Raw genomic sequence first — 72,089 nt, 5'->3', positions numbered from 1 at the left:
AAAAGAATTATTAGAGAAGTTTCAGATGAACGCTATATTTTGATGGATGGAAACACTAAAATGAATTATGTAATAGAAATAACATACACAGTATTCTGTAAAACTGTATTACATCGTCATATATCTTTGCATGAAGATTGAGTGATTGTGTGTCTCACCTGTCAGATGAAAGAAGAGAGTGGAATGTACTAACCGATAATTAGAAATAATATTTTACAAGATTGGTATGTCCTAATTTATTAAAAGAGAGGGTAAGATTTGAGTTAAGGTTAAATAGTAAGGAATTAGAATTCCATATTCAATGGAAATAAAATGTGTAAGTCTGATTAAATAAGAAACCAATCAATATACATTAGAAAAAAAAATAGCTGACAGAGGGTGATTTTAATATGGCAATTAGTCCCTGACCAAATGGACAATAAAAAAATTGTGTTCTGTGAATTTCCCTGTATGTAAATTTCACATGATTTTTCGAGGAAAAGTTTTTTTTAAGATTTATTTATTTATTCATGAGAGACAGAGAGAGAGAGAGAGAGAGAGAGAGAGAGAGAGAGAGAAGCAGAGACACAGGCAGAGGGAGAAGCAGGCTCCATGCAGGGAGCCCGACATGGGACTCCATCCCAGGTCTCCAGGATCATGCCCTGGGCAGAAGGCAGGCGCTAAGTGCCTAAGTTTACAGTGTTTGAATGAAACACTCACATCATCTACAAAGGAAGTAAGAAAGGCTGCTCTGGAAAAAACAGAAGAAATAAATGAGCAGATTAGAAAAGAGAAAGAGGAAGGTGAGGCTCGAATGCGACAAGCATCCAAGAATGCAGAGAAATGAACTGGTGGAAGTGGAAATGGCAGTAAAAACTGGTCAGAAGATGATTTGCAATTACTAATTAAAGCTGTGAACCTCTTCCTTGCTGGAACAAATTCAAGATGGGAAGTTATCGCTAATGATAAGACTATACACGCTTCTTCTGGAGTCAAGAGAACTGCCAAAGATGTTATTGGCAAAGCAAAGAGTCTTCAAAAACTTGACCCTCTTCAAAAAGATGACATAAACAAAAGGGCTTTTGATAAATTTAAAAAAGAGCATGGAGTGGTGCCTCAAGCCAACAATGCGACACCTTCAGAACGATTTGAAGGCCCGTGCACAGATTTCACCCCTTGGACAACAGAAGAACAGAAGCTTTTGGAACAGGATTTAAAAACGTACCCAGTAAATACACCTGAAAGGTGGGAAAAAATAGCAGAAGCAGTGCCTGGCAGGACAAAGAAGGACTGCATGAAGCGATATAAGGAACTTGTCGAGATGGGAAAAGCAAAGAAAGCTGCTCAAGAGCAAGTGCTGAATGCAAGTAGAGCCAAGAAATGACTTATGACAATCTTTGTTGTGTGGGCATTTTTATAATAAAACTGAAAATTTTGTACAAAAAAAAACCACCCAGGGATCCCCCAGGAAAATGTTTTTAAAAGATTTTATTTACTTATTTGACACAGAGACAGCGCACAAATTGGTGGAGTGGTAAGCAGGGAGACTGAGAAATAGGTTCCCCACTGAGCAGAGAGCCTGATGGGCTCCATCCCACGGTCTTGGGATCATGACCTGAGCCAAAGGCAGATGCTTAACCAACTGAGCCACCCAAGGAAAAGTTTTTGATCTATACCACAAATCAAGCATTGGACAGCAGACACATCAGTTGTGGACCTCACATTTCTGAACAATTTAGAAAGCCCACAAATCCATAGTTATTAATATTGTTATTTTTTGCCATTATCGTTGTTATTGCTTAGTTGAAATTCCATTATAACTGCACCTTCTGTAGTCAAGTAATTTATTTGTCTGGAACAATGCCAGTCTAGTGAAGCATATGATGCACATTAAGATCTACTTCTCTGATTATCCCTAGTCCTCATACAGTGAGAGCAGGTGTTGGGAAGAGTAGCAGTTTTACTCGCTCTAGAGTCTCTATCTTCACCAAGATTCAAGAGAGCTGTTAAGAGAAATGCATTTGTCTAGACAGAGAGGGAAAACTATTCTCTATCATTTCCATTTCTAACTTCTTTTGAATAAAAAAAACAAAAACAAAAACAAAACCTCCACCATTGTAGGAAAATTTTACTGATAGGTAAAAGAAGCCCCAGAAGATCCTCACAAATCTGAAATGGGGCCTTTTCATTTAAGTATAATGGACTTGGATGAAGATATGAATGCGAAGGGTGAAGCTTGAATATTCTTCTGTCTCACAACATTTATATCTGCTATCCACAGCATCTTCTTGTCTAGGTATATGATACAGGTTAAGAGCAAGGACTTTGGGAAAAGGTCTGCATTTGAATCAAAGCCCAGGGCCAGATGGCTTCACAGGCAAATTCTATCAAACATTTAAAGAGTTAATACCTGTTCTTCTCAAACTGTTCCAAAAAAGAGAGGAAGAAAAGCTTCCAAGTTCATTTTATGAGGCCAGTATTACCCTACTACCAAAACCAGATGAAGACACTACCAAAAAGAAAAAAAGAAAGAAAGAAAGAAAGAAAGAAAGAAGAAAGAAAGAAAGAAAGAAAGAAAGAAAGAAAGAAAGAAAGAAAGAAAGAAAGAAAAGAAAGAGAAAGAAAAAGAAAGAGAACTACAGGCAATTCATTGTTTCTGATGAATATAGATGCAAAAATCCTTAACAAAATATTAGCAAACAGAATCCAACAGTACATTAAAAAATCATTCACCATAATCAAGTAAGATATTATTCCAGGGAGGCTGGTGGTTTAATATTCACATATCAATCAATATCATACATCACATCAATAAAAGAAAGGATGAAACCCATGTAAAAATTTCAGTAGAGGGCAGCCTGGGTGGCTCAGCAGTTTAGCGCTGCCTTCAGCCCAGGGCATGATCCTGGAGACCTGGGGTCGAGTCCCATGTCAGGCTCCTTGCATAGAGCCCGCTTCTTCCTCTGCCTGTGCCTCTGCCTCTATCTGTGTGCGTGTGTCTCTCATGAATAAATAAATAAATAATCTTTAAAAAATAATAATAGGGCAGCCCAGGTGCTCAGCGGTTCAGCGCTGCCTTCAGTCTAGGGTGTGGTCCTGAAGACCCGGGATCAAGTCCCATGTTGGGCTCCCTACATGGAGCCCGCTTCTCCCGCTGCCTATCTCTCTGCCTCTCTCTTTCTCTCTGTGTCTCTCATGAATAAATAAATAAAAATCTTTAAAAAATAATAATAACACTAATTTCAGTAGATGTAATGTGTTCGACAGAGTACAACATACACTCATGATAAAAACCTTCAACAAAGTAGGGACATTAGAGAACATACCTCTTATCTCTCACAGTTTGCTGATTTCTTTAGTGGATTACTTGGATTCATTTCTCTTTCTTTTTTGCATATGTGTTGCCAGTTTTTGATTTGTGGTTACCATCAGGTTTACGTATAACATCTTATGCATAAAGCAGCCTATTTTAAGTTGATGGTCCCCTTAAGTTTGAATCCATTCTAAAAGCACTTAATTTTTACTCTCTCCAAAACATTTTATGTGTATGGTGACATACTTTACATCTTTTTAATTCATGAATCCCTTGACTAGTTTTTGTAGACTCACTGCTTTTTGCTTCTTATTCTTCTTACTCCTGCTTATGGTCTTTCTTTTTCACTCAAAGCCTCCCCTCTAACATTCCTTGTAAAGTTAGTTTAGGTGTGATGAATTCCCTTAACTTTGGTTTGGGAAACTAATTCTCTCCTTTTATTCTGAATGATAGCCTTGTTGGTTAGAATATTCGTGGTTGCAGATGTTTTTTTCAGCACTTTATATATATCATGTCACTCCCTTCTGGCCCACAAAATTTTTGCTAAAATCAGCTTATAATGAAACGCCAGGACACCTTCACACTGATGTTTATAGCAGCAATGTCCACAATAGCCAAACTGTGGAAGGAGCCTAGGTGTCCATCGAAAGATGAATGGATAAAGATGTGGTTTATGTATACAATGGCATATTAGTCAGCCATTAGAAATGACAAATACCCACCATTTGCTTCAACGTGGATGGAACTGGAGGGTATTATGCTGAGTGCAGTAAGTCAATTGGAGAAGGACAAACATTATATGGTCTCATTCATTTGGGGAATATAAATAATAGTGAAAGGGAATATAAGGGAAGGGAGAAGAAATGTGGGGGATATATCAGAAAGGGAGACAGAGCATAAAGACTCCTAACTCTGGGAAACGAAGTAGGGGTGGTGGAAGGGGAGGAGGGCGGGGGGTGGGGGTGAATGGGTGACGGGCACTGAGGGGGGCACTTGACGGGATGAGCACTGGGTGTTTTTCTGTATGTTGGCAAATTGAACACCAATAAAAAATAAATTTATTATAAAAAAAGAATTTTAACTATAGGAGAATTTCATTTTGGATAGGCCTTTTACTACATTTTTGTTTGAATACATGGTTTATCTTTATTGCAATAAAGAATAAGAACATATTACAAAAAATAAATAAAATCAGCTTATAGTGTTATGGGGTTTCCCTTGTTTGTGACTATTTTCTTTTCTCTTGCTGCTTTTAAAATTCTTTTTCCCACTACTTTTTGCTGTTTTTAATTGCTGTGTGTCTGGTGTGGACCTCCATGGGTTGATTTTGTTGGGGGCTCTCTGTACCTCTTAAATCTGGATTTCTGTTTCCTTCTTCAGATTTGGGAAGCGTTCAGCTACTATATCTTCAAATACATTTTCAACCCCCTCTTCTCTTTCTTCTGGGATTCCTAGTATGCAAATGTTACTATGCTTGATGTTGTTGTTGAGTTCCCTAAATCTATTTTCATTTATTATTATTATTTTTTTCTCCTACTTATTCAGCTCGATTGCTTACTGTAGCTCTGCCTTCCAGGTCACTGACCTCATTCTTCTGCCTCCTTGAGTTCTGCTTCCTCTCTTCTATCCAGTGTGTTTTTAATTTCAGTTACTGAGTTCTTCATCTCTGACTGGTTCTTTTTTATGTTCTCTATCTCCTTGTTGAGTGTCCCATTGAGGTTTTCCACTCTTTACTCAAATTTAGTGAGTATCTCTATGACTATTTCTTTAAATTCTCTATCAGGCATATTATCTGCATTTCATTTAGCTCTCTTGTTTTGATACTGTACTGTTCTTTTATTTGGGACATATTCCTCTATCTCCTTATTTTGTCTAATTCTCTGTGTCTGATTCTGTGTGCTTGGAATGTCAGCTACATATCCTGCCCTTAACGATAGTGACCTTTTGAAAAAGAGGTCCTGTTGTGCCTTGCAATGCAATGTCCCCTGTTCCCCAGAACTTGATGCTTCTCAAGTGTCTCCTATGTGGGTTGTCTGTGCCCTACTATTGAGGCTCACTCGTGTTTGTCTTTAGTCCAGTAGTCTGCAATGGTTCTCTTTGCCTGTTGTGGCTAGGGCTTGGTCTCTGTGTTGTTAAGAGGTCAGTCTGGGGCCCACCTTGGGCTTGAGTTTACTCAGACCAGCAGTTTTCCAGAGCTTCAGTCTCACTGAACTACAGGGCAGGCTCCCTACATTGTGCCCTGTGAAGCTTTGGTTGGTTGGTGGAGCCTATAGTCAGAACAGATGTCTGGCCCTAGCCCACTGCTGCGGCTGCAGTCAAACTGGTATGTGTGGTTGCTTTCCCTCTCCCCAGGGCAGGAGTCATTATGAAGTGGTGCTGGTCCCTGTTAGGGCTGCCTGCACACTGCCACTCTTGTGACACAGCTTTGGATTGACTCCTGCTGAGGGTTTGTTGAAGTGGACAGGTCCACAGGAGAATACTGGGGTAAGGCATGGAGTGTTAGCAAGCTAAATGGAGAGTACTCATGCTGAATCCTGCAGTTGTCCAGATATACAGGCTGAGGGGTAGGGGAGTGCCGTTGCATCCATCATTTCTTTTGTTCTTGGAGAAGGCTCCTGAAGATCCCTACACCCCCAGCACAAGTTGCGATATCAGGAAATCAATCTCCTCCGTGTGTTTCATTTTTTTCTTTTTTTTTATAATAATAAATATATTTTTTATTGGTGTTCAATTTGCCAACATACATAATAACACCCAGTGCTCATCCCGTCAATGCCCCCCTCAGTGCCTGCCACCCATTTACCCCCACCCTCCACCCTCCTGCCGTTCCACCACCGCTAGTTCGTTTCCCAGAGTTAGGAGTCTTCCATTTTCTGTCTCCCTTTTTGATATTTCCTACTCATTTCTTCTCCCTTCCCTTCTATTCCCTTTCACTATTATTTATATTCCTCAAATGAATGAGAACATATAATGTTTGTCCTCGGTGTGTTTCAAACTGCTGCTCCATGGGATGCCTGGGTGGTTCAGTGGTTGAGCATCTGCATTTGACTCAGGGAGTGATCCCAGAGTCCTGGACCGGGCCCCACATGGGGTTCCCCACAGGGAGCCTGCTTCTTCTTCTGCCTATGTCTCTGCCTCTCTATGTGTGTCTCTCATGAATAAATAAATTAAATCTTAAAAAATAAAAGCTGCTGCTTTTGTGCTATATTTTGAGTCCATTTCTTGAGGCATTATTAGAGTTCCTGGTACAGTCCTTTTCATGGGGCTGTGAAACTGCCCTACCTTATTATAAAAAACAGTGTTTGGCCTCTGCCTCATGTCCGAGCTTTTGGGCAATCAGGAAAGGAAATCAGTATTACCTGTTGAGGATGAACTACTATGGTTAATTATATCAGTAACCGACAACATCAGAATGGAAGAAAGTAAAACCCTAATTTGGATATGATATACAAATGTTATATAAGGATTATATCAGTTTTCCTTTAGGGTAGTAACATGTTGTGTGTGATATATGAGTACTTTTCTATAAAGTATATGGTCTCAGAAATATATTTAGATTAATAACATTTTTTACCAGAATGTAACAACCAATAACGTTGAAACTTGTCTGATTTCTTAATTCTTCTCTCGTAGCTTTTGTGATAGTACTGAGCTAATAATGAAATAGAATACACACATGAAAAAGATTATTTCTAGTAGTATTTCCTACTGTTACTGTTTGTAAGATAAGAAAAAAAAGAAAACAAAATAGTTTAAAAAGCAATGTGTGTGTGTGTATATAAATATATAAATATAATCTGAAAACCCTCAGTGTTGGTAAGATATGGAACAACTGGAACTCTCATACACTGTTGCTTGGAATAGAAATTGATAAAACTACTTTGAAACACTTTTAAAACTTTAATAGAATCATAAATGGAAAAAAAAATACATCTAAACCACAAAAAGCCTTAATATTGTACTTAAGAACCTTTTAATAATTCTCAAAACCATTACTCTAGGATCACCTGAAATTTTCATCACATTTTTCTGAGCTGAAATTTCTTTGTTTACAACAACAAACGTGTACTAAACAATCAGAAATTGTCTAGTGTGCTAGAAAGACACAATTATGAAGAAGACCTGTTTTTTGCCATAAAGGGACTTCTAGATAACTTTGGATGACAGACCTGAAATTACTAATAGAGCAGATCATAAAAATACTAGATGGTTTTACAGAGTGATATGATGAAAGATAAACGGAAAGTAAAAAATTGCTTCTACTCCAAGAGGTAGAGATAGAAAGTAAATAGGGAATGCTTGTCAGAGGTGGTGGTATTTAAATCAGGTTCTGCAAGATAAATAGAAGTTTTCCTTGCAAACTTACTTGAGGGGAGAGATAGCATCAAAAAAACATGAAGCCATAGGAAAGTGTGTGGTATGTTGGAAGGATAATTGTAATAGAGAAGAATTTCAGGAAGTATAGAGGTACTAAATTTCTCAAGATATACATTACAAAAAGAAGTAAAACAGCTATTGTGACTTCCCAGTACAAATTCCTGAAAATCTGGCTAATATGTTACTGCCGAAAATCCTAGAGTTAACATTATATATATATATATATATATATATATATATATATATATATATATATATAAATATATATTTTATGTTATCTATTACTAATAGTAATATATTACTAATATATATTACTAATTATTATATATATTATATATATATATATTACTAATATCAGAAGAATATTGAATATTTTAAGAAACTCCTGTTCTTTTAATTCAAAAGATTTAGGTCATTTTAATGAGAACATAATTTTGGTGAAGGTAAAATGAAATCTGAAATGCTATGTATGTGCATGTTTTATATGCCCCATTACATTGATAAATTCACTGAATAAGAGTGTTTTTCTTTACTGATACTTTTTAGAGGCAGTTAACCCTACCTGTTAGCTCTTGAAATGAGTAGATGAGTTTTTTATAGTGAAAAAAAAATGTACTAAGACATACAGATGCCTAATATATTAGTGACCAGTTTAATGTCCTTAAAAGTTTTAAAATTTCAGTTTTAAAGTTGGATTCTTTCGTATATATGTAACAGACACCCACTTATGATTGCTTAAGCCCCAAGAGGGAATTTACAATAAGGGGACTCTGGAATGTTGAGAATCTAAGGAGATTTGAACAATCCAGCCTCAGGCTTTTACCACTAAAAACCAAGTTAAAGGGGAACCCTGGGTGGCGCAGCGGTTTGGCGCCTGTCTTTGGCTCAGGGCGCGATTCTGGAGACCCGGGATCGAATCCCACGTCGGGCTCCAGGTGCATGGAGCCTGCTTCTCCCTCTGCCTGTCTCTGCCTCTCTCTCTCTCTCTCTCTCTCTCTCTCTCTGTGACGATCGTAAATAAATAATAATAAAAAAATTAAAAAAAAAACAAGTTAAAGAAAAGAGTTCTGCGGTTTCTCAGGTCCAGTTGATTCTCCAAAAGCCAGATGGCTACAGCCACTAGGGGCCTGCTTCACACTCAGCACACAACTGAAACTATAACATTTCAGGAATGATTCTTCCTCCAGATAGATATTCTGAAGGATTAAACATTTTGTTCTGTACACAGGCCAATAAGTCTGGGGGTCTTACATGCTCTATCTCCCTAAACTTACACGTTGTCTTTATTGTAGCACTTGTCTATAAAGTAAAAGTATGCAAAAATAGCACAGGCTGAGTTCAAACACTTTCTTTATGTTTTGTTTGGGCAAATGTCTAACATGTGGTTTATCAGAAACAAAATGTGGAAGCTTCCAGGGAGCCGCAGTTAGTGGCTATAAAAAGATTAGGGCAAGCATTGTATTAAATGTTAACTCCTAGCCAGCTAAAGAAGAGAGTGGCAAATGAGAAGAACATTCCAGACCGATTCAACAGAGGGTATGTGAAAGTTGCCTCTCTGGAGAAATTACAAAATCCCTGTTTGAATTTTAAAGATTTATTTATTTATTTATTTATGAGAGAGAGAGAGGCAGAGACACAGGCAGAGGGAGAAGCAGGCTCCATGCAGGGAGCCCAATGTGGGACTTGATCCTGTGTCTTCAGGACCACAACCTGGGCCAAAGCCGGCGCTAAACCGCTGAGCCACCAGGGCTGCCCACCTGTACTCTTATCTAATTAATACTTTCCTTAAGTAAATTTAAGGCTTTTATCTAAAATTTTATTGATGATGGAACTCTGTTACTAGTGCAAATCAGAAACCAGAACTAATTGCCTTAAGTAAGTTGTAGAAGATTTCTACACTGCAAACAAAATCTGGGTTTATATTCTTCCCTGCCCTTAAGTGAAATAAGGAGACAGAGAGAGAGAAGAAGAGAGTAGCAATTACTGCGGGAGCAATACATACAAACTGGCACCAGTTTGAGACTTTGTCCTTGATGTAATAAAGTTAATTACAAAGAAGTTTTAAAGGGAATAATTTTTTTATGGTCTGATGCTGTTGTTACTTAAGGCCACTTTGTTTAGTCCCCATATCATCTTGTTTATAGCCATGGCCTACTTTGGGAACATTTCTTGTAACATGGTCCCCAAACAGAACACACAGCACACCTAAATTCCTAATTGTTTGATTTTTCACAAGTTACTTAATTCCTTTAAGCCTTGGTTCCTCATTGTGAAAAAGGGCTAATATATTTACATTTCAAGATCACTCTGAGAATTAAATGAGGTAATGTCCACAATGTGTCTAGTCCTGTGCCTGGAGTTTATTAAAATACATGAATACCTTGGGGCAGCCAGGTGGGCTAAGTGTCAATTGGTTAAGTGTCCTACTCTTGATTTTGGCTCAGGTCATAATCTCAGGGTCATGAGATGGAGCACCATATTGGCTCCATGCTGAGCGTGGATTTTCTTTCTCCCTCTCTCTGCCCCCCCCGCCCCACCCCCATGCATAAGCTTTCTCTCTCTCTCTAAAACAACAAAAACAAAACAAAACTATGTGCCAAGCACACCTCTTTGGGGCTCAGGCTCTAGAAGAACACGTGACAGAAAATGGCTCTGCTTTCATGGAACTTACAGTCTGTTGAGATACAAATCAACCATAAACTCAACAAAAGAGCAAGTCACTCCAGGCAATATCGATAAAAGCTCTATAGTAAATAAAGTGAAGCACCATGAAAGAAAGTGACTGGTGTTTACAGAATGCTAATTTTCCTCCTGATTTTCAACTGTATGTGATTAGTGTTCCATATATGGAGAAAGAGATACCGGCTATTGAGAATATGCTTGTCCAATGAGATAAGCAAATGGCAAAAGATAGAGAATGAGTAAGAACTGCAGTTTAAAACATAAATACGTGGCCCAAATTTTAAATGTCTGTACTGCTCTAAGATGTGCCTTCTTAAATGATGTTCTTTTTTTATTAAATTACTTTCTATAGAACATATGATCCTCTCAGAAACAGAGAACATTTCATTGTTCATTGTCATTGGAAAGAAAATACAGTTGGGGCTTTATCACTTTTGTTGTGGTTGTGCTTAAAGAAAAAAAAAACAATATAACCAACTTCAGAACTTACTGTAATATGTGTGATGAGTTTGATTTTAGTAAAACTAAGAACATTTTGTCACATTATTCGGGCCCCTAACTACACTGAAGTCCACAAATTCTGAGTTGGGCTGGGCTTGGAAGTCAGCATGCTGATGAGGACAGAATGGGAAAAATTAGGATTTGTTTCTAAAACAAAGGATGGATTTATATAGAGAGAACCAGTTCTGAGATTTCTGAGACCTATTATCTGGCCCATGAATGATAAATGAACTCATTTGAGGCACTGCAGATTAACTTTAGAGGGCCAGGAAAAAAGTTTCCTGTTTTCCAATCCATTTATCTCTTTGCCACTCTAGTCATTTGCAGTGACTTTGAATCCTGTTGCTCTTACTGGACTCTGTTTAACATCCTTCCAATGTCTAAATGGCTTAATTACTGGAATTAAGATTTTGAAGAATCCATTAAGAGTATCTTCTGGAGATAGGATACCCAATTAGGAAGCACTGAGAAGGCAGCTACTCTGCTCCCAGCATCCTTCATCTCAGTCCTAATGGAATTCTGCTTTTCCCTCTCAAATAAGAGTAAGTCTTTTGATCTCTGTGAAAGAAGCAAAGATCAAGCTGATCCTCTGAATGAATATCCTCCTTCCTCTACTTCTTCAAAGATGTAGTTAAGTGTGAGTTGTACTTATTTTTTAAAAATGTTTTCCAATGCAATTACCAGACACAAAAGAAAATTACTTCATTATCATAACACAAAACACCATTTCTTTTTTCTTCTAGTTTTTTTATGTTACATTTTAAATCAATGAGAGTCTTGTAAATTTAATTTTTTTCTCTGAAAGTTCACAGTAAGAGACTTTCATGGTAATGCCACAAATAGTTGCTTTTTTTTTTCTTGTGTAAGAACTGTTACCTCTAACACAAGTCGTTCGGAGCTGTTGGTTCATAATTTACTTTGGAAACATAATGATTTTTATTTCCCAGAACAGCAATTGAGAATGTTTAACAGACGAGATGATATAGTGGATAAAGCTGTGATCTACTTCTGACCCAGTATTTGCTATTTGTTTTCCGCAAGTGAAATCTGAATTCTGAGCCCCCAGTTTCATATCTGTCGAACAATATTTGTCCATGGTGCTATTTGGAGGAAGAATCAAATGTGGAAATACATATGTGCTGTTTTTAAACTGCCAAGGCTGCTACGATTAAGTTTTATTATTACCACGGTGCTAGAAGAAAAACGTGAAAGGGCTCATGAAGCATAGCAATAGTTAATCTCACGTTTTAGTGCTTACTTTATGCAGCTACTTGCATTCATTTGAATGCTTTCAAATGTCATTTCGAGAGTTTGAAATGCCCCTGATGCTGTATCAGTTCTGCTCTAAAAAAAATCCAGGAGATGACTGCTGAGATTCCAAATACAGAATGAAAGAGCAGCTCAGATCCACCCTTACCTAGCGACTCTCCATCAGTCTTGACATATGTATCAGGGTACAGGTTTAAAGACTTCAAGAAAATTTACTTCGAGCAATAATGACACAAATGATACACCATCCATGATGTGAATTCAGTGGCAAATGTGTATTAACATTTTGAGATCAGCCTGCCTCATAGACATTTGCTTTTTTCACTCATTGTCTCTTCCACCAAACCTACCATGCAGGAAAACCTCTGATACACAAAGCTGTTGGGAATTTGGTCTTTGTGGCTGTGTCATCTAGAGAGCTCTTTGAACTCCTGATTAGTTCAGAGGTTTTAGGTCTGTAGCAGATTGGAGACCCTTACAAAGCTGAAATCATATTGCATTTTATTTGGTGGAGTAAGGTGAAATGAAGTAGAGCTGAGTGAGGAAAAGAGGTAGAAAACAGAGCCTAATAGATAATGACACACCGTGATGGTTAATTTTATGTGTTATTGTGGTTATGCTATGGTGCCCAATAGTTTGGTCAAGAACTAGTGTAGACATTACTGTGAATATATTAGATGTGAATAAGATTTAAATTAGTAGGCTTTGAGTAAAGCAGATTACATTCCGTAGTGTGTGTGTGTGGGTGGGGGGCATCATCCAAACAGTTGAAGGCCTTAAGAGCAAAGACCAGTTTCCAATAGAAGAAGGAATTCAGCCTCAAGACTGTGCCATAGAAACCTTGCCTGAATGTCTCATTTGCCTGTGCAATTTGGGCTCAAGACTATAACATCAATTCTTACCTGAATTTCTAGCCTGCAAGCTTGCCCTATAGATTTGAGACTTGCCAGACTCCACAATTGTGTGAGCCCATTTCCTCTTTTGAAATAAAGATTTTATTGAATGATTGATTGATTGATTGATTGAGAGCATGCAGGAGAAGGGGCAGAGGGAGAAGATAAAAAGTTTCTAGATAAAAATTGTGGTTGTTTTTCCCTCCAAATTCTAATCTTCTCTTAAGGATAATACTTTCTTCTTAAATTATAGCCATTTACAGATTTTCTTAACACTCATTAATGTGCTTTGGAAAGAAATCTAAAATTTGCTGTCTGCAAAGAACCATTAATGCTATAAAATTTGTGTTCATTCTGGGAGGCCTGAGGCACCATTTTTTAAAGAAAATGTTAGAAGGGAACTAACATTTAGGAGATTGGCACAGAGATGTTTGAAAGATTAAGAGGAGTGATGACTATGGATGTAGTCTGCATGTTTGCACACAAACCAATCAAGAATAAGCTGACCCAATTATCTGGACATAACTGTGCCAGTCTCTTTGGGAGCAGAAGCCTGTGTTCTCCTAAGAGAGACAAAGCTAAAACATACTACACATTTATACCAATATTTTTGGGTTCACAAAACTTTTTGCTCAGATCCAAAAATGAAGTAATAAAGCAAAAAGTATAAAAAAAGAGTTGAGCTGCTTGTTCAAGGCTGTGGAGTGACCAGAGCAAGGCTCCACTGGTTTGCTTAAATTTCCCACTGCTCTAGCCCTGCTCTTGTACGTGCCATGTAGAACCACCTGAGAACCATTCAGCAGTCACATTTTCTATTTCCTCATATTCTAGAACCCGTGGATTACATATGTGTTATCCATAAAAAGCATTTGATGGGTAAACAGAGAATTGCTGAAAAAGATATAGATATACACACAGACAAGAGAGTAAAATTGAAATTTCAATTTCAGAAAATGTAAAATTACAAAATGAAACGTGCCTTAAAGACTACATGTCACAAAAATCACAGGAAAATGATTATAAGGTTACAGAAATTCACAAGAGAAAATGCCAACATGACTGAACAAATCAAGACAGACTTTGTTGGGAAGCTGACTCTATAGGTCGGACATGGATGGGAAGAGGACAAGAAGGGAACTGTCTAGGGATAGCAAGAGCATGAGCACAAGTGCTAGAGCAGAAATGACAAACTGAGAAATTAGGAAACTTGAGAATTTTCCACATCTTTGAGTCCTGACTTCTTTTTGCTTAATACCTTCTTCAACTCATTTCTCTCTTCTTGCATTTTAGTATAAGCAGTCAGGAAGAAACAAGCTCCTTTAAAACTTTCCTGAGCAATCTACTCAGATAAATATCTGATTTTATTGCTTCCAAGTTCAAACTTCCACAAAATACTAGAACACTCGTTAAGCCAAGTTTCTGCCATTTCATGACAAGGTTCTCCTTGTTTATGGTTTCCAATAACACGTTCCTTATTTCCATCTGAGATCTCACAGAAAGATCTTCAACATCCATGTTTTGAACAATCTGTTTCTGATTAGTTATGTATTCTCTAAAAGATACAATCTATCTCTGAAGCTCTTGATTTTATTTCTGAACTCTTACCAGAATCGCCTTCAACATCTATTATTTCTACCAATAGTTCCTTCACAGCAATGGGGCTTTTCCCAGTGTGGCCCTCCAAACTTCTACAGCCTTCCCCCTTACCCAGTTCTAAAGCTGCTTTGGCATTTTTAGGTATTTGTCACAGTAAGACCTACTTCTTGGTACCAAAATCAGAGGGGAAAATGAATGAAATGAACTTTTTAAAGATTTTCATTTAATTAAGAGAGAGCACATGAGCAAGAGAGAGCAGGGAAGGAGAGAAGAAGAGAAGGTATCTCAAGCAGACTCCCCGCCCAGTGAGGAGCCCCATGTGGGGGCTCCATCTCATGACCTGAGCCAAAATCAAGAATTGTATACTCAACCGACTGAGCTACTCACATGCCCCTGAAATGATCTTTACTGAAAAAATATAAAATTGTATGAATAGGAAAAAGATCTGATTAGTAATCCCAGAAAACATATAGGTGTGGAGAAAAGAAAAAATAGGAAAGTAAAAGAATAAACTCTAGAATGACCAAGGTTAAGGAATTAATAAACTGGAAAAAAGAACTGAGAATTTTACCCAGGATGCAGTACAAAGAGAAAAAGTGAAAAGGTTGTTCGTATCGAGTGTTCTTTGAGAATCATTGTTTCAGAAAATTTTAATGGATTCTTGTAAAAGATAATAGAGGAATATTGGAACAAAGTGGTCAAAGACATAATAGCTGAGAAATTCTAATATAAATAAAAATTGACACAGAGGATACAAAAATATGATTTATGAATCTAACAAAACTTAGGAAAGAAGAAAAAAAGAACCAGGAGGAATCTTCAATGAAAAAGAAACACAAAATACGGTTTGTCAGTATAACTCGAAATACACTATAATGACAATAAATGTAATAGATTAAATCGCTTTAATAAACATCAGAAATTATCAGTGTGGGGATCCCTGGGTGGCGAAGTGGCTTGGCGCCTGCCTTTGGCCCAGGGCGCGGTCCTGGAGACCTGGGATCGAATCCCACATCGGGTTCCCGGTGCATGGAGGCTGCTTCTCTCTCTGCCTGTGTCTCTGCCTCTCTCTCTCTCTGTGACTATCATAAATAAAAAAAAAAATAAATTATCAGTGTGGATATAAAAAAATCAGTTATATGCTGCTTACAGGGGACACTGCTACACACACAACCTAAAACAGAAAATATAAAAAGGGAAAAAAAGAAATAGACTAAGCATATATGAACCAAAAAAAAAAACGCTAGTGCAACAATATCTGTCAAAGTCGAATATGAAGTTGAAGCATTAATGTGAATAAACCAAATAAGCTATAATATATAATTCATGAAAAGGCTACAGAAATTATAAATTTGTATGTGCCTAATAATATAGACTTAAACCATAAAACACCAAAAGCCAGCAACTACGAAAACTCAGAATTACAAAATAAAAGTGAAAAGCTCAGAGAAGCATAGTGGCAAAATTTAACACCTCTCTCAGAAACTGCACATTCGGAGAATATATAGAGAATTTGAGTAACACGTATGACATAATTGTGAGTTTACATATCCCTGCACTCAAAAGAGGATACAACAGAGAATAGACATTCTCCTAAAGCATGCATGCAACATTGTAAATATTTATAAAATCAACTGTACACTCTCAGTCACAAAGAGTCATAGTTATTCAAACCATATTATCTGATTACAGTGCAGTTTAATTAGAAATGAACTATTACAACTAGTAATTAAAATCCTACAGGTTAGAAAATCTGAAAAAAAAAAACCCAAATGCTTAAATAATGACTAGGTTAAAAAAGACTTCACAAGGAAAATCATAAACTGTAATGGCTTTATCAACAAACTAAAATATGAAAAATAAATTTGTGAGGTATAGCTAAAGCAATACTTAGAAGTTCTGAATAGTCTTAAATATATTTACTACAATCAGCTAGCATTTAATCCAAGAAGCTAGATGAAGAAATCAAAAGAGTAAGAAAGTTGAAGCAACAGAATTATAAAAACAAAACACAAAGAGCCTAGGAAAAACATTTATGGAGATGATTTAAAAAATCAATTTCTTTGAAAGCTAATAAACTAGGTAAGCCTCTAGAAAGTTTGACTAGATGTGCCCACACATAAATGTATCATCATATAATGGAATACTACTGTTCAGCCACTTGGACTGAGTGAACCAGATCATCAATACAGAGGAATCACAGACAAAATTGCTGAATGATCAGAAATTCTGTTTTTTAGGGACCTCTGGGTGACTCAGCGATTGAGCATCTGCCTGCCTTTGGCTCAGGGTGTGATCCTGGTCTGGGGATCGAGTCCCGCATCTGGCTGCCTGTGAGGAGCCTGCTTCTCCCTCTGTCTGTGTCTCTGCCTCTCTATCGGTCTCTTATGAATAAATACAAAATCCTAAAATTTCTGTCGTTTATTTACTTATTCATTAAACAGTATTTTGTATGTTTACATATACAATTCAATGTGTGCGTTTGTGTGTGCATGGGTATGTGGTAGATATTTATATGATCAAGTTACCTACAACATGTTCTTCATTAGTATGAAGCACATGGTGAAGTGTAAGCATTTTGAATTCTTCCAAGAATTTAAATTGATGTATGTGTGCTTGGAGTTTCTTTCTTTCTCCTTTCTCCTAATCCTGGTCTTTCCTTGCCCAGAGATAATTATTATCCTGAGGATGATGTTGCTTTGTTATGTTTTTTTTTTCCCCAACTAGTTTTACACTTTTACATTTTGGAAAACCTCCCATTCTTATAAAGCAGTTTCTCTTTATCCACTTTAAGAAATTACAATTTTCCTTTGGCAATTTGGTTTTTCTACTTGTTTCTTTTATTTGACAAAGGAATGACTTCATTCTTTAAAAGAGCAAGCCAACTAAATTAATACTGACATTGAGGCCCAAGACTACGAAGAAACCAATTTGTTCGTAGCACCAGTTATGCTATGGGTAAGTAAAACAAAACAAAACTGGAAAAGACTCACCATCCACTATAAATCTTCAGAGTATTTATTGGCCCATTTGACTAGCATAGAAAGAATTACAGAAAAATATAAAAGGCATTGTTCAGTGCTCTCTGAAAAAAAAGCTGGTTTCTTGTACTGATATATATTCCATTCACCAAATTCTTACATGTTCCTCGTATGAATAAAAACTGAGTCTTATTAGAGAGAGAGAGAGAGAGAGAGAGAGAGAGAGAGAGAGAGAGATTCATCATAGTAATTGATCCACCAATTATGAGAATTAGCTTTCTTATACTGGTAGCCTGTGAGTAACTTTCTTTCTGGAATAAAGTCAGATAGTCATTCTAAGTACCTTTGTTTTACTTTTAGACATGTTAAACCTTAACTGTATCACTAAGTGCATATTAACTAATGATTACACACACCTTACTCCCAGGTATGGTAAAGGCCAATGGGGAACACCTAATTGCCTGTCATTCATTCTAGATTATGCAATTATCCTTTTACAGTTTATCAGTATTCTCAGGATCTTCTCTTCAAAATTAAGAAATGAATTGCTCAGTCCAAGTTAACTCTGTCCCCAGAATTTAGTTTCTGCTTTAGGATTCTGCATGATTTTATATTGGCTAATTTTTTGAAGATGCCTCTGTGACTGTCATTTAACAAATTCTGTTAGGATTCATGGATTCATATTTGGCACAGGATGTGTCTTTAGTCTTAGGTAAGATGTTTTCAGTTGTTAGATTAGGTAGACTCAGTTGAAAGAGACTGGAGACTACTGTGAGTTCAGAAGGCAATGGGAAAATGTGAAGATGATTCATGCACAGAGTCCATTTTGACTGATCTGAACAGGCCTACGTGGGTCTCTGGAAAAAAGTGGAATGGACAAAAAGTTGTCCTGCTGTATTGGCCTCATGACTCTGCAATAGATAAATCAAATGACACTACCAAAGCTTCTCAGCCACAGCCAGGGGCTGTCTATAGATTTCCCCATTTGGGGTAAGTTTGCATGAGAACACTTGGCCTCTCCGAGGTCCCCCTCCTCAGGAAGGCAATAAAAGACCAAACTGAGACCTACCAGAATTGGGAAGGGCAAGTTGTCATTACTACAGATATCCACGAGAGGGAACTCCAAAGCGCTGTCTGGGATCTGCAGAAGGCTCAGGTGTGCACTTGTTGTTGCAGCAAGTAGCACCACAGCACCAAGAGGCTAACCTTCTGAAAAGACTTCTTTTAATGGTCTTCTGGCCTGAATCTAAGGAAGAAGGGAGGTTAGTGTATTTTCATTCACTTAGCCTTATTTTCACCATTGCCATTCTAGAGCGTGTTCATTGTAGTGGCTAGAGGAGGGAAACGGAGTCATTTGTTGGGTACAACTCTCCACGTTGTGCTGTTGGCTAATACCATCGTTATGGTGTTGAAGAGTTCTTCCTCATATCCTTCAGACTGATGGTTAAACCTAGAGACTCGATCAGATTGAAGGTCAGTATTTCCTGTGCCATCAGTTACTGTCTTTGCAATGCAACAGGAGACACTGAACCTGGAGATGTTTGTTTTCTACTGGAGTGATCAGTGGGTTCAGGTGTCAGATCTGATTTTAAAGGCTAGAAGGATTTGGTACGAAGTCAAACTGAGTGTGGTGATCCTCTGCTTTCACAGCCAGTCTCCCCTCAGCCTCAGATTTCCTCTTTGGCTTTCTGAGTGCTCAAGTTCTACCATCCAAAGGATCTGCCTCTCTGGAAACAAACAAACTTGCTGACCCTACTTCTCTGTTCCTCTGCTCTGGACCATCTTCAAGGATGACTTTCTGCAGTCAGGGTCCTTGGGAAGTAGTCATTACATGCTGGCTATGTGGTGGCTGTGTTCCCTTGTGATACCACTCCAACCCACCCAGAGATGATGTTTTCAGTTAAATAGGTTTAACATTTACTGAAAAGAGCCTAAACCACAATGAAGTGTGGAAACACTTCCTCACACACACACTCAAACATACATGTATATATACACCTACACACAAGCACAAGGCTTGAAAGAGAACATAGAATAAGGAAAATAAGGTATCCTGAGTTTATGAATGCATTTATTGACCAACAGCTTCCAGAGATGATTTTTAATTACTCAACATTCCCTATTGAAGGAAGAACTTTCCAAAGAAAAGGTGATCAGCTGTGAGAAGCTGAGTTCAAAGTTTCTACTGCTCAGCTGTGAATGTTTCACTTTGAAGATACCTTAACATTGCTTAAATAACTGAATTCTTTAAGAGTCAGCAGATGAGCCAAGGTGTCGAAGGATAAACAGATGAGGAACATTTCACCAAATAACCATAAACACCTGGCCACTACTATGCACAAGGTAATAAATGTTCCCAGGATGATTAATTAAAGGGGTCACTTCAAAAGGGTGGAATAATGTCAAATATATGTGGAAGAAAACTGGGGAATTTGACTTCCAAAAGGAAAGTAAGAATTTCCTAGACCTGTTTAACAAGGGAACCGTTCCTGGGAAAGGGAAAACAACGCATGGATCATATATTCTATATGCACTGATGGCAATATCCGTCTATACACTGGCATGACTCAGAAATGTACAGTTCTGTAGCTCTAAATAGCTCACTTGATGTCTAGTTTGATTCTCTGTTCCAAGACTGGTAGTGATTTAGGTTTTCTTAATTGCCCCCATGAGTGTGTCTATGTTCCGGAGTCTTCTGGTGCAGGACAGGTTGTAAAATGGTGAGGTGCCACTTATCTGGTTGCTCTGTGTCATTGATGTACACTAATAGCCGCTGAGGTGTCCAAACAGCTCTCTGGTCCTGGGAAATTGGTGTGTACTCCTGTTGCTGAGGCATGTCTCTCACACCCAGTGGCTTTCGATTTCTTCCAAGTATTCTGGGACTGATGGAGATACTTTTACTAACTGATCTGTTCCATGTTGAGGTATAAGAAACTGCATGGACATAGAGTGCCCCATCTTTCTTAGACATGTCAGCTTGCTATTCTGTGAGGAATTTCTGCTTCCTTTTGGTATCTATCCAGGGAAAGATGCAGATATCCCATATACCAACCTTGTGGTTTTGGCTTCTCCCATGAGATTGCCACCTAAATCTTCTACTCTATGCCACAAATCATTTTTGTTTCCTAGAAAGCGAAATCTGTAAATCTCATAAGCAACATGGGGATCCCTTTTCCCCATATTCTCCTCTTGCCTGTATGCCCTGAGGAGGTGATTCAGTTGCCTCTTAAGTCAGCTTAAGACAAGAAGAAGGATGAGGGAAGGAATACCTGAGGTAAAAAAATTAGTTAGTATTTCAAAGGTTCTTCTGACCCTATTTGGAATACCCCTTAGGAAATGCTGGTGCACAGAACTGAGAATGAGAAGCCAGTGAAGAAAAGGATATGTGTGGTAGTGGTGATGCCATGAGTTTTATGATGTGTGGTCTCAAGAAATAATGACCTCTCGACTTGTAAACCAACACCTTTGGCGTGGTCCTTTGCACAGTCCTCTCGCACATTAACTCTTGAAAAGTCCCTCTTGCTTCTGGGAACACTTCCTCCACCATATGAAAGGAGGAGAAGCTACCTTATGGAAGACATGGGGACCAATTGAGAGCCAGCGCCAATACACAGACACCTAGGTTAGGTCGACAGGAGCTGCAGGCTACCTGCAAGTGCACAGGTGACCACACCTGAAACCAGAACTGTTCAAATGAGCTTCCACTGAAGTGTTATGTGAATCATAAACAAAGAAATGGTTGTCTAACCTACTGAGCTATGGAATGATTTTTATTATCCATATAAAAGTATACAACACAACACAGTACACTACAATTCAAAAAGTAGGTCATAGGATATGGTCGGCATTGAAGATAGAGGAGATAAATTGTGGGAAGATTTCTCCAATATGAATATATGGGACCAAGGAAAAAACTTTAAATGGAAATAGCTGGGTCTTGGAAGGGGTTCATTCTCATTCATTGGAAAAACAGATAAAGAGGAAGTGTCAAGGGTCATTATGGAGTCCAGTCTTCAGTGCCTTACTAAACTGTAGACATGTAGGTGGATGGACCACATGGGGACTTGGTAGCATTCTGCAGTTTTGCTCTTCTGGAAATCACTATCACTCTCACTGGCTTGGATTCAACAGTTTGATTTTCTGTCACTGACGACATGAAAAACAAACACTTGTCTTGCACCAGCATATTCTCAGACATGGTACTAGACTCATCTTAATTCCTGATGACACGGATTATCCAAAAGCTTCCCTAAACACAATGAGGTATATGTCGTAAAACGAAGACATGTCAAAAGTATGGAGGGATTGATTATATGTGTTTCCAGGTTCTGAATCTAAACTTCATTTTATAAAAAATGGGGTGTTACCAGTGAGCTGTGATTTGCTAGGCACCAATAATACTCGCACTAGTCTCAGGGGAACTTCTCCTAGTTCTATTAATTACGTTTTAGAAATGTGTTTTACACCCTTTATCTTATTGAAACTTGACAACATTTCTAAGATTTAGACATTATTTTTATCCACATTTTAGGCATGAATAAAGTGATACGGAGCTAGAGTAATTGGCCAAAGGTCCTATAGCTGATAAATGGGGGCACTGGAATTTGTACCGTGGGGAGGTTGTTTGACATCAAGTCAAGTCCTTTTCTCTCAATGATGCTGGTTCTTTTCAACTTATTTTAAAGAGCACTGGAATCCTGTGGTGCCTCAAGAGCCACTGATCATAAAGAGGATGGAGCAGGAATAAAAGTCCCGTGCTATGGTTTCAACTAGAGCACATTTATATATTATTACTAGAAATAAAGAATTATGCATTATATGCTTACCTACATATATAATACAATATAGATGTGGGATCCATTTAAAATTGTGTTTTAAAAAATCCCCAAACACTGTATCATACCATGCTATCTCCTAATACTGCCAAAAACGTCTTGGAGTTTCTATGCTTTCGTGGGTCTCCAGTGTGTGAAACCTCCCTTGACCTGCTAGCCAGCCTTCAGAAGAAGGAGCAGCTGGGAATCATTGCCCTGGGGATGCTCTGGGCTCCAGAACAGGGTTAAGTATCTGCCATGACCCCTGGCAACCTTGCTGTCTGTGTCTCCCTAAAGCTTATTAAATTATCCACAGTACCTGCAGCCTTCTCATTGTAATGACAACTCTTTGAATTATCTCCCATGAGAGAAGTGATGTCTTCACCCAATATCTTCAGACAATTTTCATACAAAAATTGTATCAGAGAAGCCTGTAATGCAAAAAGAACACAATGGGGTGCTCTTTTTCATATGGAAGAGTTATAAGTCACATTTTGTTTATAAACCTTGGATCTAACCAAAACTGTGAAAGACTTCTATGAAAAATTCAGAGTTGATAAAAATATATAGAAAACCAATTTCTCTAATAAAATAACATAGAGTGATACTTTCCATTGTACTTTGAGTACAGATTTTAAAATACTACTAGTCAGTGGGCTAAAGTCCTAATTTGTGGCATAATTTAATAGCTAATATTGTGATACCAATGGTTACACCTTAAAACTAGGATAGCTTTCAAAGTAATCTACCTTCTGAAAGTTTACTTATTTTGTAAATATTTGCTTCCAGAAAATATTGGGATGTAACTTAGTATAATATATGATTAAAATGTATAGGGCAGAGACAAATTCCTATGAAATCAATTTCTTAAATAGGGCAGAATATTTTTTGGAAAGTGCATAGTCCTGTGGATTTTTTTTCTATGTTTTCTTTTGTTTTGTTTTTGAGTAAAACCTCACAGGGCTGGGGAGAAAACATGTCTGTCTCTCTAACTGAAGTCCCTTCTCATGTCTCGCTTTGCCTAAAGCTGGCTCTTGGCATGAGCTTGGGGAAAAGCTGTCATCTTATTAGGCATGTGTGGCTTCATTAGGATGTTCTGGAATATCTCTCTAGTTTCTGTCTGATGTAGCGGAGGCAAAACAGTAGCCAAGTATTTTTCTAAATGAGCCAAGACTTGCAGAGCAAAGCCAATGTGTTTGGAGCCATAGGTGCTCATAGTGCCCGAGGCACCTAGGATGTGCCAGTAAGGACCACGGAAGCCGGGGGTTGTTATCATTGTGTCATGAAGAAACCATGGCTTTGCCCAAGGTTACAAGCTCCCGCCTCAAGGATAAGGCTGAGATCTGACCTTGGCTTGTCAAACTCTGGAGCCCAGGTCTTTTCTACCATATTACATCATTCTTCTCTCTCTTTTGTTTAGTCAGTCTAGTATTGAATCTCCTGGATGGGAAAGAAGCAACTCAACTGCCCTGCGTTTCCCACTTTAACAACACCCCTTCCCAGATTCCACCAGAGAAGGATAACAAACTCTGCAATTCCAAGGAAGCCTATGAAGATGTGCACTTCTCAGAACTGATCCATCCAATTGACTACTACACATTTCAGGTTCAAAGCATGGATTCTAAACCTCAGGGGACACATATGAGAGCTCTCCCTACCTTTTTTATGAAGTTCTCTTCCAATTCCAAGCTGCCACAATTAGGTGGACAAAGAATGCTTGGGGCTATACACACTGATAAATCATAAGCTGATATCTGGTTGGGTGAGGATTCTTGCTCAATGTTGTGTAGCACTCCGAAAAGGTATCGCAAGACAACAACATTCACGTTTGGCAGCTGAGCTAGAAGCCTAAAGTCAGAAAGATGTACTTTTGAATAAGGCAAGTCATTGCACTTAGCAGCTGGAAGTATAGAGATGGAGAGCACAGAACATCTTTCTAGATCTAGTACACAGCCTGCTGTAGCAGAGTTCCAGGCATGAACGTATACAAAAATGTTTTACCGAATTCAATTTCTGAGATAACCCACTCTGTTTAAATCATTGACAAACTGAAGGTTATACCACAGACTGTTGATGCTCTGGCATCTCTTTTAGGCCACTGACTTTTGTTTACCAGTTTCATATATACAGAAGTTGTATAATGGCTAAGGAGTCCACCACGTTAATAAGGTCTGGAGAAGAGCAATAATAGCCATAAGGCATGCCTGTATTCTGAAACTGGCCTCCATGGGTGTGAAGAATTGAAACTATTTGGCATTGAATATTGTTTTAGTGGTCAAAGAGGCAAGAAGGAAGCCAGTATTTTCCTAATAGTATATTGGCTGTATTTCTGAGCCATGACCAGAGTAGAGTACTTATTGCATCATTACCTCTGGGCTGCATTTATTTTCTCCTCCTCGGTCATTTCGTCAAGAACACCAAGCCATTTTTCGTAGAGTTCCGATGAAAGTAAACTTCCTTCGATATTTTCAAGAAAATCCTTATGTGGATAGAAAAATAAATCAATACATGCAAACAGACACACTCACACAGACGCAGACACACACACACACACACAAATATATAGGTATATATGATACAAAATATATATTGGAAATATCACAGAGAAAACACTTAGTTCAAAACTTCAGTTCAGTCCCTAATTTCTTCCTAGATACCCGAACTGTGACCCACACGGAGTTCACCTCATACTCTCCATTGACTTGCACGTGCAAAAGCAGGTTGTGGATTTTCTCCAACAAAAATGAAAGCATCAAAGCAGAGCCTACGCTTCAGTGGAAAGGAAGACAAAGCTCCCTTCTATCATATGGCACTTACTCTCTTGTGTGCTTTTTTGCAAACTACTACAAAAGCTACTCTCATAATTGCTTCATTCTTCCTTTCCTTAACTATACAAAAGTAGATGGTCTAATGGCAAACTCATGATGTTCCTGTGGATGTATTCATTTCTAGTGTAGACCAATTCTCCAGATAGTTTGACATCATACTATTCAGGCCAAGGTTGCAGAGTCTGTTCCTCCACAAAGATTAGTCAACTTTAAGTAGGGAAAGCTTCAGAAATGTCTAAGAACTCTATGCACACGTGGTCACCATCCTCCTAGGCTGTGCCTATAACACGGAAATAGAAAAGACCCTACTAAACCTTGCTAGAAACATCAATTGCAGGTGTGCACCTTCAAGAGGGCAGCACTTATCATGCTATTCGAGTACCTAATGTATCATCATTCTTTCTCCTGTGTCTTGATGCCTATATATATATATATATATATATATATATATTTACTGGTGTGTTTTACTGTAGCCCGGTGTAGTAGTGGTCAGGGACTTTTGCTATTTATCATATAGTTGGACAGTAATGGGGGACAAGGAAAGACCACTTGTGACAAGGAAGGACCACATATGACCTTGGTTCTAAGAGTGCCATCATTACTGCCTTCACATAGTTTTGTTCAGAGCTGTTAGCAAGTGCCAAGCTAGATGGATTAAATTCTTTGTTCTAGTTCTCACTTCTTTTTCCATTACCATTTTAGCAATAGAATGGGATATCTGTGATGTAGCTGTATAATTTCCAAATTAATCTAGTTCTTGAGGCATTCTACTGAATTTTCAGAATACCAAAGTACTTTTGTCTCCTGCACCTACTTCAAAAGTTAGATTTATCAAAAGAGGCATGTAGCTAGAGCTGGTTACCGTGTCATTATAACCTTGGATGGTGGGCTAGACATCACAAATATTAACAAAAGGATACCTAAGATCTGGTGAAAGGAGACACAAATGGCGAAATCCTTCCTCCATGACTTATAAAGTAAAAGGCACTAAGAAACAGGAGACAATGATGGCTAAGAATGATTTGGTCGCCTCACTGAGGCTTTTTGTATTCCTCATAAAGTAAACTTTTGCTTACTATTGTGAACTTCTAGATCTATTCTCAAATTTTTCATGTGATTTTTCTTTTGGAAACTGCCTTCATTAGGAGTGTGGTGAGGTAATCATCAGGAACAGGATGTTTTCTTTGGTAAACGTTATGTGTCAATGTATATTTTGAAATTTCTTATTATTATAGTAGTCACATTAGTACTAGTATTTTGCATGGAGTCACCCGGTGGGAGGTGTGTGGTGAAAACAGAAAGTATCTCTAATGAAAGGGGCTTTTTCCTTCTACAGTATCTTCCTTAAATTTTTATTTCATGAAGTGTTTTCCATCTGACCAGTTCTTAATCAGTTATGCCTATGTTGGTTCTTGGGCAATCATAATGAAAGACACCATCACAGCTTGAGTAACTCATATGTGGATAAAGCTAGAACTTTCCCCACCTTTAAAACACATGCTACCAGAAGATCAGATTCACTGTTCAAGTTCACTCTGTGCCTAGAATTTAGTTTCTCTTTTAGGATTCTGCATGATTTTATACTGGCTGATTGTCTGAAGATGCCTTCCATGAGTGGTCCTTTTTGATTGATAAAGGAAAGCATATAATGTAGGAAAAAAAGAAGAGTATATGGCATTTCATATCTCAAGCCCAGAGCAAAAGCTTGCTTCCTTTTTGAAAGAGCTAGGCTATTGGATGGTATACAGTTTTAGAGCTGCAGAAGTAAAGTCAATTTAGATTCTTTAGTCAATGTGTCTCTATCGTTTCTACCCAAAATCCACGTTACAGTCATACACTGAAACTTTGTAATCACTTATTTAAATCAGATTTTTTCATTGAATTTACTTTTAAATCAAGCTTCCGTGATTCAAGGTCTTGTGGAATCCTCACCGGTCTCCTACTTTATCAGTCTTTTTTCATTATTCCCTTCCATAGACGCACTTCCCCATATATGGAAATCTTTTCTATACTCATTTCCCATTAGTTGATTCATCTTTAAGTGATTGTATCCTCCAATCCTACTATCTCTATTTCCCTTCCTCTTTAAAAGAAAAGCTCAAATGCTCTCTTATTCTCTGATTACATTCCCTTCATGAGTCTTTCAACCGTCCTTTGCTCTATCTTCATGCCCTCTCCCTGCAGTGTAGAAAGATAATAAGGGCTGGAGTCAGATGGACCAAGGGTTCAGAAACCTACTCTGCTTCTGATCTATTGTGTGACCTGGGGCACATGCGAACTGTACTGAAAACTTTCTAATCCATTTATAATGTGTGGAGGATGACAGTTATAGCTACCCCCTAAAATTGCTGTGATGCAAGGACTGGGGTAGTAGCAAGCATGGAACTAACGTGGTTAATTTCTTCACACCTAGGATAACATTCCCAAATCTAGTGCAGGGTTGCAGAGGTCCTGGATACTCCGCAGTTTCCATACCGACAATTCAGTATACCGATTTCAGATAACACAGGCCAAACTCTGTGGCTGTCATTTAACATGCTCTTTTAGAATTAGCAGATTCATATATGCCTCAGGGTGAGTCTTTATGCTTAGGTAAGATGTTTTCAGTTGTTAGATTAAATAGACTCCATTGAAGGAGACCTGAGACTAAGGTGAGTTCAGGAAGACAAGAGCAGAATGTGAAGATGATTCATGCACACAGAGTCCATTTTGACTGATCTGAACAGGCCTACATGGGTCTCTGTGGAAAGAAGTGGAATGGACAAAACGTCGTTCTGTGTATTGGCCTCATGACTCTGTAGGAGGTAAATCAAATGACACTAGCAAAGGTTCTCAGCCAAAGCCAGGTGCTGTCTAATGATTTCTCCATTTGTGGGTAGGTTTGCATGAGGACACTTGGCCTCTCCGAGGTCTCTCTCCTCAGGAAGGCAATAAAAGACCATACTGAGACCTACCAGTATTGGGAAGGGGAAGTTGTCCTTATGAAAGATATCCGTGAGGGAAACTCCAAAGAGCTGTCCTGGTTTTTCAGACAGTGCAGCTCTGCACTGGTTGTTCTGGCAAGTGCCAGCACAGTGGCAAAATGCCGAGTTCGTGAAAGCACTGCTTTCCTTGGTGTTCTGGTCTGAATCTAAGGACGAAGGGAGATTAGTGTTTTTTTAATTCACTTAGACATATTTTCACCATTGCCATTATACAGCATGTTCATTGTATAGGCTAGAAGAGGGAAACTGAGTCATTTCTTGTGCAGAGCTCTCCACGTTCTGATATTGGCTAACAGCATCCTCATGGCATTGGTGAGTTCTTGTCAATAACATTCAGACTGATGGGTAAACCTGGGACTTGATCAGACTCAGGGTGATTATTTCCTTGGCCATCAGTTACTGCCATTACACTGATCTGGAGGCACTGAAACTGTAGATGTTTGCTTTCTACTGGTGTGATCAGTGGGTTCAGGTATCAGACCTGATTTTATTTTTTTATTTTTTATTTTTTTCTGATTTTAAAAGCTATAAGTTTTTGGTATGCAAATCAAGCTGAGTTTGGTAATCCTGTGCTTTCACAGCCAGGCTCCCCTCAGCCTCAGATTCTCTCCTTGGCTTTCTGAGTGCTCAAGTTTCTACCAACCAAAGGAATTGCCTCTCAGGACACAATCTGCTTGACCCCTACTTCTCTGGTTCCTCTGCTCTGGGCCATCTTCAAGGACGACTTTCTGCAGTCAGGGTCCTTGGGAAGTAGTCATCACATGCTGGCTATGTGGTGGCTGTGTTCTCTTGTCATACCCCACCAACCCACCCATAGATGATGTTTTTGGTTAAATAGGTTTAACATTTACTGAAAAGAGCCTAAGCCACAATGAAGTGTGGAAACACACTTCCTCACACACACACTCAAACATACATGTATATATACACCTACACACAAGTACAAGGCTTGAAAGAAAACATAGAAAATGCAAAACAATAAGAGGTTAGGAATGCATTTATAGACCACCAGTTTCCAGAGATGATTTTCAACTACTCAACATTCCCTATTGAAGGAAGAACTTTCCAAAGAAAAGGAGATCAGCAGTGAAAAGCTGAGTTCAAATTTCTACTGCTCAGCAGTGAATGTTTCCCTTTGAAGATACCTTAACATTGCTTAAATAACCGATTGCTTTAAGAGTCAACAGATGAGCCAAGCTGTCGAAGGATAAAAAGATGAGGAACATTTCAACAAATAACCTTAAACACTGGGCAACTTGGCTTTTCTGGGATGTAGTACGTGCATCAGCACCTCCACCCATGTGGGGCCAGCACTGCACCAGAAGCATCCTGGTTCTGCCACTTAGCAAGCTCAGCATTTTAAAGCTTTGGTTTGCTCAACTTTAACGTAAATGATGCTGTCTACACCAAGTTAAACTAAATATATAAGATACTATTCGGCACAAGGCAATAAATGTTCCCAGGATCATTAATGAATGGGGTCGCTTCAAAAGGGTCGAATAATGTGAAATATATGTGGAAGAAAACTGGGGCATTTGACTTCCAAAAGGAAAGTAAGAATTTCCTAGACCTATTTCACAAGGGAACCCTTCCTGGGAAAGGGAAAACAATGCATGGATCCTATATTCTATATGCACTGATAGCAATCTCCGTCTACACGCTGGCATGATTCAGAAATGTACAGTTCTGTAGTTCTAAATAGCTCACTTGATGCCTAGTTTGATTCTCTGTTCTGAGACTGGTAGTGATTTAGGTTTTCTTAATTGCCCCCATGAGTGTGTCTATGTTCCGGAGTCTTCTGGTGCAGGACAAGTTGTAAAATGATGAAGTGCCACTTATCTAATTGCTCTGTGTCATTGATGTATATAAATAGGTGCTGAGGTGTCCAAACTGCTCTCTGGTCCTGGGAAATTGGCCTGTACTCCTATTGCTGAGGCATGTCTTTCACACCCAGTGGCTTTTTATTTCTTCCATACTACTCTGGGACTGATGGAGATACATGTTCCATGTTGAGGTATTAGAAACTCTGCATGGACATAGAGGGCCCCATAGTTCTTAGACATGTCAGCTCACTATTCTGTGAGGATTTTCTGCTTCCATTTGGTTTCCATGCAGGAAATGGTGCAGATATCCTATGTACCTACCAAAGGTTTTGGGCTTTTTTCCCGTGAGATTGCCACCCAAATCTTCTACTCTATGCTATGAATCATTTCTGTTTCCTAGAAAGCCAACACTGTAAAACTCATAAGCAACATGGAGATCCCTTTTCCTCATATTCTCCTCTTGCTTCTATGCCTGGAGGAGGTGATTTAATTGTCTCTAAAGGCAGCTTAAGGTAGGAAGAAGGTTGAGGGAAGGAATATCTCAGGCAAAAAAAAATTAGTATTTCAAAGATTCTTCCTACCCTACTTGGAATACCCCTTAGGAAATGCTGGTGTACAGAACTGAGGATGAAAAGCCAGTGAAGGAAAGGATATGTGTGGTAGTGGTGCTGCTGTGAGTTTTATGATGTGTGGTCTCAAGAAATAATGCCTCCTCGTCTTGAAAACCACCACCTTTGGCGTGGTGCTTTGCACAGTCCTCTCCCACATTAACTCTTGAAAAGTCCCTCTTGCCTCTGGGTACTCTTCCTCCACCATATGAAAGGAGGAGAAGCTACCTTATGGAAGACATGGGGACCAATTGAGAGCCAGCGCCAATACACAGAAACCTAGGTTAGCTCGACAGGAGCTGCAGGCTAACTGTAAGTGCACAGGTGACCTCAGCTGAAACCAGAACTGATCAAATGAGCTTCCACTGAAGGGTTATGTGAATCATAAACAAAGAAATGGTTGTCTAACCTACTGAGCTATGGAATGATTTTCATTATCCATATAAAATTATACAACACAACACAGTACAATAGAATTCAAAAAGTAGGTCATAGGATATGGTCGGCATTGAAGATAGAGGAGATAATATGTGGGAAGATATCCTCAATATGAATATATGGGACCATGGAAAATCTTTTGAATGCAAATAGCTGGGTCATGGAAGGGGTTCATTTCTCATTCATTGGAAAAATAAAGAGGAGGTGTCAAGTGTCATTATGGAGATTCCAGTCTTCAGTGCCTTACTAAACTGTAGACATGTAGGTGGATGGACCACATGGGGACTTGGTAGCATTCTGCAGTTGTGCTCTTTTGGAAATCACTATCACTCTCAGTGGCTTGGATTCAACAGTTTTTTTTTTCTCTCACTGAGGACATGAAAAACAAACACTTGTCTTGCACCAGCATATTCTCTGACATGGCACTAGACTCATCTTAATTCCTGATGACATGGATTACCCTAAAGATTTCCTCAACACAATGAAGTATATGTTGTAAAACGAAGACATCAAAATTATGGAGGGATTGATGATATGTGTCTCCAGGTTCTGAATCTAAACTTTATTTACAAAATGGGGTGTTGCCAGTGAGCTGTGATTAGCTAGGCTCCAATAATACTCACACTAGTCTCAGGGGAACTTCTCCTAGTTTTATTATTTGCATTTTAGAAATGTTTTTACATCCTTTATGTTATTGAATCTTGACAATACTTCTAAGATTTAGGCATTATTTTCATCCACATTTTAGGCATGAATAAAGTGATACGGAGCTAGAGTAATTGGCCAAAGGTCCTATAGCTAATAAATGGGGGCACTGGAGTTTGTATTCGGGAGAGGTTGTTTGACATCAAGTCAAGTCCTTTTCTCTCAATGATGCTGGTTCTTTTCAACTCATTTTAAAGAGCACTGGAATCCTATGGTGCCTCAAGAGCCACTGATCAAAAAGAGGATGGAGGAGGAATAAAAGTCCCGTGCTCTGGTTTCAACCAGAGTAGAAATAAATAATTATGCATTATATGCTTTTCTACATATATAATACAATATAGATGTGGGATCCATTTATAATTGTGTTTAAAAAAATCCCCAAACACTGTATCATACCATGCTATCTCCTAATCCTGCCAAAACGTCTTGAAGTTTCTAAGCTTTCCTGGGTCTCCAACAGTGTGAAACCTCCCTTGACCTGCTAGCCAGCCTTCAGAAGAAGGAGCAGCTGGGAATCATTGCCCTGGGCATGCTCTGGGCTCCAGAACAGGGCTAAGTATCTGCCATGACCCCTGGCAACCTTGCTGCCTGTGTCTCCCTAAAGCCTATTAAATTATCCACAGTACCTGCAGCCTTCTCATTGTAATGACAATTCTTTGAATTCTCTCCCAAGAGAGAAGTGATGTCTTCGCCAAATATCTTCAGACAATTTTCAATCAAAAACTGTATGAGAGAAGCCTGTAATGCAAAAAGAACACAGTGGGGTGCTCTTTTTCATATGGAAGAGTTATAGGTCACATTTTGTTTATAAACCTTGGATCTAACCAAAACTGTGAAAGACTTCTATGAAAAATTCAGAGTTGATAAAAATATATAGAAACCCAAGTTCTCTAGTAAGATAACTTAGAGTGATACTTTCCATTGTACTTTGGGTACAGATTTTAAAATACTAGTAGTCAGTGGACTAAACTCCTACTTTGTGGCCTAGTTTAATACCTAACATTGTGATACCAATGGTTTCATCGTTAAAACTAGGACAGCTTTCAAAGTAACCTGCCTTCTTAAACTTTACTTATTGTGTAAAATTTTGCTTCTAGAAAATATTGGGTTGTAACTTAGGATAATATCTCATTAAAATGTGTAAAACATACATGAAATCCTATGAAATCCATTTCTAAAATAGGGAAGAATGTTTTTTGGAAAGTGGATATTCCTGTGGATTTTTCTTTTTTGATGTTTTCTTTTGCTTGGTTTTTGAGTAAAAATCACAGGTCTGGAGAGAAACATGTCTGTCTGTCTAACCACAGTCCCTACTCATGTCTTGCTTTGCCGAATGCTAGCTCTCAGCATGAGCTTGGGGAAAAGCTGTCATCTTATTAGGTATGTGTGGCTTCATTAGGATGTTTTGGAATATCTCACTAGTTTCTGTCGGATGTAGCAGAGGCAAAACTGTAGCCAAGTATTTTTCTAAAAGAGCCACAACTTGCAGAGCAAGGCCAATGTGTTTGGAGCCATGGGCACTCATAGTGCCCAAGTCACCTAGGATGTGCCAGTAAGAACCACAGGAGCTGGGGTTTGTTACCATGGTGTCATGAGGAAGCCATGGCTTTGCCCAAAGTTCCAATCTCTCTCCTCAAGGATCAGGCTGAGAGTTGAACCTTGGCTTGTCAAACTCCGGAGCCCAGGTCTTTTCTATCATATTATGCCACTCTTCTCTCTCTTTTGTTTAGTCAGTCTAGTATTGAATCTCTTGGATGGGAAAGAAGCAACTCAACTGCTCTGCATTTCGCAATTTAACAACACCCCTTCCCATATTCCACCAGAGTAGGATAAAGAAGTCTGCCATTCCAAGGAAGGCAATGAAGATGTGCACTTTTCAGAACTGTTCCTTCGAATTTACTACTACATATTTCAGACTCAAAGCATGGATTCTAAACCACAGGGGACACATATGAGAGATCTCTCTACCTTCTTAATCAAGTTGTCTTCCAATTCCAAGCTGCAGGAAACGGGTGGACAAAGCAGACTTGGAGCTATACACATTGATAAATCATAAGCTGTCATCTGATTGGATGAGGATTGTTGCTCAATGTTGTAGAGCACGCCGAAAAGGTATCGCAAGAGGACAACATTCGCTTTTGGCAGCTGTGTTAGAAGCCTAAATCAGAAAGATGCACTTTTGAATAAGGCAAGTCATTGCACTTAGCAGCTTGAAGTATAGAGACGGAGAGCAGAGAACATCTCTCTAGATCCAGTATACAACCTGCTGTAGCAGAGTTCCAGGCATTAACGTATAGAAATATGTTTTACCGAATTCAATTTCTGAGCTAACTCTCTCTGGTTAAATGTTTGACAAACTGAAGGTTATACCACAGGCTGTTGATGCTCTGGCATCTCTCTTAGGCCACTGACTTTTGTCTACCAGTTTCATATATAAGAGAAGTTGTACAATGGCTAAGGAGTCTACTTAATAAGGTCAGGAGAAGTACAATAATAGCCATAAGGCATGCCTGTATTCTGAAACTGGCCTCCATGGGTGAGAAGAATTGAAACCATTTGGCATTGTATGTTCTCATTGATTTGGGGAATATAAATAATAGTGAAAGGGAATATAAGGGAAGGTAGAAGAAATGTGTGGGAAATATCAGAAAGGGAGATAGAACATAAAGACTCTTAACTCTGGGAAATGAACTAGGGGTGATGGAAGGGGAGGAGGGTGGGGGGTAGGGGTGAATGGGTGACGGGCACTGAGGGGGGCACTTGATGGGATGAGCACTGGGTGTTATTCTGTATGTTGGCAAATTGAACACAAATAAATAACAATTAAATATATTATTAAAAAAAGAAACCATTTGGCATTGAATGTTATTTTAGTGGTCAAAGTGGCAAGAAGGAAGCCAATATTTTCCTAATAGTATATTGGCTGTATTTCTGAGCCATGACCAGAGTAGAGTAATTATTGCATCATTACCTCCGGGCTGCATTTATTTTTTCCTTCTCAGTGACTTCGTCAAGAACACAAAGCCATTTTTCGTAGAGGTCCGATGAAAGTAAACTTCCTTCGATATTTTCAAGAAAATCCTTATGTGGATAAAAAAAAACACACACACACACACAAATATACACAGAAACACACACACACACATATGTATATTTAATACAAAATATATATTGGAAATATCACAGAGAAAACACTTAGGTGAAAACTTCAGTTGATTCCTACTTCCTTCATAGATACCCAAACTGTGACCCACATGGGGCTCAGCTCTGACTCTCCATTGACTTGCACGTGCAAAAGCAGGTGTGTGGCTTTTCTCTGACAAAAATGAAAGCATCAAAGCAGAGCTTAGCCTTCAGTGGAAAGGAAGACAAAGCTCCCTTCTATCATAGGGCACTTGCTCTTTTGTGTGCTTTTCTGCAAACTACTACAAAAGCTACTCTCATAATTGCATCATTCTTCCTTTCCTGAACTATACAAAAGTAGAGAATCTAATGGCAAACTCATGATGTATTCATTTCTAGTGTAGGATGTATCCATTTCTAGTGTAGGTCAATTCTCCAGATAGTTTGACATGATACTATTCAGGCCAAGGTTGCAGATTCTGTTCCTCCACAAAGATTAGTCAACTTTAGGTAGGGAAAGCTTCAGAAATGTCTAAGAACTCTATGCACACGTGGTCACCATCTTCCTAGCCTGTGCCTATAACACGGGAATAGAAAAGACCCTACTAAGTCTTGCTAGAAACATCAATTCCATGTGTGCACCTTCAAGAGGGCAACACTTACCATGGTATTCAAGTACCTAATGGATTATCATTCTTTTCCTTGTGTCTTGAAGCCTATATATATATTTGCTGTGTGTTTTACTCTAGCCCAGTGTAGTAGTGGTCAGAGACTATTGGTATCTTTTGTGTAGTTAAACAGTAATGGGGGACAAGGAAAGACCAAATGTGGCAAGGAAGGACCACATATGACCTTGATTCTAAGAGTGTCATCATTACTGCCTTCACATAGTTTTGTTCAGAGCTGTTAGCAAGTGCCAAGCTAGATGGATTAAATTCTTTGTTCTAGTTCTCACTTCTTTCTCCATTCCCATTTTAGCAATAGAATGGGATATCTGTGATGTAGCTGTATAATTTCCAAATTAATCTAGTTCTTGAGTCCTTCTACTGAATTTTCAGAATACAAAAGTACTTTTGTCTCTTGCACCTACTCCAAAAGTTAGATTTATCAAAACAGGCATGTATCTAGAGCTGGTTACCATGTCGTTATAACCTTGGATGGTGGGATAGACATCTCAAACATTAACTAAAGGATGCCTAAGATGGGGTGAAAGGAGACACAAATGGCGAAATCCTTCCTCCATGACTTATAATGTAAAAGGCACTAAGAAACAGGAGACAATGCGACAATGATAGTTAAGAATGATTGGTTGCCTCACTGAGCCTTTTTTAGATTCCTCATAAAATAAACATTTGCTTACTATTGTGAACTTCCATACCTATCTTCAAATGTTTAATATGATTTTTCTTTTGGAAACTGCCTTCATTAGGAGTGTGGTGAAGAAGCCATCAAAAGCAGGATGTTTGCTTTGGTAAACATTATGTATGTATCAGTGTATATTTTGAAATTTCTTATTATTACTAGTAATCATATTAGTATTAGTATTTTGCATGGAGTCTTCAGGGGCGTGGTGTGTGGTGAAAACAGAAAGTATTTCTAATGTATTGGGCTTTTAACTCCTACAGTAGATTCCTTAAATTTTGAATTCATGAAGTGTTTTCCGAATTGAGAAGTTCTCAATCAGTTCTGCCCATGTCGCTCCTTGGGCAATCATAATGAAAGACACCAATCACAGCTTGACTTACTCATGTGCGGATAAAGTTAGAACTTTCCCCACCTTTAAAACAAATGCTACCACATGAACAGATTTGCTGTAATGCCTCACTCTGTCTCCAGAATTTAGTTTCTTCCTTAGGATTCTGCATGCCTTTATACTACCTGGTTTTCTGAATATGCCTTCCGTGAGTGGTCCTTTCTCATTGATAAAGGACAGCATATCCTGAGAGAAAAAAAGAAGAGTATATGGCATTTCATATCCCAAGCCCAGAGTAAAAGCTTGCTACCTTTTTGAAAGAGCTAGGCGATGTGATGGTATACGGTGTTAGAGCTGGAAGGACTAAAGTCAATTTAGATTCTTTAATCAATGTCTCCCTATAGTTTCTACCCAAAATCCACCTGACAGTCATACGCTGAAACATTGTAATCACTTATTTTAATCAGATTTTTTTCTCATTGAATTTACCCTTTTAAATCGAACTCCCGTGTTTCAAGGCCTTGTGGAATCCTCGCCTGATTCCTTCTGGAATCAGTCTTGATTCCTTATTCCCTTGCATAGATGCACTTCCCCAAGTATGGAAATCTTTTTGCCATACTCATTTCCCATTTGTTGATTCTTCTTTAAGTGATTGTATCCTCCATTGCAACTATCTCTATTTCCCTTCTTCCTTAAAAAAAAAAAAAGCTCAAATGCTCTCTTCTTATTAACTGATTACATTTCCTTCATGAGTCTTTCACTGTCCTTTGCTCTATCTTCATGTCCTCTCCCTGCAGTGTAGAAAGATAATAAGGGCTAGAGTCTGATAGACCAAGGGATTGGAAACCTATTATGCTTCTGATCATTTGTGTGACCTGGGGCAAATGTGAACTGTACTGAAAGCTTTCAAATTCATTTGTAAAGTGTGGAGGATGATAGTTCTAGCTACCCCCTAAAATTGATGTGATGCAAGGACTGGGGTAGTAGCAAGCATGGAACTAACGTGGTCAATTTCTTCACACCTTGGATAACATTCCCAAATCTAGTGCAGGGTTGCAGAGGTCCTGGGTACTCAGGAAATTTCCACACTGACAATTCAGTACACCGATTTGAGATAACAAGGGCAAACTCTGTGGCTGTCATTTAACATCCTCTTTTAGAATTAGCAGATTCTTATATGCCTCAGGATGAGTCTTTATGCTTAGGTAAGATGTTTTCAGTTGTTAGATTAAGTAGACTCCGTTGAAGGAGACCTGAGACTACTGTGAGTTCAGGAAGACAACAGCAGAATGTGAAGATGATTCATGCACACAGAGTCCATTTTGACTGATCTGAACAGGCCTACATGGGTCTCAGTGGAAACAAGTGGAAGGGACAAAACGTTGTTCTGCTGTATTGGCCAAATGACTCTGCAGTAGGTAAATCAAATGACACTAGCAAAGCTTCTCAGCCAAAGCGAAGGACTGTCTAATGATTTATCCATTTGAGGGTTGGTTTGCATGAGAACACTTGGCCCCTCCGAGGTCCTTCTCCTCAGGAAGGTAAAAAAAAAAAAAAAAGACCAAACTGAGACCTACCAGTATGGGTAAGGGCAAGATGTCCTTATCAAAGATATCCATAAGGGAAACTCCAAAGAGCTCTCCTGGTTCTTCAGACAGCACAGCTGTGCACTGGTTGTTCTGGGACGGGCCAATGCGCTGGCAAGCGGCCGAGTCTATGAAAGCAGTGCTTTTCATCGTCTTCCGGTCTGAATCTAAGGAAGAAGGGAGATTAGTGTGTTTTAATTCACTTAGCCTTATTTTCACCATTGCCATTATACAGCATGTTCATTGTAGGGGCTAGAAGAGGGAAACTGAGTCATTTATTGTGTAAAACTCTCCATGTTCTAATGTGGCTAAGAGGGTCCTCATGGCATTGATGAGTTCTTGCTCCTATCGTTCAGACTGATGGTTAAACCTTGGGACTTGATCAGATTGAAGGTCAGAATTTCCTGCCATCAGTTACTGTCTTTGCAATGCAACAGGAGACACTGAACCTGTAGACGTTTGTTTTCTACTGGAGTGATCAGTGGGTTCAGCTGTCAGATATGATTTTAAAAGCCAGAAGGATTTGTATGCAAATCAGGCTGAGATTAGTAATCCTCTGGTTTCAAATCCAGTCTGAGACCAGAACTGCTCAGATGAGTCTCCACTGAAGTGTTATGTGAATCGTAACCAAAGAAATGGTTGTCTAACGTACTGAGCTATGGAATGATTTTTATTATCCATATAAAAGTATACAACACAACACAGTACAATACAATTCAAAAAGTAGTTCATAGGATATGGTAGGCAGTGAAAAGGGGAGATAATTTGTGGAAGATTCCTCAATATGAATATATGGGACCAAAGAAAAAACTTTAAATGGAAATAGCTGGGTCTTGGAAGGGGTTCATTCCTCATTCATTGGAAAAACAGAAAAAGAAGTGTCAAGGGTCATTATGGAGATTCCAGTCTTCAGTGCCTTACTAAACTGTAGACATGTAGGTGGATGGACCACATGGGGACTTGGTAGCATTCTGCAGTTGTGCTCTTCTGGAAATCACTATCACTCTCACTGGCTTGGATTCAACAGTTTGATTTTCTGTCACTGACGACATGAAAAACAAACACTTGTCTTGCACCAGCATATTCTCAGACATGGTACTAGACTCATCTTAATTCCTGATGACACGGATTATCCAAAAGCTTCCCTCAACACAATGAGGTATATGTCGTAAAACGAAGATATGTCAAAAGTATGGAGGGATTGATGATATGTGTCTCCAGGTTCTGGATCTAAACTCCAATTTACAAAAAATGGGGTGTTGCCAGGGAGCTGTGATTTGCTAGGCTCCAATAATACTTGCACTAGGCTCAGAGGAACTTCTCCTAGTTCTATTAATTGTGTTTTAGAAACGTTTTTACATCCTTTATGTTATTGAATCTTGACAACACTTCTAAGATTTAGGCATTATTTTTATCCACATTTTAGGCATGAATAAAGTGATACCGAGCTAGAGTAATTGGTCAAAGGTCATGTAGATGATAAATGGGGGCACTGGAGTTTGTACTCTGGAGAGGTTGTTTGACATCAAGTCAAGTCCTTTTCTCTCAATGATGCTGGTTATTTTCAACTCATTTTAAAGAGCACTGGAATCCTGTGGTGCCTCAAGAGCCATTGATCAAAAAGAGAATGGAGCAGGAATTAAAGCCCCGTGCTATGGTTTCAACCAGAGCACATTTATATATTATAAGTAGAAATAAATAATTATGCATTATATGCTTACCCACATATAAAATATAATATAGATGCGGGATCCATTTAAAATTGTGTTTAAAAATATCCCCAAACACTGTATCATACCATGCTATCTCCTAATACTGCCAAAACGTCTTGAAGTTTCTATGCTTTCCTGGGTCTCCAACAGTGTGAAACCTCCCTTGACCTGCTAGCCAGCCTTCAGAAGAAGGAGCAGCTGGGAATCATTGCCCTGGGCATGCTCTGGGCTCCAGAACAGGGCTAAGTATCTGCCATGACCCCTGGCAACCTTGCTGCCTGTGTCTCCCTAAAGCCTATTAAATTATCCACAGTACCTGCAGCCTTCCCATTGTTATGACAACTCTTTGAATTCTCTCCCAAGAGAGAAGTGATGTCTTCGCCAAATATCTTCAGGCAATTTTCGATCAAAAACTGTATGAGAGAAGCCTGTAATGCAAAAAGAACACAGTGGGGTGCTCTTTTTCATATGGAAGAGTTATAGGTCACATTTTGTTTATAAACCTTGGATCTAACCAAAACTGTGAAAGACTTCTATGAAAAATTCAGAGTTGATAAAAATAAATAGAAACCCAAGTTCTCTAATAAATAACATAGAGTGATGCTTTCCATTGTACTTTGAGTACAGATTTTAAAATACTACTAGACAGAGGGCTAAACTCCTACTTTGTGGCCTAATTTAATACCTAACATTGTGATACCAAAGGTTACATCTTTAAAACTAGGATAGTTTTCAAAGTAACCCACTTTCTAAAAGTTTACTTATTTTCTAAAATTTTGCTTCCAGAAAATATTGGGTTGTAACTTAGGAAAATATCTGATTTAGATGTATAAAGCAGTGACAAAATCCTATGATATCCATTTCTTAAATATGGACAAATATTTTTTGGAAAGTGGATATTCCTGTGGATTTTTTTTGAAGTTTTCTTTTGTTTTGTTTTTGAGTAAAAACTCACAGGGCTGGGGAGAAAACATGTTTGTCTAGCCGCAGTCCCTTCTCATGTCTTACTTTGAATAATGCTGGCTCTTGGCATGAGCTTGGGGAAGCTGTCATCTTATTAGGTATGTGTGGCTTCATCAGGATGTTTTGGAATATCTCACTAGTTTCTGTCTGATGTAGCGGAGGCAAAAGAGTAGTCAAGTGTTTTTCTAAATGAGCCACAACTTGCAGAGCAAAGCTATGTGTTTGGAGCCATGGGTGCTCTTAGTGCCCAAGCCACCTAGGATGTGCCAGTAACGACCACAGGAACTGGGGGTTGTTACCATTGTGTCATGAGGAAACCATGTCTTTGCGCAAGGTTACAAGCTCTCCCTCAAGGATCAGGCTGAGATTTGAACCTTGGCTTGTCAAACTCTGGAGCCCAGGTCTTTTCTACCATATTACATCACTCCTCTCTCTTTTGTTTAGTCAGTCTAGTATTGAATCTCCTGGATGGGAAAGAAGTGACTCAACTGCTCTGCGTTTCCCACGTTAAGACCCCTTCCCATATTCCACCAGAGAAGCATAACAAACCTGCCATTCCAAGAAAGCCTAGGAAGATGTGCACTTTTCAGAACTGATCCATCCAATTTACTACTACACATTTCAGATTCAAAGCCTGGATTATAAACCCGAGGGGACACATATGAGAGCTCTCCCTACCTTTTTTTTGAGGTTCTCTTCCAATTCCAACCTGCAGGAATTAGGTGGACAAAGAAGGCTTGGGGCTATACACACTGATAATTCATAAGCTGTCATCTGATTGGATGAGGATTGTTGCTCAATGTTGTAGAGCACTCCGAAAAGGTATCGCAAGAGAACAACGTTCACTTTTGGCAGCTGGGCTAGAAGCCTGAAGTCAGAAAGATGCACTTTTAAATAAGGCAAGTCACTGCACTTAGCAGCTGGAAGTATAGAGATGGAGAGCAGAGAACATCTTTCTAGATCTAGTATACAGCCTGCTGTAGCAGAGTTCCAGGCATGAACGTATACAAAAATGTTTTACCGAATTCAATTTCTGAGCTAACCCACTCCGTTTAAATGTTTGACAAACTTTAGGTTATGCCACTGGCTGTTGATGCACTGGCATCTCTTTGGCCACTGACTTTTGTCTACCAGTTTCATATATTCAGAAGTTATACAATGACTAATGAGTCAATGTTAATAAGGTCAGGAGAAGTACAATAATAGCCATAAGGCATGTCTGTATTCTGAAACTGCCCTCCATGGGTGACAAGAATTGAAACTATGTGGCATTGAATGTTATTTTAGTGGTCAAAGTGGCAAGAAGTAAACCAATATATTCCTAATAGTATATTGGCTGTATTTCTGAGCCATGACCAGAGTAGAGTAATTATTGCATCATTACCTCTGGGCTGCATTTATTTTTTTCTTCTCTGTCACTTCGTCAAGAACACGAAGCCATTTTTCATAGAGGTCCGATGAAAGTAAACTGCCTTCAATATTTTCAAGAAAATCCTTATGTGGATAAAAGAAAAATACACACAGACACACTCACATATACAAAATATATATTGGAAATATTACAGAGAAAACACTTAGTTGCAAACTTCAGTTCAGTCTTACTTCCGTCATAGATACCCAAACTGTGACCCACATGGAACTCTGCTCTGATTCTCCATTGACTTGTACGTGCAAAAGCAGGTGTGTGGATTTTCTCCAACAAACATGAAAGCATCAAAGCAGAGCCTAGGCTTCAGTGTAAATGAGGACAAAGCTCCCTTGTATCATATAGCACTTACTCTTTTGTGTGCTTTTCTGCAAACTACTACATAAGCTACTCTCATAATTGTATCATTCTTCCTTTCCTGAACTATACAAAAGTAGAGAGTCTAATGGCAAACTCGTGATGGTCCTGAGGATGTATTCATTTCTAGTGTAGGCCAATTCTCCAGATAGTTTGGCATGATACTATTCAGGCCAAGGTTGCAGAGTCTGATTCTCCACAAAGATTAGTCAACTTTAAGTAGGGAAAGCTTCAGGAATGTCTAAGAACTCTATGCACACGTGGTCACCATCTTCCTAGTCTGTGCCTATAACACGGGAATAGAAAAGACCCTATTAAACCTTGCTAGAAACATCAATTCCATGTGTGCACCTTCAAGAGGGCAACACTTATCATGCTATTCGAGTACCTAATGTATCATCATTCTTTCCCCTGTCTCTTGATGCCTATATATATATTTAGTGGTGTGTTTTACTGGACCTCAGTGTAGTAGTGGTCAGGGACTATTGGTATCTTTCATATAGTTGAACAGAAATGAGGGACAAGAAAAGACCAAATGTGACAAGGAAGGACCACATATGACCTTGATTGTAAGAGTGTCATCATTACTGCCTTAACTTAGTTTTGTTGAGAGCTGATAGCAAGTGCCAAGGTAGATGGATTAAATTCTCTATTCTAGTTCTCACTTCTTTCTCCATTCCCATTTTAGCAATAGAATGGGATATCTGTGATGTAGCTGTATAATTTCCAAATTAATATAGTTCTTGAGTTGATCTATTGAATTTTCAGAATTCCAATCTACTTTTGTCTGTTGCACCTACTCCAAAAGTTAGGTTTATCAAAACTGGCATGTAGCAAGAGCTGGCTAACATGTCGTTATAACCTTGGATGGTGGGCTAGACATCACAAATATTAACTAAAGGATGCCTAGGATGTGGTGAAAGGAGACACAAATGGCAAAATCATTCCTCCATGACTTATAAAGTAAAAGGCATCAAGAAACAGGAGACAATGCGACAATGATGGTTAAGAATGATTTGGTCACCTCACTGAGCCTTTTTGGATTCCTCATAAAGTAAACATTTGCTTACTATTGTGAAATTCCCTACCTATTCTCAAATTTTTCGTATGATTTTTCTTTTGGAAACTGCCTTCATTAGGATCGTGGTGAGGATGTCATCCAAAGCAGGATGTTTGCTTTGGTAAATATTATGTATGTGTGAGTGTATATTTTGAAATTTCTTAGTATTAATAGTATCATATTAGTATTAGTATTTTGCATGGAGTCCTCAGGTAGGCTGTTTGTGGTGAAAACAGAAAGTATTTCTAATGTATGGGGCTTTTAACTCCTACAGTAGCTTCCTTAAATTTGATTTCATGAAGTGTTTTCCAGTTTGACAAGTTCTTAATCAGTTATGCCTATGTTGGTTCCTGGGCAATCATAATGAAAGACACCATCACAGCTTCAGTTACCCATGTGTGGTAAAGCTAGACCTTTCCCCACCTTTAAAACACATGCTACCACATGAACAGATTTGCTGTAACAGTTAACTCTGTCCCCAGAATTTAGTTTCTCTTTTAGGATTCTGCAGGATTTTATACAGGCTGATTTTCTGAAGATGCCTTCCAGGAGTGGTCCTTTCCGATTGATCACGGAAAGCATATCCTGTAGGAAAAAAAGAAGAGCATATACATTTTGTATCCCAAGCCCAGAGCAGAAGCTTGTTTCCTTTTAGAAAGAGCTAGGCTATTGGATGGTGTACGGTTTTAGAGCTGGAAGAACTAAAGTCAATTTAGATTCTTTAGTCAATGTCTCTCTATAGTTTCTACCCAAAAATCCACCGTACAGTCATACACTGAAACATTGTAATCACTTATTTTAATCAGCTTTTTCATTGAATTTGCCCTTTTAAATCAAACTTCTGTGTTTCAAGGCCTTTGTGGAATCCTCGCCTGTCTCCTACTTTACCAGTCTTGGCTCCTTATTCTCTTACATAGATGCTCTTCCCCCAGTATGGAAATCTTTTTGCCATACTCATTTCCCATTTGTTGATTCCTCTTTAAGTGATTGTATCCTCCATTCCAACTATCTCTATTTCCCTTCTTCCTTAAAAAAAAAAAAAGCTCAAAAGCTCTCTTCTTATTATCTGATTACATTTCCTTCATGAGTCTTTCACTGTCCTTTGCTCTATCTTCATGTCCCCTCCCTGCAGTGTAGAAAGATAATAAGGGCTGGAGTCTGATAGACCAAGGGATCGGAAACCTATTATGCTTCTGATCATTTGTGTGACCTGGGGCAAATGTGAACTATACTGAAAGCTAATTCATTTGTAAAGTATGGAGGATAATAGTTCTAGCTACCCCCTAAAATTGATGTGATGCAAGGACGGGGTAGTAGCAAGCATGGAACTAACGTGGTTAATTTCTTCACACCTAGGATAACATTCCCAAATGTAGTGTAGGGTTGCAGAGGTCCTGGGTACTCAGGAAATTTCCACACTGACAATTCAGTACACCGATTTGAGATAACAAGGGCAAACTCTGTGGCTGTCATTTAACATCCTCTTTTAGAATTAGCAGATTCATATATGCCTCAGGATGAGTCTTTATGCTTAGGTAAGATGTTTTCAGTTGTTAGATTAAGTAGACTCCGTTGAAGGAGACCTGAGACTACTGTGAGTTCAGGAAGACAACAGCAGAATGTGAAGATGATTCATGCACACAGAGTCCATTTTGACTGATCTGAACAGGCCTACATGGGTCTCGGTGGAAACAAGTGGAATAGGCAAAACGTTGTTCTGCTGTATTGGCCAAATGACTCTTCAGTAGGTAAATCAAATGACACTAGCAAAGCTTCTCAGCCAAAGCCAGGGACTGTCTAATGATTTCTCCATTTGAGGGTAGGTTTGCATGAGAACACTTTGCCTCTCCAAGGTCCCTCTCCTCAGGAAGGTAAAAAAAAGACCAAACTGAGACCTACCAGTATTGGGAAGGGCAAGTTGTCCTTATCACATATATTTGTGAGTGAAACCCCAAAGAGCTGTTGTGGTATTGCCGATGGTGCAACTCTGCACTGGTTTTTCTGGCAAGTGCCAGAGCGCCGCCAAAAGGCCCAGTCTCTGAAAGCAGTGCTTTTCATGGTCTGGCCTGAATCTAAGGAAGAAGGGAGATTAGTGTATTTTAATTCACTTAGCATTATTTTCACCATTGCCATTTTGCAGCGTGTTCGTTGTAGTGGCTAGAAGAGTGAAACTGAGTCATTTGTTGTGTAGAACTCTCCACGTCCTGATGTTGGCTAACAGCATCCTCATGGCATTGATAAGTTCTTGGTCATATCCTTCAGACTGATGGTTAAACCTAGAGACTGGATCAGACTCAAGGTGAGTACTCCCTGTGTCATCAGTTACTGCCAGTTACAAGGCATCAGGAGGCACTGAACCTGTAGATGTGTTTTCTACTGGAGTGATCAGTGGGTTCAGGTGTCAGATCTGATTTTAAAAGCTAGAAGGATTTGGTATGCAAATCAGGCTGAGTTTGGTAATCCTCTGCTTTCACAGCCAGTCTCCCCTCAGCCCCAGATTTCCTCTTTGGTTTCTGAGTGCTCAAGTTTCTACCATCCAAAGGATCTGCTTCTCAGGACACAATCTGCCTGAGCCCTACTTCTATGTTCCTCTGCTCTGGGCCATCTTCAAGGATGACTTGCTGCAGTCAGGGTCCTTGGGATGTTGTCATTACATGCTGGCTATGTGGTGGCTGTGTTTTCTTGTCATATCCCACTAACCCACCCAGAGATGATGTTTTTGGTTAAATAGGTTTAACATTTACTGAAAGGAGCCTAAACCACAATGAAGTGTGGAAACCTACTTCCTCACACACACACTCAAACATATATGTAAATATACATCTACACACAAGTCCCAGGCTTGAAAGAAATCATAGAAGCGAAAAAAACAATGAGAGGTTATGAATGCACTTATAGAGGTTATGAATGCATATATATATTATATATATATACGAAGGCACCAGTTTCCAGAGATGATTTTTAATTACTCAACATTCCCTATGAAGGAAGAGCTTTCCAAAGAAAAGGTGACCAGCAGTGAAAAGCTGAGTTCAAAGTTTCTAGTGCTCAGCTGTGAATGTTTTCCTTTGAAGATTCCTTAACATTGCTTAAATAACTGATTTTTGAAGAGTCCAGAGATGAGCCAAGGTTTCGAAGGATAAGCACATGAGGAACATTTCACCAAATAACCTTGAACACCCGGCCACTTGGCTTTTCTGGGATGTAGTGAGTGCATCACCACCTCCACTCATGTGGGTGCCAGCACTGCACCAGAAGCATCCTGGTCCTGCCACTTATGAAGCTCAGCATTTTAAAGCTTCGGTTTGCTCAACTTTAACATAAATGATGCTACCTACAACTCGTTAAACTAAATATATGATATACTACTCAGCACAAGGCATGGCTCAGGGCAGCCTTGAAAGTGCTCTGAGGGTATAGAGAAAGACAGGAGTTAAAGGTCTTCCCAAAAGATTTAAAACAAGGAAACAACCTTCATAGAAATGAGTTGGGTCTTGATGTCAGACTTTTGAATTTTTCTAAGCTTGATTTTGGGTAGTTTTTGCATTCTTTCCTATACTGTTCCTCCTCATTGATGACAATAAGCTCACCCAGAAAGAATAAACTGTGTGTCTGAATTGTGTTTAAGCATGGAGACATGAGCCAAGGGAAGGCACTTGAAGAAAAGCAAGCGGCTCACCTCTCCCTTGCTTGTTCTGGGCTGGGTGCCTGGGCTTCAGTATGAAATGGATTTGCATCTCTGTGATCTTCTGCTCCAGAAGGAGGGACTCCTGAGTTGGGGAAGGAGAGATGGAGTCCTCTGCTTCCTTTGGCAGTGCTTTAGTAGATGGAAGATGGCTCATTTGAATTCCATAGGGATGTTCATGTCCTGTATGGAAAGAAACCTGAATATTTAGGATGATGGTGATGGCTGTCATCAAACTACCTGAGTGTAAGCATCACCCTATTTGTATATGTTGGTATTCTTGTCATCAAGAAAAAATTTGTATATGTTGGTATTTTTGTCATCAAACCAAACCTGAGTGTAAGCATCACCCTATTTGTATATGTTGGTATTTTTCTGGGACTTCTAGATAAAGAAGGCTGTGCCTCCTCAGTGAGCATCATATGCACCCTTGTGGGGACACCTTACAGAAAGCGTGTGCCCAAGGGAAAGATTTTAAGAAGAGAAAACAATTTAAAGCATGTTACTTTGCTTGAAATACATATATTCATGAGTGCAATAAACAATGCTGACTTTTGCTGGGTAACTATCTGAGAATGTTGAAGGTTTTCTAGTTTGTGCCTTGACACTAACTACATCTATACATCTTAGGCAAATTACTTGACCCCGTCGAGCCTTACACTAATTCTTTGAAATGCTTGTCCACACACAAACTTATCAGAGTGAATATATTAATAAGCATTGGTGGTTAATATTCTTATTTTTTATTTTTATTTTTTGGTTAATAAATTTTTAAATATTTGGAGTATATATATATATATAGAATTGCTATCTTCACTATTCTCTCCAACAGAATGTCAGTCGAACAGATTTTTTGTTCATTTCCTTTTGTCAATTCTCCAGCCAGAGCTACTCTAGAGTAGTGGGATGGGTTGCCCTTATGCTTTATGGTTCCCTTCCACTGCTGCCCTCCCTCTATGGGGTGTCCTGCCAGGCAATGATCAGAAGGAAGGGTGTGCAGAGTGGGAAACCCAGAAGCAAACTGTAAAACGATGGTTAGAGAATAGAAAACCACACCCAGAGCTATCCAGAATTGCCTGCCAAGTGATTTGTTTTGCTCTTTTATGCTTTAAATTGTTTTTCCTCTCTAGAGAATTCTCAAAGACCCTATGAAATGATATGGATTTCATTTTTTAAGAATAGAATGAAAATTCTCATTCTGTCATTCCAGATTTATTACTGAATGTACCTAAAGGAGCTTTTGCTGTTCTTTTCATCCGTCATGAATGCAATGTTCACAAGAATCACAGGGACTTCGCTCCATTAAGGAAAAAGAAGCTTCTATGACAGCAATACAACCAAACCAAGATAACCAGGAGTTAATCCACAATTGAGAATTGAGAGTATGTTTTAAAAAATGCATTTTTGAATGCTCTAATGGATCATCATGAACGACAGGCTCTTCAGATTCCTTAGAGCTGCGTTCGTGTGTGAAGCTATTCAAAGTCTCAAAAGTTACCATCTACATCATTTTATCTAAATTAATGCACTTTATTAAAACATATATAAGTATTTAACTTTTTTTCCTTTTTACTGCTAAGCAACTATTTTTTTAGATTTTATTTATTTATTCATGAGAAACAGAGAGAGCGAAAGAGGCAGAGACACAGGCAGAGGAAGAAGCAGGCTCCATGCAGGGAGCCCAACGTGGGAGTCGATCCCAGCTCTCCAGGATCACACCCTGGGCTGAAGGCAGCGCTGAACCACTGAGCCGCCAGGGCTGCCCCTGTCCAACTTTTACAAAGATGTCAACATTAATTCAAAACAGGAAGTGGTACTGAGGGGTTTTGTTCTCAGTGATGAGCTTTGTGACTCTATAGTCTAAGACTGGGAATATATATTTTGCAGAAAGAAATTGGTTGTTTTTTAAAAAAAGGAAATTGGTTGTTTAGATTTCCAGATTATTTGAAAAAGAGTTATAGCTTCACAGGTTTATTAAAAGGATAAAAAATTTCATGTAAGAAGGAATGCTTTAAGATTTCTAGAAGAGATTATTGTCACCATTACCATCCATTACTATACTTCAAGGCCTGCTACCAATCCTGTCTTCTTTTTCTTTTTCTTTAAACCCTTCCATTACTGGAAACACTAAACAATTTTGCTAATCCAAAGATTTTTTTTTTCAGAGAACTTGTGCTAATAACTATTTTAGAAGAGGTGCAATCTGTTTATCAATAACCTTAAGAACAGTGATGGAAAAAAACCTGAGAAACAGCAAAGTGCAGGCGATTTCATCAGTGAAGATGAGAGGAGTTTAAATGTGATTATCTCATTTTCCTTATGATGCAGAGAAAACTGGGCACAGGGCAGGGGTGTTAAATACATATCTGTACCTGGATTCAGAGACATAACTGGATTTTAGAGAATTCTCACAAATAGAGGCTTCTTAGCAGTTAGGAACTAGAATTCAAAATTGACATATGAAAAATAAATGTATGGGAAAAATTCCAATCCATTTTGCTTTCATACCTAATGAGTAAATAAGTAAGTAAATAGTAAATAATCACACTTTTTCAAGACAGCTCTGTTTGTCAGGTAAAAAGAAGTAGAAACAAAAATTTACATTTCTCTCCCTCACTAAATCATAGCTGCTGAATGAAGAGATGTTATCAATGCCTGGGCAACAGTACCTGGTAATTCTTTATTAAACATGTGAGTGAATATTGCATGTGATTTTCACTTTTAAGGATTTTGAAGCTTAAGAAAGAACAACCATTACTTTGAAACTTAGAGTTACAATTTTGAACCTAATCAATCCCATCTTAGATTTTCCCTGACACTTACCAATTAGTGGAAGTTTTTCCTTGCCAGAACTCACCCACAGCTGGAAGTCGTTCTCAGAGCCCTTGGAAACAAAAAGAACTAGGTGTCAAAACATATCTTTCACAGTACTTGAAGAACACATTTCCTTAGCATATCTGTGTTTCCAAAAAGAAAGAATTGGGGCCAGGATAAATGGTATTTGGTCCATGGAGGTAGCTATAGTACTTGTTAACTAGTTCCCCTCACAGCTTCCAATAGACTGTCCCAGATTCTTGCAATTTTTGATAAAGACCGGGAAACCACAGTACAGCCAGCCCCTCACTTTGTGGGTGGCCCATGGTGTAAGAAATGAGATTTGTGTCCCTTTACTATGGAGTAAAAGTCTCATCTCAGAGTCCTCTCTTCTGCTGTCTCTAGACTCCTTGGATAGCGTTGGCCTTTGTCTCCAAATGTCCCTGCTCAGAGATGCATGTTGTCCAGAGAGCCATATACTCTGCTATGACTAATCCTGAGCAAAGTAACTTGAGAGGCATCAATAGCTCAGCAGCCCTGAGCCAAAGGAGACAAATGCCCAAGAGACATTGAGGAGATAGTGGACGGAAGTCTGCCACTGGCTTTGGGGCAGGCAAACTCCACTTTAGGGAGAGAAAGGATGAGGACTCTAGGCAGCATGTCAGATGCAGAAAATGATTACTCCCAGCACAATTATTGCCCAGTAATACTGAAAATCCCAATTGTTTGAAACAAACAATTCTAAATTATAAAGATTGCTGAACTATTTTAAAGAGTCTTCCTGGAGACTAAAGCAAAAAAACGTTTGAAATGGAATTATTGGTAATAGTTATCATGTGCCCTTGACTCCTGATTAAAAATCATGGCCTTCACCTTATGAAGGAATGTCATAGGTATGGGCACAGACACAGATACACACACACACACACACACAGCTAAATCTGCTCAAGATTGTGTTGCAAATAAGAAGTAAGAGCTAATAAGGTAGGGTAGGGTTTGGAAATGCCATGCTGGAATCCTTTAAATCAGGTATACATAAAGCCAAATAAGCCCAGTTCTTCATTAAAATAGAAATTCTTTGCCTAGTGACATTGATCGCTTTAAGTAAAGAAAATCACAAACATGAAATAAAATGAGTTAAATCATTAGTCAATCTCCCCACCTTCATCCCTCAAACCACTCACTCTCTTTTCCAGGATTTAATTCTTACTTAGGGTTTCTATATCATACAGGTTAGAAACGTATGTAAAGATGTGCTTTAGTCAGTACATATAAATTCAATTTTATTTTGGATGTATTATTAAATGTTGTTTGTACAGAAATCATTGATTTCTTCTGCCAAATTCTCGTTGCTCTGAAATTTTAAAGGCCTTTATTATACCATTGGCTCAGATAGAATTTACAAACCATCTTATGATTATGTCACATCACATTTACAGAGGATTTTGGATAAGAAGCTGTGCTTTCCAAGTGCTCCCTTTGGTTCTCTCCATCTATCACTGTCCCTCTTTTTTCCCTTATAAAACCTCATCCTCAAATATATTTCTCTTTCATAAAAAGAGATCAGCCCCAGATCCATGGTCTTATTCAGAACTTGTCTTTGTCTTGACCAGTTGCTAAAGGGTATGAGCTGCTTCATCCTCAGGATCTGCATCAAAAGGAGGTAGCTTGTAGCCATGTAGTCTTTATGTCAAAATGTACAACAGAACATGTAATTTAGGATTCATTAAACGGATTGAGTCCTTCCTTGTGTGATAACTAGGGTCAATAGGGATGGAGACGTATCAGAATTGAAAACACAGAAAGAAGAGTCCAATAGAGGAGGAAATATTTAGAAATTTAGAAACAACAATAAAAAAGAAACTTAGAAACATCTTTATTGTCTGTATTTAAAATATATACAGTAAACTGCATATTGTTATTAGCACTCTAAAATTATAGTCCAATTTTAGGCTATAACTTTGAATTTGCAGAAAATTTCAAATGGGAATATAAGAATAGCACTCATGTATAAGCTAATACTATAGCTTCGCTGCCTTCAATTTCTAAAGTTGGAAGGAAAAATATGAGTATGTTATCCACAATAATCAGCTGTCTTATGATGGGAGGTGCACAACACCTACACACACACACACACACACACACACACACACACACTCACAAAACTCAAAAGTCAAAGTTGGTTCGTAAACTAAAAATAGATAGTAGGCAACTTACGGTTATTCCCAGCATTGTTAGTAACATGTTGATAGTGTCATTTGCTGTGTCGGAATTTGTCACTGTTACAGTTACGGACTGTAAAAAATAAATAAGAAAAATTGCTACAATTTTTTTAAAATTTAAAGCATGTGACCAAATAATTGTCAAATTATTATCCATACTCCAAAAGTAAAGCTTGTTTCCAGGTAATGACAAAGTAAAGCACATGTAGAACACGAACCCTTAATTATAATTTCATTTTTTTATATAACATGAAGCTAGTAGGAAACATGTCAGTAAAACATATATTTCCCTCCAAGAATTTGTGGCATACAAAATTCAGCAGCTGAAGCAAGGAAGAGAAAAATTGAGAATTCTAAGAGGGCACATGGGGTGACCCTCAGCTCCATAAGGCTATTTCCAAAATGGTGGGAGGGGGATAGTATTAAAGGAAGGCACTAGATACTTTCCTCTCTTACTGAGTTGTGTTTGTATAGTATGGCTTAGTTCCTTTGTTTGTTTGTTTGTTTCTGGGTTTTTTTTTTTTTTTTGGCTTAGTTCCTTTGTAATTACATAGTCGGTTTCAGTAAAATCAGATAAGAAATGGCTATGAAAGACACTTTTTAAAAACTACTATTTAGTCCATATTTTCTTTGTCAGGCATCATGGTTAACTAAGACTTCCATTGTTGCAATCTCTTAAGACTGATGAATCTAGGAAATGAGACTGGAAATGTTAGAAGTTGATGTTCCATTCACAACTCTGCCAGCGAGTAGGTACTTCTAATACCTCTCTATCAGACCATACATTGAGAAACTGCTCCATACAACTAGGAAAAGTTTAAAGAAAATTTTCTGAAAGGGGTTAATAGCAATCTGAGATGGATCTATAAGACTATCTGAATTACAAACTATCTGAATTACAAAAATTACGAAAGTCATATAAGAGAATATGTAACCAGAACATTTACTATGCATACAGTTTTTATAACATGTTTAGGCAATGGGGCCTGTGTCCTTCGGGAAACAGTGCATAAAGAAGAAACAGCACAAGTGGACACCCACAGGCCTTGAAAATATTAAAAGCAAAGTTAAAAGAAACTCTTTCATAAATCACTCCTTGTCCTTTCATTGTATTTTTCTTCTTATGAATTGAATGCAATTGCTTGATATCACAGATGGTCCCAAAGTAATTCAATAATCATTCAAATAGCAATTCAAATAGTAATTTAAGGGATGTATGTATATTTTCCTGCATGTTGTAGGTTCTCCCAACAGACAAATTCCATTAGATAGAACTCTCTCTAAACAAATAACTTCAGAAAAATAAACTATTTTTTGAAATAATTCAAAAGAAAAAGAAAACTTAGGTTATGTTCATGAGTCAAAACTGTTACTTAATATATGAAGAACCAGGAAAATGAGATCAATTTTCAAGAGCTGAAGCCACACCTGAGATGATCTCGATGCTTAGACTATTAGCCAAACACAGCTATTACAATAATGCTCAATGATACAAATGAAAATATGTTCACATTAAACAAAAATAGAGGCATCATAGTATAGAAATAAGAAGTATTAATGACTTTTCCTTATTTGAGAGGAAAAATATTTAACATAGAAATTTTTATCGGAAAAATATTTTTATTTATTTATTTTTTTTGAAAAATATTTTTAAAAAATTTATTGACTAGGCTACATTGCATAATGGAGATGATGAAAAGAAGTCAGTGATTTGAAAATAGATACTAGAAATTATCCAGTGTGAAGAAGAAAAGGGGGGAAAAGATTGAAAAAAAATTACAGAGCCTGAGGGATCTCTGAACAATGTGAAAGTGTCTGATATGGAAAGAATGGAACTGTCAGGAGGAGAGAAAGAGAAATAATGAGGAAGGAAATATTTGATGAAATAATGATTAAAATTTCCCAAATTTGGTGAAGACATAAATTTACAAATTCAAGAAATTCAGAATATGTCAAATAGGACAGATTCAAAGACAACCATGCTTAGGAACTTCATAGCCACTCTGCTAAAAACCAAAAATAAAGAGAAAACTTGAAAGCAGCTAGAGAAAAAATGACAAATCACCTACTGAGGATTAATGTTTAATCACAGACTACTCATCAGAAAGCATCAAGACCAAAAGACTGGAACATCTCTAAAGGACTAAAAGGAAAAAAATTTGCAAACAAAATTCTACACCCCCAAAAATATCCTTCAAGAGTCAGTGTGAAATAAAGCCATATTCAGATAAAAGAAATTAAGTAAATCTGTTTGCAGCAGTTCTGCACAAGGAATGCTAAGAATCATCTTTCTAGGATGAAGTGAAACAGTGCAGTGGGAAACTTGGATCTTTAAGAATGGGTGAAGAACATCAGAAATGTTTATTTCACCAAAACTATACCTCAATAAAGTTGATTTTTAAAAATCTCAAGGTAATTTTCCAAGGAAAGTTCTGAATGTAAACCACTGCCACAATTGATATCAAAGGCAGAGACAAGAATGTGCTCTGCTGCTAGAGAATTCTCTCTCCTTCATGCAGTGCATCTAGCTGGCACTTAACAACAGATCAAACTATTTGCATGGCTTTTGCTTTAGCCAGGAATACCTTTTTTGTTCCACCTTCAAATGCTGTTTTGTGTGATCTAGAGCTACTTCGAACTATAACAACAACCACAAAAAATACCATTTAAAGATACCCAAAGTATCTTGTTCATCACTGTAAATGTCTTGGTTACTGTACTACAATTTCAGAAATCAAATTTTACACACAAAACTGGGCCAATTGGTTTGATTTTTTCCTCCCCACAGTATAAAGAAATTGAAATAGAAATATGCTGATCCCTTAAAAGTGTCATCCCTCTTAGTTCAATTCAATCCTGATATTCCTTGGAACAAAAGACTTTTTGAAACTCCTCTGCATTTGACATAACTACTCAATAAAACACCTGATCCTTAAGTGGATCCTGTACTAGAAAGGAGACATTATTGAGGTCAACTGACAAAATGAGAATGGGAATGGCAGAGTAAAGTATTACGCCAAGGTTAAATTCACTAAAGGTGATAACTGTAGAATATCTTTATTCTTAAGAAATGCTTAGGTTTAAGGAAAAAGGGCTATAGTATATGTATGACCCTCAAACGTATGTATACACATACATGTAATAGACACAGAGAAAGAAAATAAATGATAAAGCAAATGGAATAAAGTGTTACCAATAGGTGAATCTGGATAAAGAGTATACGGGGTGTTTTTTGTATTACTTTTATATTTACAACTTTTCTCTGAGTTTATAGTTATACTAAATAAAATATCTGGAGGGGAAAAAGGACTGTGGAGACAATCCAGACCATTCTGTATGTAAGTGGTGGCCCTTGGAAAAAATGATGGTTCCTTCTAAATCACTGTATTACAAGCCACTATAAGCAATTAGAAGGATCCAGAGAAATGTCATAGACACATAACATCCAATACTCTTTCCTTGCTTAAGCACTGTAGTATGTATTCCTCTTGCTTCATGTTACCTAGGACACAGTTTTTAGGTCTATAAAGAAGTACATGGAGAGGGGGAAAATACATTTTTCCTCATGGCACTTTTCTAAATATTCTCTCTCTCTTCCTACCTTTTGCTCTCTCCTTCCTCTCTCCCCAACTCACTGCTTCCTCCCTCTCTGTGTCTCCACCTCTATCCCATTTTTTCATTCAGTCAGAATTAGGAACTCAGAATTTAATTGTTGGTCTTAAAAATACTTACACAGGCACAGTTCTTGATGTTCTCAGTGAAGATTTTGAGGGGAATGCTTTTTGGCTGCTCCTTCTCTTTGGCTAGCATGATGTACCTAATCCAATTCGATAGTAACCCAAAAGAGAGTAGGATAAATTACCTTACTTTCAAATCAATTTATGTTGATCATATTTTCAACATACTTCGTTATTTTTAAATGCATATAAATAAGCTCAGCAAAAAAAAAAATTGGGGGTTGGAAGGAAACATGCAAAAATATTTCAGGAAAATAAGCTGTGACTAGGAAAACAATAGATCACTCTTGTCATGTGAGATTTGACCAGCAGATCCAGGCACCAAAGCTTTCCTGCCTAGACCGGAGGTCATACTAGCACCTTCAAATGTAGGAATGAGAAGTTGCTTTGAGCATTACTTGGTAGGGTAAACTGCACTTATGGAAATTTAATATATGTTTTGAGAATAATGTTAGCTATAATCATGAGGTTGGAAAGTGGGGGAAGATGAGAGTAATAACCAGAATTTCATAAAAAAAAATAAGCAATATATGGATGTAAAGGAGAGCAGGTTATTTGTAGTAATGGGCAGGGTACAATTAAATAAGAAATCATTGGAGGATAGTGTAACAATTCGTACTAAGGGGAGGGAACATAGTTTGGGGGCACTGCTTTGAAGAGATCTACATTTTTTTCATCATGGGTTAAAGACTTATAATATTACACTGACAAAATACCTTTGAAGGTAAGAACGCCATTTTTCCTTTTGTTCTGAAGAGCTGCAATTTAAAAAATGAGAAGAAAAAAATTGAGGAACGTACGATACTCCTACTAACATATTAAGATCACCACTCCAGACTAAAAATATGAGCAGCCCGTTGTTAAGGGATGTGGATGTGTAAATTGTACTCCCCTTAGAGTGGTTTTGATGGACTCCACTCTTCTGTGAGTGGTATTAAAGCAATGGGAAGTAGATCCTAAAGAGGGAGAAAAGTTGATTTCAAATCTGAAAACTTAATTGTGACTATGTGATGCAAGCTATGAGATCACGGGCACGTTGTTAACCACTCTGATATTTAGTTTCCAGAACTGGAAAGGGGTTAAATTATAGCTCAGAGTGTTCCTGCAGCTGCAAGGGCTATTCAGATATAAAGAATATTACCATTCAAATTAAATCACATTTAAGAAATTTAGCAATTTGATGGAACTGTCTTGGCTCAGAAACAAGAATATCTTTTTTGGAAAAAAACACCTGTAATAGTTTTATTTCCTTATGCATATGGCAGATTGTAATATGTTAAATTAGTTCCTAAAAACCTTATTCTTCATCACTGTGATCTTCTGAGAAAGATCAATCCCCTGATGCAAAATTACTAAAGATTAATATTTTCTCTGCTAAAATTTTCACAGCATTTAATATCCAAAGTTGCAAATGTCTTAAGGCTCATTCACACGTGGACTTATCACTTACCAGCATTCTTTTTTATTGTGGTAAATTACACATAAAAGAAAATTGACCATTAGTGACCTTTACTATATTCATCGTTCTGTGCAACGATCGTGACTGAACATGTTTATCACCCCAAAGCAAACATGTGTCTATTAAGCAGTCACTCTCCCTTCCCTCCTGTCCCTAGCTCCTGTACCACATTTTGTATATTGTTGATAAAAACTTGGTTTCTTCTTTCTTTCTTTCTTTCTTTCTTTCTTTCTTTCTTTCTTTCTTTCTTTCCTTCTTTCTTTTGGGACAACTACAACAGAGTGAGGTTCAAGGTCTCCTCTCCAAGATCCTGCCCTCTGATTCCCAGGAGGTATCTGCATGTTTAAATCACCGGAATAGATTTCTTGAGCAAGTACTATTAAAGGGTCCCATTAAATTTGAGAAATTGCTTTTACACTCCCAAGTTAATTCCCTTAACAACAGTATGTAATTATACAAATAAATTGATCATGCCATTGAATACTAGGTTGCCTGAATTGCTGTGTACAGATTATCTTAGTTGGTAACGATCTGAAACAAAATATGATTCCATTGAGGCACTAAACTCAGATTATTCATTTGATTCCATTGAGTAGAGTTTAGTTGTGTAAGACACATTCTTAGGCTGACATGAGGATGGGAATGTGGCTCTCGACCCTGGATATCCTGAGCAGACACCTCTGAGTTTACAGGGATCATGCCACACTTGCATCTCTGTTTGAAACATCCACACCCCAAGCCTCATTCCTGTTTTACGCAGTTGCACTTAACACACTGCTTTCTTCTCCTCACCCCACTCCACCAAAATCTCGCAGGTCATCATAAAGGTAAGACAACAAAATTTGAAAAACCATTGATCAAAACCGAAGGAAATTACTCCAGTAGTTCCCACTATACATTATCTACTTGTTTCCTTGTGGATATAAGCACCTTCTTACGCAGAGTACAAGGCAAAACAAGTGTCATGGGAGGTCAAGAAGTGAGTCACCAGCTTGGTAGACAATAGATTACAATGTTATCCTTTTCAAGCCATGTAGATACAGGACACCAAGGCATCGGTCTTACCTGAAGGTGGCCACGAAGTTCACCGTGGGCCAGCCCAACACAAAGGACCTCCCAGAACGGATGTTGGCATCTCCCACTGTATCCATGCAGTTGGCAATCCACATGGTGTTCAGTGGTATTTTCTTTTTTATCTTAAAGTTTTTCTTATACCTAGAAAGATCCCAAACAAGACCTCTGTTAGTTCATTTCAAAAATGTTATGGGAGCAGCTGTGCTCTTTAGAGACCAGTTCTCACTGCTCCAGGGCAAATCATGTCTCCCGCATCTCTATTACCCTCTGTGCACACACAGAAAATGGTTAGATGGGCCTTTGCAATGTGTGTGTTGAGCAAACTCTGGCTTGGAAACCTGAAAACACTTCCTCTAAAGGCAGCAAATAGCCATATTTTTGAATGGTGAGTATTGAGTAACCACTGTATATTTTAGAGCTTTGTAGGAAAACCATTAATTCATTTTCTATTGCTGGATTTGTTACTTATTACAGATAATTTTTATGGCTAATATTGCAGTTAATTATTCATTTATGACTTGCATACTTCAAAAAGTGTTTGAGGGGCTGAAGAAAGGTACCTGATACATGACTTATAAAAACAGTTATATGCTTTTTTTTTTCTTAAGAGAGACAAACCAGGGGCACCTGGGTGGCTCTGTCAGTTAAGCATCCAACTCTTGGTTTTGGCTTGGGCCACGACCTCAGGCTCTTGAGATCATGCCCCTGTGTAGGGCTCCCCATTCAATGAGTCGGATTCCTCGCTCCCTCTGCCCTGCCCCCCACTCATGTTTACTCTCTCTCTAAAATAAATAAATAAATAAATAAATAAATAGATAAATAAATAAATAAATAATCTTTTCAAGAGTGTGAGGAAGACAGATGAAATCGAAACAAAAACATAAGCTTGGATCAGAAAGATTTAAAAGTTACTTTCAACGTTAATTTACAAAATATTTTCTAGCCTTTGAAGCATAGGTTATTTTCAATTTCCCTTCTTAAAATTTTGTCCATACCATTTTCCCTTAGATTCTGGCTAAAACAAAAAAATTGTTAGCCTACAGACTGAGCCCAACTGAAAAATCATCCATCCATCCATCCATCCATCCATCCATCTGTCCATCAATCAATCCAAGATCAGTGGTCCGGAGGTCTTATATGTAAGTCATGGATACTTCCCGTTTCTCTGAGGAGTAAGAAGGGGTGAAATGGGTTTTTGATAATTTCTGCCTAATCCTCTTTGACCTCAAAGATGAAAACCACCATTGATTTATTTTGGTTGATTAATTGATTAATTTGGTTAATTCATAACTTTGACTCGCAGGTGGGCTTGAGATTTAAATAGTTACAAGTCCTATAAGGAATGCCTGGGGAACGTGGATCCTCCACTCTGGAACTCCTTACTATTCAGAAACACATGTGGAAAACACTGAACTAAACTGAGATGAAAGCCACCTCATGTGCAAAAATCCCTATGGCTCCACTGATTCATGGAACAATTAGAGCTAAACTCTTCAGTGGGATTTATAAAATAAAAAAAATCTTTTAGGAAGCCCACTTGAAGGATAATCTAGATTCAAACTTAGGACACAATGAATATAAATATGATGGATACCAACATCTTTCCACATTTTTTTTATTTCAACATTACACCCAAGTGCCTGTATCTCTGTGCTTGGAGATTTTTATGGAACATAGTCAATTAACAGATAAAATCATTTTTCTAGATAGTAATTCCAAAGGCATTGTCACGTCAAAAATATATGGCCAAGGGGAATGATAGACAGGTATCTGCTTGTTCTTACACATTTTTTTCTTCCTAATATAGGTATCTGTGTATATACAGACCCCTAAGATCCTGTGTGGAAACTTCCAAATACATTGACCTGGAAAAATCCATCCAATAACTTTAGTTCAATAAGGCACCAGGATTAGTTGAACCAAGGAATTTTCCTAGAGCCCAGTGTGTGGTTTCTACTCTCCTACAACGTTTTGAACACTTATCATATGCCAAGCTCTGTTCTAAATATTTTATAAATATAAATATAAAAAATTTAATCCTCAAGCAACTACACTAGATGGTCTCTATTAGCTCCATTTTACAAATAAGGAAACTCACAGAAAGTTTAAATAAATTGTCAAATGCAGGAGACAGGGTTTGAACCCAGACAGCCTAACTCCTAAGCCCATGTTTGTAACCACTTGACCGTGAAGTAACCTTTTCATCTTTCCTACCCTCATCCTCATTTCTGTCCCCAGAGCCATCAGGTTTTCTCGTGGGATTTACACTGGGAGTGAGAGGATAAATCTCAAGGCATTATATCAATAAAACCAGTTGCTAGCTTGGAAATATTTACAACGTGTACAACTAAGCTTTATACTTCAATAGATTCTTCTAAGGTCTTACTGTGTTTCTTTACTCTCAATCACTGACCCAATTGGATTATCTCAGCAGAAATTAGAAAGTGTTAATCTACTGTAAACTGACTCAAGAAGAAGAGGAGGAGAACTGCAGTTTTTATTTCTAAAAATAGTCATTTATTATAGTTGTATTAACATGATGTCCTTCTTGCTTTCCACTACCTTAATCTTTATGCCAGAAGGTAAGCCCCAGTGAACTGTGGAGTTTTGCAGTATTCTAGGGAGATTTCCTCTGTTCTAAGATAGAGGCATTCTCTTACAAATGTTGGGAGAAGGGGTCATAGTCTATTCTGTAACTATTCGTCATTTCACCGACAGTGAGTTAATAGTCATCTTCATCTTTTGACCAAATTAAATTCATTTTTTATTTCATTTCTACATTCCTTAATAACTAATGATGAGGAATGTGATGTATAAAAAGGGTGTGATCTAAGTTCAGTCCCTTTTTCTAAATTATTCACGGGTCTCTACTAGTACAAATATCTTAATATTTTATCAAATAGATACTATTCTCTCTTTCTTAAAGATTTCATTTATTTATTCATGAGAGACACACACAGAGAGAGAAGGCAAAGACATAGGCAGTGGGAAAAGCAGGCTCCCTCTGGGGAGCCTGGTGGGGGACTTGATCCCAGGACCCCGGGATCATGACCTAAGCCAAAGGCAGACACTCAACCACTGAGTCACCCAAGGGCCCCAAGTAGATACTGTTCTTAAAAATAAAATAATTTTTATTTCAATTTTTAAAGTACTTTAAAGTACTTTAATTTTTAAAGTAATTTTTATTTGAAAAATAACTTATTTAGCATTCTAATGAATATCAAAAGTGATAAGGAAGGTTCCATTTGACTTCAATTCTTGCAAACACAACTTTCTAGTGTATGAAAGAAGTGACAAAAATCCCCAAACAATTTTCACTATTATTAACATCTTGTACAACTAGAGAAATAGAATTTCTTTGTGAAGAAACAAACATTTAATTCCCCTCATTGTTACACACAAGCCAAAATTCACTAATTCTGACCGAAAAATTGGTAGAAATTAATCAACTATTTATTCAACTTCTGTTAAATTCTGTAGTGTCAACCTAAAGATGAGAGAGTCTCCAGCTGAAGCCTGAGGGTGAGCTGAGGTAAAATGGAACCTGGGTCACCCTACCCCCTTTTTATTGCTAATTGGAAAAATTAGGCACTAAACTCAGATTATTCATTTGAATAGATTGATTGAGGGTATTGATTTCTCCATGTAAGACCAAGGCATGACAGGGATTAAATATGTTGGTTATTTCAGGGGCTATTTCTTTTTAGTTTTTCCTTCTAGAAAAAAAGGTAAATGTTTTCATATTAACAGTGATCATAAATATACCCAAATATTTACTATGGGAATGATCTCATAGTAGTTTTCTAAAGATTGTGGCAGGCATTAAGTGCTGCCTGCTACTGCTATGGATGAAATGGTGTCTCCCTCCCACTGCTTTCCTGCCTTCTTACCATAAAGCCCTCTCTGCCAATATCATCATGTTTGGAGATAGAGCTTTTGAAGGTAATTAAGTTTAAATGGGATCATCAAGGTAAGGTCCTAATCCAGTAAGATGGATGGTCTTGTGAGAAGTGGGAGAGATCTGTATGTGTGTACATACATGCATTGAGGTAATGCCTTGGGGCACACAGTGAGAAGGCAGCCACGTGCAAGCAGAAAAAGAGCTCTCACCAGAACCTGACCATGATGATATCTCGAACTCGGAATTCTAAAATCTGTGTTCTCTCTATATCAAAGACCTTGGCTTAAATATGAAACTCAAATGCCTGTGATCACTTACATTTTCTAATATTACCAATGTATAATATAAAGTATATAAGATAAACTTTTGGGAACCGAGTCCCTTTCAAAGAACATTAACAAATAAATTGATAAAGATTTTGTCATATAAAAACCCTTGAGTAGACATAAGGACATATCTCAAAAGCAATATGTGAAAGATGAAAAATGTTCAACTTGTTTTGTCTTAATGAACTATTCGAAATAAAAATTCAGCCCTTCAATAGAGGCAACTCTCTAGTGGAAAAACAACACTATCTTTATATAAAAATCTTTTTAGCAGAATATCGTAGGCTCTGTAAAACCCGCTGAGAGGTAGGCAGCACCCAGGAGAAGAAATAGCTCTGGTACGAAAAGGAAAGTCTTCTCCTCTCCCTAAAGGCTATAATACTTACAAAGATGAAAAAAAAAAAAAGAACATATTCCCCTTACAAATTGAATATGAGTGGTCTGCAAGGTCCTAACAACCAGGAAATGAGTTTGCTATTTGTTAGCATGTCTCTTGGGCTAAGGATGGAAGGGTACAACATGGTATGTGAGGAAGAACATGGCCTTGTGATGAAGGCAGGCCTGGGTAGGAATCTCTTGCATGGTTTCCCTATGTATGACTGGACCATTTCTGAGACTTCCTCTGTCCCCATTTTCATCTCTGCCCCCTGTTGATGATAAAAAATATGGGCCTTGGAGTGCTGTGAGAAAAATTTTCTTTATGCATGAGAGATACACAGAGAAAGGCAGAGACATAGGCAGAGGGTGAAGCAGGCTCCCTGTGGGGAACCTGATGTGGGACACGATCCCAGGACCCAGGGATCACGACCTGAGCCAAAGGCAGATGCTCAATCACTGAGAAACCCAGGTGGGTGAGGCATCTGTGATGTTCCTAGTGTGGTTCCCAGCATGCATCCCGCATATTTTGGTCTCCCATACTCACTTTGGTTAAATAAAGAGAATGGTAACTAGTCTGCATTTTTAAAATAATGACATGGGCCTCTATCAAAAGGAAGAGAGTCTTTCATATGGACCTCATGCCAAGGCCTGGACATCCTTTTTCTCTTTGGCCTCCTTATGACATCACCACCCTCGAAGTTACATCTATGGGCAATTTCCCTAGTCTCAAATATATTTTACTACTATCTTTGCCTCTGATTTTTTGATAGCTATATTTCCTTCATTTTTCAATTCGCTAAGCGTTCTGATCTATTTGTTACCAAGCAGACTGGAGTTAGTTGTTCACTCAATGTAAAGGAAGGGTTGCTTTCAATAGTGAAAGAATCTAGGTGTTCATGGAATGTTGTATGAAATTCAGGAAAAAAGAGAGAATAGAAATGGTAGCACCACATAGTGAATAAAAGCCTGTGCTTTGAAATAAATAGACCTGATTTCAAATGTAGACTCTGTCCATTACTAATATGGTAACCTGGGCAGATCCATTAGACCTCTGAGCATCAAGGTTCTCCAATATAAAAATACTCCCATCTCACAGGGTCGTTGTAAGGTTGGACAAAATTAGGTACATAAAGTTTTTTAGCATAGTATCTGACATGTAGTAAGCCCCTGATAAATTACTATTAATGTAACTCAGATGAGTATAGCATTTTGCCAAATTATTACTAGCATGTCTTACCTATGACATGGCATAACTGGGATCTAGGGTGAAAGCAGTAAAAAAAAGAGGGAGTTAGTTTTTTCGCAAGACCATAGCTTCTTGATATTTTGTTTGTGGGAGTGTTCTTTGTCTTCCATGTTTTGTGAATAATGCAAACAGAGATGGAGTAAGTAAACAGGTGACCTTCCATGAACTGCTCCCAGACGTTTATTGAGCAATCATCATGTTCTAGACTGGATATTCGATGCATTTGTGTTCAGGGTTGAGAGGAAAGTGCACACAGTCGATTCTTTCTCCTAGATTCCATCTATCTGCTCCATCTTTTTTTTTTTAAAGATTTATGTATTTATTCATGAGAAACACAGAGAGGAGAGAGAGAAGTAGAGACACAGGCAGAGAGAGAAGCAGGCTCCCTGCAGAGAGCCTGATGTGGGACTCAATCCTGGGTCTCCAGGATCACGCCCTGAGCTAAAGGCAAAGATAAACCCCTGAGCCACCCGGGTTAACCTGCTCCATCTTTCCTTTTTACTAAACTGCTAAGATAGAGCCCTGATACCATCCATCAGGACTATGGCCTCCCCTAACTACTCTCCCTGCTTCCACTCTTGCTTACCCATCCATCTATTATCTAGCAACAGTCAGAAAAATTTGCTAGAAATATAAATCAGATTTGGTCAGTCCCCTAGTTAAAAATCCTTTGGCAAAATATTTCCACTTTTTTACCATGGCCTGTGAAGACCCTGTGTGACTAGACCCCTGAGCATAGTATCATATCTGATAGCATGGCCTATGCTCTGGGCTCTAGTCAAATCAGGCTTCCCTGAGCCCCTCTCTCTGAGGGGTCAGATTGTACCCACGTAGGCCTGCAAGTCCCTCAGCCTCGACGGCTCAGGCACATTGTCTGGGAATGTGGCTGCTTCTCTTCTCATAGATTTGGTTTTAATGCTCCACCTCAGAGAAGCCCTCCTAGACTATTCCTCTCTAACACGTTCCCACCCTCTCCGCACAGCCCCCTATCCACCTTCTATCAGCAGCACTAATCATTATCATTCCCCCTCTTATTTTGCCATTTGTAAGTCCCAGGCAGGAGAGACATTGGCCTGTCACATTGGCAATTGTATTTGCTGCAGGGACATGACACAAAACAAGACCTCCAGAAGTACTCATGGAATGAAGGATTCAAGCATTGGCAAACACAAAAGGGAAAAAATGTAATGTTTTCGTATAGTAAGGGTTAATGGGAATGCAATTTTTTGGAGAATCACAAGAGCACCAAACATGGTACACCTACTTGGTATTAGACATCAGTAATAAATCGCTGTACAAGAAAAGCTGCCACTTCTTCCTCCTCCAGCCTTTCTTGAGCTCAACGGGACCATGGATGAGCAGGGTACGAGTGGCACCCTCAGATGATGTAGTGCTTTCGCTGTGGGTGTCCACCTCCACAGACGAGCTCTTCCTACAACACATCAAACACAGAGCAGCTAGTTACTGGTCAAATACACAATATCGTTTAATGCCAAGTTTCAAGGTTCACACAACACTAAAATGTAGTCTCAACCCCCAAAGCAGAGCTCCAGAGCTCAGAATCAGGGATTCCTGAGTTACCGAAAGCTATAGAAAGTGGTGAGGTCACTTGGGAAACTGATGCAGAGGGAGGACAGTTTCAAGGACAAAGCCCTTGGGCCTGCCAATACTTAGAGGTGTGGTGGAGAAAGAAGCAAAGCTCATTGTGAGCCATTAGGTAGGCAAAAGCCAAGAAGCCAAAGGTAGAGCACATTACAAGAAGGTGAATGAACAACAACAATAAACAGGACAACTTGTGGCCTAATATAAAATAAAACAACGTGTGAAGAATCAATTACAAATTGCTTTTATGTTAAGATAAAATGAAGATAACTGAAGATCCTGGAAGTTGACCCCCATCTTATCTAATTCAATATTCAAAATTGGGGTAAAAATTCTCAAAGATCAGCAAAAATATTGGAAACCTCAGAAAGTTTCTGAACACAAGAGTTTAGCTATTCCTTGGCTGAGCTCTGACAGGAATTCCTGGTCAAAATAGGTACTAAAACAACACAATTGAACAGAATGTAAAAATTCTTTCATAACTAGGACAGGTATTTTCATAGACCCACTGAAAATTCTGTCTCATGGAGAGAGAGAGTTGGCTCTCTCGTGGAGCCAAGAAAGTGTCTCCGCCTCCCCCAAGGATGTATAAAGCCTGCTCCCTTCTGCTCAGCAGCACTGAATCTTAAGAACAGGAGCAGCTTTTCAGGAAGCTGGTGCTGAAGTGACTACTTAGTTTCTATGTATTAGAGGAAACAAAAGAAAACAACAGTTCCTGTTATTGCCGGTCTGTTTGGATGATCAGAAATAGTGTATCAGAAGACTACCTCATGCGCTGAAGCCTTGAATGACCACCTGTAAGCTCAGCATGCTTTCTGATTGACGGGAACATCCTTTTCTCTTCAATTCGTGGGACGGGAAATCAAGGGAGTCTACAGCACTTGGCAGAGTACTGTCAACTGCTTGAAGCCTCAAGATTCCGCAGCGGTCCGCGGTCACTGCCATTATGATGTCACAGATTCAAAGCTCATGCTGTAACTGCCAAACTGACATACTGGTTTCCTTTTCTTGGCCTCCAAGTTTTGATTTTTTAAAAGTAATCATTTTATTTTGAGATAACTGTACATTCGTTTGCAGCTATAAGAAATAACACAGGGAGATGACATCAGTTTTTTTTACAGATGGAGTCTTCCAGAGACACTTCCATCACCACAAGGGTCCTTCCTATTCCCCATTTACAACCACACAAATTTCTTTCCCCCTCCACCACCTCCTTAATCCCGGGCAATCACAAAATCTGTTCTCCATGTGTAAAAGGTTGCCATGTCAAGAATGTTATACAGATGGGATCACATAGTTTATGACATTTGGGGATTTGCTTTTTCCCATTTGGTGTAACTGGAGATTCATCTAGATGGCTGCAAGGATTCACAGTTCATTTCTTGGTGTCCCTTAGTAGTACATTATGATATGGATGTATCACAGTTTGTGTAACTACCTGTTGAAGGAGTTCGAAGTGTCTGCAGGTTTTGGCTGTCACTAATAAAGCTACTATAAACATCTGTGTACAGGTTTTTGTGTCAGTGTGAAGTCTTCACTTCTCTGGGCTAAATGCCCAGGACGGGAAGAGCCAGGTCATATGCTAGCTATTTTGTTGTTGTTGTTGTTGTTGTTTTTATAGTTTTTTCTTAGGAACTGTCCAACTGGTTTCCAGAATGGCTGTGCCATTTCACATTCTCCCCAGTACTGTATGAGTCGTTCAGTTTCCCCCCATCCACACGAGCATTTGGTGTTGTCATTTTTTATTTTAGCTATTCTGATAGCTGTGTAGTGTGATATCTCACTGTGGATTTCACTTGCATTTCCCAAATGGTTAGTGATACTAACCATTGATTTGCCACCTGGACATCTCCTTCAGTGTCCAAGCACCTACAGGAGCCTGTTAAAAACATGTTACATGAAGACAGTGTTCCCTTTCCACTAGGAAACTGATGATTTTACAGATGATGAGGCTCCTGCGCATACAGGTTGGGCTCTGAATCCAAGCAGCCGTGACGTAACATGAAGGATTCAAATCCAGCTGACTCAGGAGGTCACGCAGCTTCCTGTGAGGACCCCCCACCCCCACTCTTCCCACATGGACAGTGTCTTTCTTTGACAACTGTGGAGGACTGAAATTTGATCCTACAGACAAAGTTTGTGGTTTCTCTTACAGGCTCCTGTAACAGGCATGTGAAAACCTATCTTTTATGCCCCACTAGACTCTAGGGACCTCAAGGAAGGAGTCTATGTCTGATTTATCATTAAATTCTCACAAACATTGACGCATCAGAGGAATCAAAAAATTCTGTATTGAACAAGTGAATGAAATAGTTTTCTGGCAGGGATGGACAGGGGAAAAGGCATGACATAAAATAGTCTTTGTCTTATTTACTTTATTCATTCAACGGATAGTGTTTGAACCTGTACTAGGAGAAAGGCACTTGATAGGTCTGGGCAACAGGGAGCCAGGCCCAAGTCTCACAAAACCAGGATTTAAGTGAGGAGGGGGGAAGACAGATATTAAACAGAGAATGCCATCAAGAACTGCCTAACACAGCCTCTGGAAAGTACTGCAGAGGAAAATTAAAGAGTGAGATGAGAAATTTAGAGAGGGACTTGACACCTGATTTCAATTATGGAGAGGAAGACTTCTTTGACGAGCTCATTTGAAATGACCTTTAAAGAATGACTTGGGACTACACAGAAGAGAGAAAGAGGAAGAAAGGGGCAAGGGAGGGAAGATACATTTGTCAGTTGAAGGGACAGAATGTGACTAACTGATGTTTCAGAAACATGGAAGACTTTGCTGGATTGGAGACACAGGCAGAAGGTACAGGAGAGTGAAATCGGCCTGTAAATTAGGTAGAGGTGAGAGCACAAGTCCTGGTAGTCCTTTTAGACTTTATTAAGGCTTCTCATCTTAAAACCAAACTAACACAGAAGTGGCATGTAGATAGTGGCCTCCAGGCTTCAAACCACTTTTATTAAATTTTTATTATTTATTTTTTTAAATAAGTTGATTTTTTATTGGTGTTCAATTTACCAACATACAGAATAACTATTTTATGTATTTGAGAGAGAGAGAGAGAGAAAGAGACAGTGCATGGGCACAAGAGGGGGAGCAGAGAAAGAAAGAGAGAGAGAGAGAGAGAGAGAGAGAAGCACAAATGGTGCTGAGTATGGAGTCTGACCTGGGGCTCTCTCTCATGATCCTGAGATCATAACCCTGAGCGGAAATCAAGAGTCAGAAACTTAACCAAGTAAGCCACCAGGCGCCCCTTCTCACCACTTTTAAAGGACAAGTGCTAGTCTGGCCATGCTTGACTGTATTCAGAACCATGGAGGCTCATTGGGCAACACTTTCTGGCCTCCCATCAAGCACCTGTCAAAATCTATTTCAGGTAAAAAATAATCTATTTCAGGTAAAAAAAATATAGGCAGATTTCTCTCTGCACCTTCCCCAATTCTCAGAATATGTCCCATTCTCTGCGTCTCCCTTCAGAGAGGTTAGAGATTTAGAGGCCAGGAAAACTTCTCTCCTTTTAGAATCTCGTCCTGTTGATCAATTCTGATATGCATCAGACTCACTTGGGAGGCTTTTCAGGCACTCATTCTGAAACTGCCTCCCCCAGAGCTTCTGATTCATCAGATATGGAAAAAGCTCTTTGAGTGATTCTTACATGTAACCAGGATGGTGAGTCACTGGTTTTAAGGAATTAATTGAGAAAGATACAGTTTTTGATAGCATCTTCTCCTTGTAGTAAAGCAAAGGAGAGAAAAGTTTGCCTGAGAAAGCTAAAGGGAGCTTTCTTTTACCATGTCACAGTTACCTTTGCAGTAATAAAGCTTAATTTCTTCCATAATACCATTGTGATTTATTTTAATTTGATGAATGAGCTCTAAAGAGAATAATAATGATGGGGTCTGTTTTCTTTTTTCAAGACTTTATTTATGTATTTATTCATGAGAGACACAGAATGAGAGAGAGAGAGAGAGAGGCAGAGACACAGGCAGAGGGAGAAGCAGGCTCCATGCAGGGAGCCTGACGTGGGACTCCATCCTGGGTCTCCAGGATCATGCCCTGGGCTGAAGGCAGCGCTAAACCACTGAGCCACCTGGGCTGCCCGGGTCTGTTTTCATCTATTTCACCGAACACCTATGTTTTCACCCTAAATATCAAATAGAAGAGATACTGTAAGGTGATCTTTATGCCCATAATACCGTATTATTGATCTATTGTCCATTTTTGTCAATACCATACTGTTTTGATTATTACAGCTTTGTAATATATCTTGTAATCTGGGACTGTGATACCTCCAGTTTTTTTCTTTTTCAAGATTGCTTTGGCTATTTGGGGTCTTTTGTGGTTCCATACATCCTTACGAATTACTTGTTTTAGTTCTGCGAAAAATACTATTAGTACTTTGATAGGGATTCCATCAAATCTGTAGATCATTTTGAGTATGGAACATTTTATTAATACTTGTTCTCTCATCAATAAGCATGGAATATTTTTCCATTTGTGTTGTCTTCAATTTTTTTCACCAATGTTTTATAGTTTTTCAGTGTGTATATATATATATAGGTCTTTCACTTCCTTGTTTAAGCTTATTTCTAGGTATCTTATTATTTTTGGTACAATTGTTAATGGGACTGTTTCTTAATTTCTTTTTTTGCTCTTCATTATTAGTGTATAGAAATGCAGTGGATTTCTGTATATTGGTTTGTATCCTGTGACTTTCCTGAACTCATTTATCAGTTCTAGTCCGTTTCTGGTAGAATCCTGAGGGTTTTCTACATATAGTATCATGGCACTTGCAAATAGTGAAAGTTTTACATCTTCCTTACCCATTTGGATGCCATTTATTGCTTTTTCTTGTCTGATTGCTGGGGCTAGGACTTCCAGTACTATGCTAAATAAAAGTAGTGAGAGTGGAAATCCTTGTTTTGTTCTTGACCTTGGGGAAAAGCTCTCACTTTTTCACCATTGAGTATGACATTAGCTGTAGTTTTTTCACATATGGTCTTCATTCTGTTGAGGTATGTTCCCTCTAAACCTACTTTGTTGAGTTTGTATCATGAATGGATGTTGTACTTTTAAATGCTTTTCTGCACCTATTAAAATGATCATCGTTTTTACCCTTCTCTTGTTGATGAGATGTATTATGTTAATGGATTTGTGAATATTGAATCACATTTGCATACTAAGAATAAATCCCACTTGATCATGGTAAATGACTTTTTTAATGTATTGGTGGATTTGGTTGGCTAATACTTTGTTGAGGATTTTTGCATGTATGTTAATCAGAGATATTGGCCTGTAGTTCTCTCTCTCTCTCTCTCTCTTTCTCTCTCTCTCTCTCTCTCTCTGTAGTGTCTTCATCTGGTTTTGATATCAGGGTAATGCTGCCTTCACAGAATACATAGAAGCTTTCATTCTTTGTTTTTTGAAGTAGTTTGAGAAAAGTAGGTGTTAACTCTTCTTTATATGTTTGGTAAAAAAAAATTTTAAGTATTTTATTTATTTATCCATGACAGAAAAAGACAGAGGCAGAGACAGAGGCAGAAGGAGAATCAAGATCTACTCAAGGAGCCCGATGTAGGCCTCAATCCCAGGACTCTAGGATCACAACCTAAAGGCAGATGATCAACTGTTGAACCACCCAGGCGTCCCTACATGTTTGCTGAAATTTACCTATGAAGCCATCTGGTCCTGTACTTTTGTTTTCTTGGGAGTTTTTTTATTACTGATTTGATTTCACTGCTGATAATCAGTCTTTCAAATTTTGTATTTTTTCCCAACTCAGCATTGAGACGTTATATGTTTCTAGGAATTTATCCATTTCTTCTAGGTTGCCCAATGACTTTGCATATAATTTTTTCATAATATTCTCTTAAAATCCTTTATATTTTTGTGGTATTGTTTGTTATTTCTCCTCTTTCATTTCTTTT

At 38.5% G+C, this 72,089-nt stretch overlaps 1 protein-coding gene across 1 annotated transcript; it reads right to left on the bottom strand.

Annotated features, from left to right (window-relative positions):
* Positions 1 to 38,339: 38,339 nt before the first annotated feature.
* On the bottom strand, positions 38,340 to 67,202 carry LOC140598719 (rho GTPase-activating protein 20-like). Its single transcript, XM_072757245.1, has 13 exons — positions 66,923 to 67,202; positions 65,818 to 65,985; positions 58,694 to 58,843; positions 56,886 to 56,927; positions 56,165 to 56,249; positions 52,428 to 52,505; positions 50,220 to 50,280; positions 47,391 to 47,579; positions 45,611 to 45,783; positions 44,135 to 44,296; positions 42,253 to 42,362; positions 41,547 to 41,736; positions 38,340 to 38,360 (listed from the first exon to the last, which is right to left on the bottom strand). The coding sequence occupies exons 1-13, from the start codon at positions 66,985 to 66,987 to the stop codon at positions 38,340 to 38,342; spliced, it is 1,494 nt and encodes a 497-aa protein (XP_072613346.1). The 5' UTR covers positions 66,988 to 67,202.
* Positions 67,203 to 72,089: the final 4,887 nt, after the last annotated feature.

This window comes from Vulpes vulpes, chromosome 4, assembly GCF_048418805.1.
Source record: "Vulpes vulpes isolate BD-2025 chromosome 4, VulVul3, whole genome shotgun sequence".
Taxonomy (NCBI): Eukaryota; Metazoa; Chordata; class Mammalia; order Carnivora; family Canidae; genus Vulpes; species Vulpes vulpes.
Note: the sequence above shows the minus strand (reverse complement) of the source record. Positions and strands in the feature narration are given on the sequence as shown.

Coding starts and splice junctions, on each gene's coding strand:
- LOC140598719 (XM_072757245.1), bottom strand. CDS start 66,987: ATGTTCCCGTCAATCAGAAAGCATGCTGAGCTTACAGGTGGTCATTCA. Junction 45,784..47,390: donor CCAGAACAAGCAAGGGAGAG/GTGAGCCGCTTG, acceptor CTTCTTCCTTAG/ATTCAGGCCAGACCATGAAA. Junction 41,737..42,252: donor AAAATAAATGCAGCCCAGAG/GTAATGATGCAA, acceptor TTCTGACTTCAG/GCTTCTAGCCCAGCTGCCAA.